Source organism: Anomaloglossus baeobatrachus, chromosome 1, assembly GCF_048569485.1.
Source record: "Anomaloglossus baeobatrachus isolate aAnoBae1 chromosome 1, aAnoBae1.hap1, whole genome shotgun sequence".
NCBI lineage: Eukaryota > Metazoa > Chordata > Amphibia > Anura > Aromobatidae > Anomaloglossus > Anomaloglossus baeobatrachus.
In genome coordinates, this window is record NC_134353.1 from 544,749,041 (window position 1) to 544,821,129 (window position 72,089).

Sequence of the window (72,089 nt, forward strand, 5' to 3'; positions counted from 1 at the left end):
AGAGCCCATCAGTTGTTATGGAAGTGGACATGACTGTGGATTTTGACCAATCTCACAGACCAAGCACACCACATGTTTTGCAGTCAACCGTATCATCTCTGCCTACATCTTTCTGGCAGTCCACCAGTTTGTCCTGTGCAACTTACTCCACCCTCTCTCAGCACATCAGCCAACCCCCATTCCCACAGTTCTTTTCACAGAAAACATTATTCCCTCCTACAAATTACAAAGTTAAGAGCTTGAACTTTACATTATCTAATCTGTTGGCCACAGAAATTCTGCTTTTCTGCTTGGTGGACACAGAGGGTTCCCAAAAGCTGATGGCCGTTGCAGTCCCTCAGTATTAGTGGATGGGCATACAGCCCAGGGTTGTAAGGAGTTCTTTACACATTACGGATTTCCTCACAGTCAGAAATATTGAATTTAAATATAGGATCCAAGTCTTAACCTGGATGGATTAATAATAGCTACTCATCGTAGCTTAATTATTTGTTTGGGAAATCATTAAGGAGAGATATGATGCTCTGTCCTATTAAGTCACAATTGACATAGATTATATCAAGAACTATCCTGCAACAGTTGTAAACAAATATTTTTTATATGTCTATATTCTGGGTCAGATTGAATTTACAATTAATCAAATGTTATTATGGAGAAATTTTAATCAAAACCCTTGATGAACCTCACATAGCCAGAGGGGAAACGCGTTGGGTTCTAGCACTCCTCATGGTTTTTTGAGTAGCACAGGTATTGGGGATTGCTATCTGTTATAATTTTTCTCTTATTATAAACTAACACACCCAAAATATCTCTAGTGAATCTCTTTAGAGATGGGATGGTTGTAAGGTTATATCTGGTTTCTCTTTCTTCCTTTTCTGATATAAGGAAATCACCATCATCATGGTAAGATTTAAAAATACAGAGAGAACGGACAGTATTGACTGGACTTGACCGACTTTTGAATAGGCATGTCAGGGAAAAAAATTTTAATTCTTTAGGTTGTTGTCCACATGATATTAGGGAATACTGTGAATATATTGGGGAATCTCACTGTCCCCTAATATAAGTTTTCTTTAGGATAATAAGAGTATTTTAAGTCATTCTCCTTCCCCATTATTTTGTTTTCCCGCAATTGAGGTGGCTCTTCCATCTACTAGTTTTTCCCATTTCCTGTTTACTTTGTACCAATGCTAGAGACAAATGTATTTGTTTATACTTTATGTAGGCCCCTTGTTAGTGCTTTTTATTCTACTTTTTCTAATAAAGTTATATTTTTCATAAGTTTTTTATTTTTTTTTTCTGTGATATTCTCTCTAGACAAATTAACTCTGCATCTATACCCTGTGATATATTGCAGTCCCTTGGTATCAGTTGACCAGTCGCCATTACTTCTCTAATAAAACTGTGCCTGCACTAAACCATCATATTGCAGACAATGTTACTTTATCCTTTAAAAATTATGTGTCTCCCAGGGTGCATTTCACCTCTGACACCTGGATGAGCAAGCATGGCCAGGGGTGTTACATCTTGCTGACTTGGGCACTGGGTTGTTCTGCTTCCCAAGTGTTGAAATCCACAAGGCTTGCAGGACAAACCTCTGGATCTACAGCTTCCTTCACTGCTTCTGCTTCCTACACCTCCTCTAGGGCCTCCACGTGTGTCCTCAACCTCTCCCTTAATGTAACATGCATTCCAACAGTGCAGAGAAAATCCCCCCACCTCCATACAGCTAAATTAGGGCTCAATGCAATTAGGCAGTGCTGAAATTATTATGCATTGCAGAACGCAGTCACACAGCTGCAGAGTTGTGGACTGCTACAAAGGTCTTTTGGTCTACCAGTTAATCGGTTGATATGCGATGTGCCGATATGGTTGAATTCCACTCTGCACATGTTGCAGCAACTGTGGAAGCAGCAGCAAGCTCTGGTGCACTATGCCATGACACATAGCTTGGGACACTGCAGTCCAGATGTGGGGCAAATGCTGATTGCAGAGTGGGCACAGATGAAGGACCTCTGCACCGTCCTTGACAGTCTTGAAATGGCTACAAAAGTGCTTAGCGCTGACAATGCCATGATCAGCATCACTATTCCATTCCTCTTCATGTTGGAGCACACTTTCAATAGTTTGCAGGAGGAGGTGGTGGTCCCAGAGAAAGAGGAGGAAGCAGAGGTGGATGAGGAAGGAATACTATTTCCTTTAAGGGCAGGACAGTCGTCATACGAGTAGGTGTCACTGGAGGAAGGGTAGTCCATTTATCAAGCTGGGCTCATGGTAACAGATGAAATTGTAATGAAGGTGCAGGAGCCGAGGAACAAATGGAGGAGGAAGAGATCATGGGCACAGAAAACTCAGAAGATGGAGAAGATATTGATCTCGTCTCTGTTGTCCATGGTTGGTGGGAGGGGATAGAGGAGACAAGCTTGATTAGTATCCTGCCATCAACACAACATTGATTGGACCTCATGGAAGAGTCCGACATATGAGTGTTTTCTTACTGCCCTATCTGCAACATGATGTCCATATTGTTCGGATTAGAAATAGTTATGACAACTGGGTTGCAACTTCGTTAGATACGCGGTAGAAGAGTAAATTAAGCAAGATGCTTTTCCCCTGGAAAGAGATGTGCGGATGTTGAAGTTTCAAAACAAGCTTGTAGACCATCTTAACAGTAGTTTTCCAAAAGACAGCAGTGAGGCACAAAGTGTGCATTGCAGTTCTAGAATTCCAACCATGGGAATGTTGCGTCATCATCACAGAAATATTAGCAGCAGCAGTTTAATTGGCAGAAGCAATTTCTGTGAAATTTGGCACACATTTTTTTAGACCATCGCATACACCAGAAAAGCAGAGTAGAAATCTGACACTTAATGATAGGACCCGTTTGCATTTTGATCCTCAAAAATGGAAGAGTGATCTGAGCTCGCCAGTTACTCCTTTGGAAGTTTAGGCCTGTCTGGCAGACTGTGTTCTTTCAGAATGTATCTTCAGCGTTGTTGGCGATGTATTAACTGATGAGCGCATCTGGCTGTCCTCTGAAAGCATAGATCGCCAACTTTCATAAAGATGAACAAGTCGTGGATGTTCAATGACTTTGCCTCCCCAGTCCCAGACTATGCAGGCTAGGTGATGGTGTAGTTCCCGGGATCTGGGAGCTTCAGCCCTACATCTGTCTGTCATCTTGCTTTCTTTGGTGAAGATAGAATTGGTGATTCATGCCTTGATACAGGGCTGAATCCCAAACAAATTCACTGCACTCGATGTATATGATGCAAAAGGTGACAAATTGTATGAAAGAATTGCGACTATGCAATCAGACGTTTCGACCCGCCTGGGTCTTAGTCAGGAGTCGCTATATACAAAAATAAAACATATAACGTAAATAAACAATATAGACTATATAGAAAGAAAATCGATATATAATATATACATAATTTACAAAATTTACAAACGATCAAATGCACGAGTCAAGGTCAATAATAGGGTACAAGTTGAATAAGCTGTTGTTGCAAAAAGGCCATAGATTCTATTAATATATATTCAGGGAAATTCAGGGAAATTAAATTAAATATTCAGGGAAATTAAACTTACAAAAGACAAAATGGTAATTAAGAGGTAAAATAAACAAGTGGATCAATGTAATAGAATACAAGGGGAGAAAATAATACAATAAACAAACAACAAGGAGAGGTGTAAATGATGGTGTAGTACACTGGCAAAGCTTACCTGTATAGTGGGTGTCTGGAGGATGAAAGATGAGGTCCACTGTAGCACTCATACATAGAAGAAGGTGCCTAATAAGATAGAACATAGTACATAAATATAATATACAGAGAGTAAAGGAAGCCAAATATAGGAATGAGTGGTATAAAACAAATAGTTACCTTCAGGATAGTACACAGGGTTTGCAGGCGCAGCAGCGCTGTTGCTATTGGATATGGTATAGTGTGTCCTAAGGTGCTGACAAGGAGGGGGAGGTATATATCAGTGATTCAGTGTACAAGCAGCCAATCGGATGCTGTGTTCTAGTAGGTGTAGCTGGGGAATAGCATGTGGTGCTGAATGGCAGAATAGCTGACGTGGCACCACGTGTAGTCAGATGACTGCGCAAGCACCTGGGGGGCTCTGATAGATGAAGTATCAGGCATTTACATTTAGAGGACGCGCTGGCGTGTGAGGCTACAGGCACCTGCTTGGTAGATAATGTAAATGGCTTAGAAAACAACGAAAAGTTACGTAGTTGGAGTAGTGAAAATAGGGCATGCGCATTAAGAGAAAGAGAGGACTTAGTAAACAGGGAAGAGAAGTGAAAGTATAGGCTGCAGTAATAAGGTAGTGAATGGAATATTATGTTGGAAAGACAAAAGAGGGTGACGTGTGTAATGTCTGGATAGTTATGGAGAATAGGGGAAAATTGATAGTCATGGAAAAACTGGAAAATAAGGATAAAAATATAAATAAAAAATAGAAAATTAAAAATAATAAGATAGAATGCAGAAATGAAATTGGAAAAATATGTAAACAAATGAAAAAAATTGAAAAAATGAAAAAAATGAAAAAGATTATTTTGAAAAAATAAAGATAAGGATAAAATTAGGAATAAAATATATAAAGTGAAAAAATAACGTGAAAAATGCAAAAGTGAAAAAATAAATTGAGTAAAACTGAAAGGGGATCCAGTCTGGTATGAGTATGAGTGTAAAAGGCTTCAAGATTATATAGGTATAACATGTTGAAAGGATATGGATAACCTGGACATGGGTCATGTAAATAGATACTGGATCTATACAGGACATATGTTCAGAAAGGGATATATCGGGCATTAGGGTAAAAGAAAAAGGAGAGGGAAGAGTGTGAGGAAAAAAAGGAGAGAAAAAAAGAGAGAGAGAAAAAAAGAGTTAGCCTGTGTACTTACCCAAAGGATACTCAATCATTGGTTCTAGGAAACAGAAAATACAGTCACAATAAGGGTATTAGAAAACCAACTATAATGTAATAAGTATTACAAAGGTTTAATCATAACTTAATAACAGACATTACTCAAAAGGTTAGATCAAACGCACGGTTTAAACCCTTAGGGTTTAAAGTTTGTAAAGTGAAGATCCAGAAGGCCTCACGGTCTTTCAGGATCCCAATGTGGTTATCGCCTCTACGTGGTCTGGGGACTTGTTCAATTACTTGAAAGCGTAGTTGAGAAACTGTATGGGGGGCTGAGCAGAAGTGGTGTGGGATAGGGAGCCAAGTCTCTGCATCTGATGGTGGATTTATGAGAGGCAATCCTGTCCCTCACGTGTTGGGAGGTCTCACCCACGTATAGCAAGCCACAGTGGCATTTAATTAGGTATATCACGAAATTTGATTCACACGTAAAGAATCCTTTTATGGGGATACTCCTCCCCGTATGTGGGTGTATGAACACTGGTGACTTAATGACATTAGAGCAGGCTGCGCAGCTCAGACAGGGAAAAATACCTGATCTCTGTGTATTAAGAAATTGTTGAATTGGCTGTCTAGATAGACTGACAATGTCCTCTCTAACGAGACTGTCCCTAATGTTTCGTGGTCTATTAGTACAAATTAGAGCTGGTGTTTTGAAAGCCTCAATCTGGGGATAAGCTGTGGAGAGTAGTGACCAGTGTCTACGAATACAGGCATAGACTTTAGGCATAATGGAATGATATGAGTGGACAAATGGTATTCTCTTAGTCTGTGGAGTATTGCGAGTTCATGATGGGCTTGTTCTCTGTCTCTCTTGTCTGAGTAAAGAAAGAGGGTAATTGCGTCCCTGTAATTTTTTTCGTCATCTCATTAAGTCTGGTGGAAAGTGTGCTAGTTTTAGAAACGATTCTAGAAACTCTCTGAAATTGAGACCGAGGCAAGCTATCCTTGGTGGCTTTCGGGTGGCAACTCGAGTAAAGGAGTAGTAAGTTAGCATCGGTAGGTTTAGTGTATAAGTCTGTCGTGAGTGATCCTGTGTTGTCCTTCAGCACCAGGGTATCAAGGAATGAAATTTTGTGGAAATCGGATTGAACGGTAAATTGAAGCTCAGCCCTAACGGAATTGAGTTGTGAAACAAATAAATTGAGATTATCGGGGGGGGGGCATTCCAAATTAAAAATACATTATCGATGTAACGTAGATAATTAGTTGCAAATTGGTTGAAAAGTGTGTTGGAATAAACATGATCGTGTTTGAAACAGTCCATGTAACAATTGGCGTATGCTGGTGCCATGTTGCAGTCCATGGCCGTCCCCTGTATCTGAAGATAATAACTGTCGCCAAATAAAAAAAATTTTTCATAAAGAACAAGTTTCAAAAGGTCTAGACATAGTAGAGTAAAGTTAGTAGTAAGACCGGAGTCCTCAAGTAGGATTTTCACTGCCTCAATACCTTTGGAGTGTTCAATTGATGTGTAAAGGCTTTGTACGTCGAGGCTTGCCAACAGACTATGTGAAGGTATGAAATTAAGTGTATGGATATTCTCAAGGAAATGACTTGTATCCAATACAAAAGAACTTAGTTTTCTGGTTAGGGGTGTTAGAATTTTTTCTAAAAAAATTAATAAAGCAGATAGAATTGAATTGGTGGAGGCTACTATCGGACGACCCAGGGGAGAGGATAGGGACTTATGTATTTTAGGTAATACATAGATAACGGAAGTAATAGGATGTGAATTGGTCAAGAATTCAACTTTTTTTTGTCTATGGTATTCAATTGAAAATAATGATTCAGACAAAGTTGTATTTTGTGTCGTATGGAAGATGTTAGATCATGGGAAATGGGCAGGTAGGTGTTGGTGTCACTAAGTTGTCTGTGAATTTCAGCAAGGTATATGTGACGATCTAGGACTACCGTGGCCCCACCTTTGTTGGCGGGTTTGATGATTATGTTTTTATTGTTTTTTAGTGAATTAATTGCAAGTTTCTCATTGTTAGTGAGATTGTGTCTATTTGGCAATTGGCCCAAGCGTTGTGCCCGGATGATGTCCCTGATGTCCCTATCGACTAGGTCGATGTAAGTTTCTGCGGCATGATAAGTAGAAGTTGGTTAATACACACTGGGTTTCCTAAGACCATAGTGTGAAACTGATAAATCAGATGGTGTACTGTCCATATCAGATTGTGGAATGGTTGACACAATATTTGTTGAAGTCCCAAAATGCGTTTTAAGTCGTAAATTGATAGAAGTATTGTAGATACTTTTCTAATTGAAATACATCCCAGCGAGGGGTTGGGCAAAATGATAAGCCCTTCTGTAGCACTTCCAGTTCAGGAGGTGATAGATTATATGATGAGATATTAACTACCAGGTTTGATTTCTTACCTGGGTCTGGGAGTGTGTGTTTATCTGTGGACCTGGACCGGTAGGCGGACCTCCTTGTGGATGTCCTCTGCCTTTCTTTTGTGATAAAAAACGAGGTGGTAAACGGGGACCAGAGGAGTTGTCGCTGTCTGAGCCCGAGGTTCCATAAGATCTTGGTCCGGATGGTCTGCGCCATGTGGTAGATGTAGAAGACTCACTCAATCTATAAACTCTGTTGGTTAGATAATCCTCAGTGTCTCTTTGGAATTTTTGTTTTTTACGATCCGGGAGTACTTGCCGGAGTTCTTCAAGGATGGATTCAGTCTTGGATTGGATTTAAGATTGTCCCAATCTGATGGAGAGAGTGTGGATGTCAGTTGTGTTTCTATGGCCGTGATCTTCTCCTGTGACTCAGTAATGGCTCCTTGAAGGTATTCGATATTCAGCAGGATGAGGTCTAGTGAGCACTTATTGAGGATCCTCTGGAATTGATCACATAACTCCTGTTTGTCCGCAAAAAGAGTGGGTCTTAGATGGCTTCTAAGACCACAGGGAATTTTATTTTGTCTATAGTATTCGGCCAATGTTGCACAATGGAAATCATAGGATAAAAGGCGTTTTCTTTCCTTTATGTAATCGTAGCTCACTTGTAGGTGTTGTAAGGAAATCGCCTGATGACATTACTCGTGAGATAATCTGCGTGGCTTCCGTGGCACTTTAGGCAAAGGTAGATGTCGTCATTGAGGAGTCGGTGCAGGTGGACCAAAATCAACGTCAGGTAAGAGAAGGATGGTCTGCACTCGGACTTGTAGTGATGATAGTGCAAGTGAAAATTGGGTCAAAGACCCTAGTATCAAATCCCAAACAAAGTCACTGCACTCGATGTATATGATGCAAAAGGTGACAAATTTTATTAATTAAAGAATTGCGACTTTGCAATCAGATGTTTTGACCTGCCTGGGTCTTAGTCAGGAGTCGTATATAAAAACATACAAAATATAACGTAAATAAACAATATAGACTATATACAAAGAAAATCCATATATAATCTAATATATAAAGCTGAGTGTATGTGTGTATGTGTGTATGTGTGAATGTCCGCTAAAGGAATCCGCACCGTCGCATTTACAATCATGAAATTTTGCACAGACACTCCATGTGACTCAGGGAATGTCATAGACTATGTTTGGGCGGGAAAATCTAACCCCATGCTTTACAGTTACTCTCCAAAAATCCTGCTTCCATTAAACTGAATGCAGCTGGGAGCTGCAGGCTATTAATGGCAACTGTCAGTGGTTGCTATAGGAATAAAATAAACTGTTAGTATAAGAAGCTTATGTGTGAGGTAATAAGACGTCGGTGGGGAGATGGATAAAGAGAGACAGAAAGAGGCAAACAGACACAGACAGTGACAGATGGGGAAAGAGACAGACAGGGAAAGAGACAGACGGAGAAAGAGACAGATGGGGAAAGAGACAGATGGGGAAATTGACAGACCTGGAAAGAGACAGCCCTGGAAAGAGAAAGCCCTGGAAAGAGACAGCCCTGGAAAGAGACAGACGGGCAAAAAGACAGCTGGGCAAAAAGACAGATGGGTAAAGAGACAACCCTGGAAAGAGACAGCCCTGGAAAGAGACAGATGGAAAAAGAGACAGACGGAAAAAGAGACAGACAGAAAAAGAGACAGACAGGAAATGAGACAGCCCTGGAAAGAGACAGACGGGGACAGAGACAGACGGGGAAAGAGACAGACAGGGAAAGAGATAGACAGAGAAAGAGAGACAGAAAGACATACACATAGAGACAGACACGGAGATAGAGAGAGACAGATACAGAGATTGAGACAGATAGACTGATACAAATGCAGACAGAGAGATAGAAACAGACAAACAAAGACATAGACACAGACAGACAAGGAAAGAGACAGACAGAAAGACAGCGACACACAGACAGAGACTGAGAGAGAGACAGAGAGACAGTTACTATCCCGGGCAATGCCCGGGTACTACAGCTAGTATATCTATATAAATAAAAATCTTACATTTTGTAAAGATCTGCTTATCTCAGAAAGTTCCTGACCGATTGTTGTGAAATTTTGACACAATGTGCCCCTGAGCTCCGCAAGTATTTCGGTCCACTCATCGCAATCCACGCATGCACGCAACCGCGGAAAATTTCAACTGTTCACGCTATTCACGGTAGACTAATAATGAAATATTAGGCAAAAGAGACAGACAGAGAGACAGACAAAGACAAATGGGGGAACAGACAAGGAAAGAAACAGATGGGGAAAGACACAGCCCGGGAAAGAGGCAGACAGGAAAAGAGACAGACAGACAGATAGAGACAGACAGATAGAGACAGACAGAGACAGGCAGACAGCGAAAGAGACAGACAAAGACTGACAGGAAAAGAGACAGTATCACACAGGTAGAAGAGAAGACCGGGTTTATGCCGCACTAAAAACCACTGATGCGTGTAAATGAAAAGATTTCCTTTTTGTTGGACAGTTCCTACGCGTTTCAGAGACATCCGTCTCCTTCCTCAGGAAAATAAATCATTCTTTTCCTGATTTCTTTTCCTGAGGAAGGAGACGGATGTCTCTGAAACGCGTAGGAACTGTCCAATAAAAAGGAAATCTTTTAATTTACACGCATCAGTGGTTTTTAGCGCGGCATAAACCCGGTCTTCTCTTCTACCTGTGTGATACAAAATTCCTCTCCCGGGGCTGCAGCTAAACCACCGGGCACTCACAGGCTATCATAAGGGGTTGTGACTGGCACAACCTCACCAGATGAGTGCTTCTTCGTCTTGTCTGTCCACCCTCATACCGGGTAAGACCCTATTGCGCTTTTTTCCCCTTTACAGTTTTACAAGGAAAAGAGACGGGAAAGAGACAGATGGGGAAAGAGACAAACGGGGAAAAAGACAGACCGGGAAAGAGACAGACAGCAAAAGAGACAGACAGAGACAGACAAATACAGGGTACTACAGCTAGTATATACAATGCAGACCAAAGGTTTGGACACACCTTCTCATTTAAAGAGTTTTCTTTATTTTCATGACTTGTAGATTCACATTGAAGGCATCAAAACTATGAATTAACACATATGGAATGAAATATTTAACAAAAAAGTGTGAAACAACTGAAAATATGTCTTATATTCTAGGTTCTTCAAAGTAGCATCCTTTTGCTTTTATTACTTCTTTGCACACTCTTGGCATTCTCTTGATGAGCTTCAAGATGTAGTCACCGGAAATGGTTTTCACTTCACAGGTGTGACGTGTCAGAATTAATAAGTGGGACATCTTGCCTTATAAATGGGGTTGGGACCATCAGTTGTGTTGTGCAGATGTCTGGTAGATACACAGCTGATAGTCCTACTGAATAGACTGTTAGAATTTGTATTATGGCAAGAAAAAAGCAGCTAAGTAAAGAAAAACGAGTGGCCATCATTACTTTAAGAAATGAAGGTCGGTAAGTCCGAAAAATTGGGAAAACTTTGAAAGTGTCCCCAAGTGCAGTGGCAAAAACCATCAAATGCTACAAAGAAACTGGCTCACATCAGTACCTCCCCAGGAAAGGAAGACCAAGAGTCACCTCTGCTGCGGAAGATAAGTTTATCCGAGTCACCAGCGTCAGAATTCGCAGGCTAACAGCAGCTCAGATTAGAGACCAGGTCAATGCCACACAGAGTTCTAGCAGCAGACACATCTCTAGAACAACTGCTAAGAGGAGACTTTGTGCAGCAGGCCTACATGGTAAAATAGCTGCTAGGAAATCACTGCTAAGGACAGGAAACAAGCAGAAGAGACTTGTTTTGGGCTAAAGAACACAAGGAATGGACATTAGACCAGTGGAAATCTGTGCTTTGGTCTGATGAGTCCAAATCTGGGATCTTTGGATCCAACCACCGTTTCTTTGTGCGACACAGAAAAGGTGAACGGATGGACTCTACATGCCTGGATCCCACCGTGAAGCAAAGAGGAGGAAGTGTGATGGTGTAGGGGTGCTTTTATGGTGACACTGTTGGTGATTTATTCAAAATTGAAGGCATACTGAACCAGCATGGCTACCACTTGAAGTGACATGCTATACCATACGGTTTGCGTTTAGTTGGACCATCATTTATTTTTCAACAGGACAATTACCCCAAACACACCTCCAGGCTGTGTAAGGGCTATCTGACTAAGAAGGAGAGTGATGGGGTGCTACGCCAGATGACCTGGCCTCCACAGTCATCAGACGTGAACCCAATCAAGATGGTTTGGGGTGAACTAGACCACAGAGTGAAGGCAAAAGGGCCAACAAGTGCTAAACATCTCTGGGAACTCCTTCAAGACTGTTGGAAGACCATTTCCGGTGACTAAAGGCCGCTTTACATGCTACAATGAATCTTACGATGTGTCGGCGGGGTCACGTCATAAGTGACGCACATCCGGCATTGTAAGTATGATTGTAGCGTGTAAAACCTCCATGCAATTGCGATTGAACGAAAATCTGTTCATCGCATGCACGTCGTTCATTCCTCAAAGATTGCACGTCGGGTTGTTCAATGTTCAGTGTGTGACACCCCGGGAACATTGAACGACAGCTTACCTCCATCTGCGGCTCCCGCCGACAATGCGGAAGGAAGGAGGTGGGCGGGATGTTTACGTCCCGCTCATCTCCGCCCCTCCGCTTCTATTGGCCGGCTGCCGCGTGACGTCGATGTGACGCCGAACGTCCCTCCCACTCCAGGAAGTGGACGTTTGCCGCCCACATCGAGGTCGTATGGACGGGTAAGTACGTGTGACGGGGGTTAATCGTTTGTGCGGCACATTCAACAAATTGAACATGCCACACATACGATGGGGGCGTTGCAAATTGCATACGATATCGTATGCGAAATTGCAACGTGTAAAGCAGGCTTAACTCTTGAAGCTCATCAAGAGAATGCCAAGAGTGTGCAAAGCAGTAATTAACGTAAAAGGTGGCTACTTTGAATAACCTAGAATATAAGACATACTTTCAGTTGTTTCACACTTTTTTGTTAAGCATTTCTTTCCACATGTGTTAATTCATAGTTTTGATGCCTTCAATGTGAATCTACAATTTTCAGAGAAATGAAAATAAAGAAAACTCTTTGAATGAGAAGGTGTGTCCAAGCGTTTGGTCTGTTCTGTGTGTGTGTGTATATATACATATACATATACATATATATATATATATATATACAATACAGACCAAAAGTTTGGACACACCTTCTCATTCAAAGAGTTTTCTTTATTTTCATGACTCTGAAAATTGTAGATTCACATTGAAGGCATGAAAACTATGAATTAACACATCTGGAATGAAATACTTAACAAAAAAGTGTGAAACAACTGAAAATATGTCTTATATTCTAGGTTCTTCAAAGTAGCCACCTTTTGCTTTCCTTACTGCTTTGCACACTCTTGACATTCTCTTGATGAGCTTCAAGAGGTTGTCAACGGAAATGGTCTTCCAACAGTCTTGAATGAGAATGAGTAGCCAGAGATGCTTATCACTTGTTGGCCCTTTTGCCTTCACTCTGCGGTCCAGCTCACCCCAGACCATCTCGATTGGGTTCAGGTCTGATGACTGTGGAGGCCAGGTCATCTGGCGTAGCACCCCATCTCTCTTCTTCTTGATCAAATAGCCCATACACAGCCTGGAGGTGTGTTTGGGGTAATTTTCCTCTTGAAAAATAAATGATGGTCCAACTAAACGCAAACCAGATGGAATAGCATGCCACTGCAAGATGCTGTGGTAGCCATGCTGGTTCAGTATGCCTTCAATTTTGAATAAATCACCAACAGTGTCACCAGCAAAGCACCCCCACATCATCACACCTCCTCCTCCATGCTTCACGGTGGGAACCAGGCATGCAGAGTCCATCCGTTTACCTTTTCTACAAAGACACGGTGGTTAGAGCCAAAGATCTCAAATTTGGACTCATCAGACCAAAGCACAGATTTCCACTGGTATAATGTCCATTCCTTGTGTTCTTTAGCCCAAACAAGTCTCTTCTGCTTGTTGCTTGTCCTTAGCAGTGGTTTCCTAGCAGCTATTTTACCATGAAGGCCTGCTGCACAAAGTCTATTCTTAACAGTTGTTCTAGAGATGAGAAGGTGTGTCCAAACTTTTGATCTGTACTGTATATAAAAAGCATCATTCAAATACCCCCACTCAACAACAACTTATTTTATTAGTCCCTTAGTGGTTGTGAATTCCTCAAATTTGGCTCTTGGCAGTGGCTTTGTCATAACATCAGCTATCATCTGGTCAGTCATGCAATTAACTGATGCTGGATATGTACGGTACCTCTTTCCTTCATAAATTATGATTGGTTGAGTTGATGGCTTACTAAGATTGTCTAACATTCGGTTTAACAAAATCCTCTTGACTTGAGTGGGCTGCAGACTCATACTCTGCTGACAATGTTACTCAAGTCCAATTTTCTGCTAGACTAAGAAATTGAACTTTTTGAGAAAATAGCCACTTGTCAATTTGCAATCACTTAAGTTAACGCAGTCTGCATCCACATAGCCTGTGAGTTTTAAATCTCCTGATGTAAATATCCTTAATTTTTTGCTTCGAGTCTCTTTTAAATACCATTTTTTTCGGACTATAAGACACACTGGACCATAAGACACACCCTGGTTTTAGAGGATGAAAATGGTAAAATAAAATTTTAAGCAAAAAATGTGTTCATGACACACTGTTATGGGGCGAGGATCTGCTGCTGACACTGTTATGGGGGTAATGTCACCTAATTTTCTACTAAGGTACCCCATCCTGGTAATGATTCTCCTGCCATGTATATGATCCCCATCCTTGTAGATATGTCCACCATCCTGGTATGTTCCAACATGCAGGTACCTTATATGTCCCAATCCAGGAATACAGTGCCTATATCCTGATATGGGCCCCCATCCTGCTAATTACCCCCATCCTGGTATATGGCCAGCATCCTGTGGCACACAAAAAAATAAACATTTATACACCACGCAGCATCGCTCGTCTTTCTGTCTGTGCCAGAAGCAGCGCCGCTGACCTGTGTCGAGCTGTGCACACAGTAATGACATGCACGGGCCTGCAGACAGGAGGACATTGCGATCCTGCAGGGATTGGTGACCAGTGAGTATTCGTATTCTTTGCCCCCCGCGCAGATGATGATGCGCGGGGGGCAGTAAATATAGCCACACATGATCACTCCAGGCTGTAGTTGCCAGGGATGATCACTCTGGCTGGCTGTTAATTGTGCGTGCATCCACCGCCCATTATCCAGCCCACCAGTCAGCGCCAGCTTTATCGCTGAGTGATGATGGGAGGGAGGATGCAGTGCATATGAAAAGAGGGTAATGAGCGGGCCCACTTGGTCATGGTATGCGCTGCTACAGATTAGTCATGCCGACGATGACCCACTCCACTGCAGCACCCTCATTCCCCGTAGCATACATTCAGACTATAAGATGCACCCCTCACTTTCCCCCAACATTTGGGGGGAAAAAAGTGCGTCTTATAGTCCGAAAAATACAGTATCAAAGAACTCAACAGCGTTCCAGTTCTTTTAGCATAGTTTTTCTACATATCTACTTAGAATTCCAGTTGCTGTGATATCCGGTCGACTCATACCATGTTTCCCCGAAAATAAGACCTCCCCTGAAAATAAGACCTAGCAGGTTTTTCTGCAAGGTCTAAATAAAAGACATCCCCCGAAAATAAGACCTAGTCGTGGTTCAATAATGAAGTGTCCATCTAGCTAAAAAAGTTAAAGAATACTGCAGGACACTTCATTATAGACAGCAGACACCCTCCAAAAGAGAGACGGCAGAAAAGAAAAGACCCTGTGAACATACTCACCAGACGCCGACCGGAGCAGTGGAACGCATCAAGGACCTATGGAGGAACACACACATCGTATCATAGACAAAAAGGGGGCACCCTTCCCCTACTGCGTCTCCAACAGCAACAAGAAATCATAAGTAGTTAGTAGAGAGAAAGAGTTGCTGTATAAGAAGGGATCAACCAATAAATTTTGTATGAATGAACAAAAAATATTTTATTAGTATAAAAAATAAGCATACATATATTACACACAGAACAGTGATGTAATTAAAAACATTTAAAAACGTCAGCAATTTGACTTGTAACAAACACCCCAAAAACCTAGTACTATAATAAGGTACTAGCACTAAGATCCTGAATTGAATTCCACCAAACACATCATATAGGTAAAAAAGGGCATGCATGCAAGAACCATGCACAATTATTTATTCCTGCATGAAATGACCTATACCATTAGAATGGAATATCTTATCTGACACCACCAACCAGATCTCAGTATAATAACAATTAAGCAAACCTAACAGGAGGAGGATGAAAAACACCCTATAATAAGGAAATCAAAAGTGCCAAACAGATATCAGATCGATTGGATCACCCAAGGTCCAAATCGATCAAGAAATAATGATCTGTTTTATTAAATTACCACCTGCTGAGAAACAAAGGAAAGTGGTGTGGGATCCAAGAATCAGCGTTCATATGGGGTGTTGACTCAATAATGATAATAGTAGTGTCCTTGCAGCTAAAAAAGTTAAAGAACACTGCAGGACACTTCATTGTAGAAAGCGGACACCTTCCAAAAGAGAGAAGACAGAAAAGAAAAGACCCCATGATCATACTCACCAGACGCCGACCAGGAGCAGTGGAACACATCAAGAACCTGCGGAGGAACACACACATCAGATTACACATACACATGAGATCGCACACACACACAATCACACATCAGATTGCACACACACACTCACCACATCCAGCGATATCGATTACTTCTTGGCGACTTAAGGACTTGTGACGCTGTGCAGTGTACAGTGGAGCTTCCAGGACCTGTGGGTGGAACACAAGGAGGACCCAGCGGTGGAATATATCATAGAAAAAAGAGAGCAGAGAGTCCCCTGCTGGCCAGAAGCAAGTGGTATCACCAGATGTGGGGAGTGTGTGTGTGCGCGCGATTGCATGTGTGATATGTGGTGTGTGTGTGTATGCAATCTCATGTGTGAGTGTGCATGTGTGTGTGATCTGATGTGTGTGTTGGCCACAGGCAGGGGAGGATGGCATGCAGCATACCTGCTGGGATCACCCGCCAAGGATCGCAGAAGGACCTGGGAGCCATGAAAACCCCCGGGGTCTGGTAACTATAATGATCCTGAGAAAGGGATCTGCATTTTTGGGGTGTAAACTTACCCCAAACCATGTTTCCACAAAAAAAAGCCCTTCCCCGAAAAAAAGACCTAGTGCTTTTTTCAGGGCAAAAAATAATATATGACAGTGTCTTATTTTCGGGGACACAAGGTAGTTAATATGTATAGAAGTGCCCTCTCTGCCTTTCTGAATTTATTATTATGAGATCATATAACATCTTCTCCTTCTAACTTTAAGTAAGGTGAATAACAAAAGGTAGGAAAAAGGACATTTCAAGCACAGAATTCTAGAGATGAGCAAACCGGTCGTGGTTCGGCTCGAGTTCGGTTCGTCGAACGGAGGTCTCGTTCGAGTTCAGTTCGTCGAACGTTCGATGAACCGAACTCGAACCGCATAGGAAACAATGGCAGGCAATCACAAACACAGAAAAACACCTAGAAAACACCCACAAAGGTGTCCAAAAGGTGACATACAACTCACAACACAACACAAACACATGGGAAAGTGACAAGGACATATACTCATGTGAAAACAAAAGAGCTGGACAAGCAAAAAGAGGAGGAGACACAGATATATGAGTATATGCAAGGAAACATCAATGCCATTACTGTGCAACTTGAGCCCTGCTCATGTTAGGCTTCCAATCTGGATAAATTGCCTGAGCTTGCCACGTACGCCTTGGGGATCTTGTCATGTCCTGCAGCCAGCGTTCTCTCAGAACCTTTCTTCAGTGCTGCTGGGGTCTGCTGGCAGATAAGCACACGCATCTGTCCACTGACAATGTGGACATGGCTCTCAGAGGACTTTTCTTCCCCTGGGTCAGCCAGGGGACGCGAAAGGCACACGTACTTTTGAGAGTGCTTCATGCAAAGCATCTTTTTCATTTTGAAAAGGGGGATCAACTGATGCCAGTCAAGTGGATTGGGGGGGCTCAATTAGTGGCAACGAGGGAGACTGTGGTTGGAGTCCCCTCGCTGTGTTTCTAAAAGAACCAAGATGAACAAGTCATGGCTCTCAGAGGACTTTTCTTCCCCTGGGTCATCCAGGGGAGGTGAAAGGCATGCGTATTTTTGAGAGTGCTTCATGCAAAGCATCTTTTTCATTTTGAAAAGGGGGGTCAACTGATGCCAGTCAAGTGGGGTGTGTGTGGCCCAATTAGTGGAAACGAGGGAGACTGTGGTTGGAGTCCCCTCGCTTTTGAAAAAAGAACTAAGATGAACAAGTCATGGCTCTCAGAGGACTTTTCTTCCCCTGGGTAATCCAGGGGAGGTGAAAGGCATGCGTATTTTTGAGAGTGCTTCATGCAAAGCATCTTTTTCATTTTGAAAAGGGGGGTCAACTGATGCCAGTCAAGTGGGGTGTGTGTGGCCCAATTAGTGGCAACGAGGGAGACTGTGGTTGGAGTCCCCTCGCTTTTGAAAAAAGAACCAAGATGAACAAGTCATGGCTCTCAGAGGACTTTTCTTCCCCTGGGTCAGCCAGGGGACGCGAAAGGCACACGTATTTTTGAGAGTGCTTTATGCAAAGCATCTTTTTCATTTTGAAAAGGGGGATCAACTGATGCCAGTCAAGTGGGGTGTGTGTGGCCCAATTAGTGGCAACGAGGGAGACTGTGGTTGTAGTCCCCTAGCTGTGTTTCTAAAAGAACCAAGATGAACAAGTCATGGCTCTCAGAGGACTTTTCTTCCCCTCGGTCATCCACGGGAGGTGAAAGGCACACGTATTTTTGAGAGTGCTTCATGCAAAGCATCTTTTTCATTTTGAAAAGGGGGATAAACTGATGCCAGTCAAGTGGATTGGGGGGGCTCAATTAGTGGCAACGAGGGAGACTGTGGTTGGAGTCCCCTCGCTGTGTTTCTAAAAGAACCAAGATGAACAAGTCATGGCTCTCAGAGGACTTTTCTTCCCCTGGGTCATCCAGGGGAGGTGAAAGGCATGCGTATTTTTTAGAGTGCTTCATGCAAAGCATCTTTTTCATTTTGAAAAGGGGGGTCAACTGATGCCAGTCAAGTGGGGTGTGTGTGGCCTAATTAGTGGCAACGAGGGAGACTGTGGTGGGAGTCCCCTCGCTTTTGAAAAAAGAACCAAGATGAACAAGTCATGGCTCTCAGAGGACTTTTCTTCCCCTGGGTCAGCCAGGGGACTCGAAAGGCACAGGTATTTTTGAGAGTGCTTCATGCAAAGCATCTTTTTCATTTTGAAAAGGGGGATCAACTGATGCCAGTCAAGTGGGGTGTGTGTGGCCCAATTAGTGGCAACGAGGGAGACTGTGGTTGGAGTCCCCTCGCTGTGTTTCTAAAAGAACCAAGATGAACAAGTCATGGCTCTCAGAGGACTTTTCTTCCCCTCAGTCATCCAGGGGAGGTGAAAGGCATGCGTATTTTTGAGAGTGCTTCATGCAAAGCATCTTTTTCATTTTGAAAAGGGGGGTCAACTGATGCTAGTCAAGTGGGGTGTGTGTGGCCCAATTAGTGGCAACGAGGGAGACTGTGGTTGGAGTCCCCTCGCTGTGTTTCTAAAAGAACCAAGATGAACAAGTCATGGCTCTGAGAGGACTTTTCTTCCCCTGGGTCAGCCAGGGGAGGTGAAAGGCATGCGTATTTTTGAGAGTGCTTCATGCAAAGCATCTTTTTCATTTTGAAAAGGGGGGTCAACTGATGCTAGTCAAGTGGGGTGTGTGTGGCCCAATTAGTGGCAACGAGGGAGACTGTGGTTGGAGTCCCCTCGCTGTGTTTCTAAAAGAACCAAGATGAACAAGTCATGGCTCTCAGAGGACTTTTCTTCCCCTGGGTCAGCCAGGGGACGCGAAAGGCACACGTATTTTTGAGAGTGCTTTATGCAAAGCATCTTTTTCATTTTGAAAAGGGGGATCAACTGATGCCAGTCAAGTGGGGTGTGTGTGGCCCAATTAGTGGCAACGAGGGAGACTGTGGTTGTAGTCCCCTAGCTGTGTTTCTAAAAGAACCAAGATGAACAAGTCATGGCTCTCAGAGGACTTTTCTTCCCCTCGGTCATCCACGGGAGGTGAAAGGCACACGTATTTTTGAGAGTGCTTCATGCAAAGCATCTTTTTCATTTTGAAAAGGGGGATAAACTGATGCCAGTCAAGTGGATTGGGGGGGCTCAATTAGTGGCAACGAGGGAGACTGTGGTTGGAGTCCCCTCGCTGTGTTTCTAAAAGAACCAAGATGAACAAGTCATGGCTCTCAGAGGACTTTTCTTCCCCTGGGTCATCCAGGGGAGGTGAAAGGCATGCGTATTTTTTAGAGTGCTTCATGCAAAGCATCTTTTTCATTTTGAAAAGGGGGGTCAACTGATGCCAGTCAAGTGGGGTGTGTGTGGCCTAATTAGTGGCAACGAGGGAGACTGTGGTGGGAGTCCCCTCGCTTTTGAAAAAAGAACCAAGATGAACAAGTCATGGCTCTCAGAGGACTTTTCTTCCCCTGGGTCAGCCAGGGGACTCGAAAGGCACAGGTATTTTTGAGAGTGCTTCATGCAAAGCATCTTTTTCATTTTGAAAAGGGGGATCAACTGATGCCAGTCAAGTGGGGTGTGTGTGGCCCAATTAGTGGCAACGAGGGAGACTGTGGTTGGAGTCCCCTCGCTGTGTTTCTAAAAGAACCAAGATGAACAAGTCATGGCTCTCAGAGGACTTTTCTTCCCCTCAGTCATCCAGGGGAGGTGAAAGGCATGCGTATTTTTGAGAGTGCTTCATGCAAAGCATCTTTTTCATTTTGAAAAGGGGGGTCAACTGATGCTAGTCAAGTGGGGTGTGTGTGGCCCAATTAGTGGCAACGAGGGAGACTGTGGTTGGAGTCCCCTCGCTGTGTTTCTAAAAGAACCAAGATGAACAAGTCATGGCTCTGAGAGGACTTTTCTTCCCCTGGGTCAGCCAGGGGACGCGAAAGGCACACGTATTTTTGAGAGTGCTTCATGCAAAGCATCTTTTTCATTTTGAAAAGGGGGATCAACTGATGCCAGTCAAGTGGATTGTGTGTGGCCCAATTAGTGGCAATGAGGGAGACTGTGGTTGGAGTCCCCTCGCTGTGTTTCTAAAAGAACCAAGATGAACAAGTCATGGCTCTCAGAGGACTTTTCTTCCCCTCGGTCATCCAGGGGAGGTGAAAGGCATGCGTATTTTTTAGAGTGCTTCATGCAAAGCATCTTTTTCATTTTGAAAAGGGGGGTCAACTGATGCGAGTCAAGTGGGGTGTGTGTGGCCCAATTAGTGGCAACGAGGGAGACTGTGGTGGGAGTCCCCTCGCTTTTGAAAAAAGAACCAAGATGAACAAGTCATGGCTCTCAGAGGACTTTTCTTCCCCTGGGTCAGCCAGGGGACTCGAAAGGCACACGTATTTTTGAGAGTGCTTCATGCAAAGCATCTTTTTCATTTTGAAAAGGGGGATCAACTGATGCCAGTCAAGTGGGGTGTGTGTGGCCCAATTAGTGGCAACGAGGGAGACTGTGGTTGGAGTCCCCTCGCTGTGTTTCTAAAAGAACCAAGATGAACAAGTCATGGCTCTCAGAGGACTTTTCTTCCCCTCGGTCATCCAGGGGAGGTGAAAGGCATGCGTATTTTTGAGAGTGCTTCATGCAAAGCATCTTTTTCATTTTGAAAAGGGGGGTCAACTGATGCTAGTCAAGTGGGGTGTGTGTGGCCCAATTAGTGGCAACGAGGGAGACTGTGGTTGGAGTCCCCTCGCTGTGTTTCTAAAAGAACCAAGATGAACAAGTCATGGCTCTCAGAGGACTTTTCTTCCCCTCGGTCATCCAGGGGAGGTGAAAGGCATGCGTATTTTTTAGAGTGCTTCATGCAAAGCATCTTTTTCATTTTGAAAAGGGGGGTCAACTGATGCCAGTCAAGTGGGGTGTGTGTGGCCTAATTAGTGGCAACGAGGGAGACTGTGGTGGGAGTCCCCTCGCTTTTGAAAAAAGAACCAAGATGAACAAGTCATGGCTCTGAGAGGACTTTTCTTCCCCTGGGTCAGCCAGGGGACTCGAAAGGCACAGGTATTTTTGAGAGTGCTTCATGCAAAGCATCTTTTTCATTTTGAAAAGGGGGATCAACTGATGCCAGTCAAGTGGGGTGTGTGTGGCCCAATTAGTGGCAACGAGGGAGACTGTGGTTGGAGTCCCCTCGCTGTGTTTCTAAAAGAACCAAGATGAGCAAGTCATGGCTCTCAGAGGACTTTTCTTCCCCTCAGTCATCCAGGGGAGGTGAAAGGCATGCGTATTTTTGAGAGTGCTTCATGCAAAGCATCTTTTTCATTTTGAAAAGGGGGGTCAACTGATGCTAGTCAAGTGGGGTGTGTGTGGCCCAATTAGTGGCAACGAGGGAGACTGTGGTTGGAGTCCCCTCGCTGTGTTTCTAAAAGAACCAAGATGAACAAGTCATGGCTCTGAGAGGACTTTTCTTCCCCTGGGTCAGCCAGGGGACGCGAAAGGCACACGTATTTTTGAGAGTGCTTCATGCAAAGCATCTTTTTCATTTTGAAAAGGGGGATCAACTGATGCCAGTCAAGTGGATTGTGTGTGGCCCAATTAGTGGCAACGAGGGAGACTGTGGTTGGAGTCCCCTCGCTGTGTTTCTAAAAGAACCAAGATGAACAAGTCATGGCTCTCAGAGGACGTTTCTTCCCCTGGGTCAGCCGGGGGACGCGAAAGGCACACGTATTTTTGAGAGTGCTTCATGCAAAGCATCTTTTTCATTTTGAAAAGGGGGGTCAACTGATGCCAGTCAAGTGGGGTGTGTGTGGCCCAATTAGTGGCAACGAGGGAGACTGTGGTTGGAGTCCCCTCGCTGTGTTTCTAAAAGAACCAAGATGAACAAGTCATGGCTCTCAGAGGACTTTTCTTCCCCTCGGTCATCCACGGGAGGTGAAAGGCACACGTATTTTTGAGAGTGCTTCATGCAAAGCATCTTTTTCATTTTGAAAAGGGGGATAAACTGATGCCAGTCAAGTGGATTGGGGGGGCTCAATTAGTGGCAACGAGGGAGACTGTGGTTGGAGTCCCCTCGCTGTGTTTCTAAAAGAACCAAGATGAACAAGTCATGGCTCTCAGAGGACTTTTCTTCCCCTGGGTCATCCAGGGGAGGTGAAAGGCATGCGTATTTTTTAGAGTGCTTCATGCAAAGCATCTTTTTCATTTTGAAAAGGGGGGTCAACTGATGCCAGTCAAGTGGGGTGTGTGTGGCCTAATTAGTGGCAACGAGGGAGACTGTGGTGGGAGTCCCCTCGCTTTTGAAAAAAGAACCAAGATGAACAAGTCATGGCTCTCAGAGGACTTTTCTTCCCCTGGGTCAGCCAGGGGACTCGAAAGGCACAGGTATTTTTGAGAGTGCTTCATGCAAAGCATCTTTTTCATTTTGAAAAGGGGGATCAACTGATGCCAGTCAAGTGGGGTGTGTGTGGCCCAATTAGTGGCAACGAGGGAGACTGTGGTTGGAGTCCCCTCGCTGTGTTTCTAAAAGAACCAAGATGAACAAGTCATGGCTCTCAGAGGACTTTTCTTCCCCTCAGTCATCCAGGGGAGGTGAAAGGCATGCGTATTTTTGAGAGTGCTTCATGCAAAGCATCTTTTTCATTTTGAAAAGGGGGGTCAACTGATGCTAGTCAAGTGGGGTGTGTGTGGCCCAATTAGTGGCAACGAGGGAGACTGTGGTTGGAGTCCCCTCGCTGTGTTTCTAAAAGAACCAAGATGAACAAGTCATGGCTCTGAGAGGACTTTTCTTCCCCTGGGTCAGCCAGGGGACGCGAAAGGCACACGTATTTTTGAGAGTGCTTCATGCAAAGCATCTTTTTCATTTTGAAAAGGGGGAACAACTGATGCCAGTCAAGTGGATTGTGTGTGGCCCAATTAGTGGCAACGAGGGAGACTGTGGTTGGAGTCCCCTCGCTGTGTTTCTAAAAGAACCAAGATGAACAAGTCATGGCTCTCAGAGGACTTTTCTTCCCCTCGGTCATCCAGGGGAGGTGAAAGGCATGCGTATTTTTTAGAGTGCTTCATGCAAAGCATCTTTTTCATTTTGAAAAGGGGGGTCAACTGATGCGAGTCAAGTGGGGTGTGTGTGGCCCAATTAGTGGCAACGAGGGAGACTGTGGTGGGAGTCCCCTCGCTTTTGAATAAAGAACCAAGATGAACAAGTCATGGCTCTCAGAGGACTTTTCTTCCCCTGGGTAAGCCAGGGGACTCGAAAGGCACACGTATTTTTGAGAGTGCTTCATGCAAAGCATCTTTTTCATTTTGAAAAGGGGGATCAACTGATGCCAGTCAAGTGGGGTGTGTGTGGCCCAATTAGTGGCAACGAGGGAGACTGTGGTTGGAGTCCCCTCGCTGTGTTTCTAAAAGAACCAAGATGAACAAGTCATGGCTCTCAGAGGACTTTTCTTCCCCTCGGTCATCCAGGGGAGGTGAAAGGCATGCGTATTTTTGAGAGTGCTTCATGCAAAGCATCTTTTTCATTTTGAAAAGGGGGGTCAACTGATGCTAGTCAAGTGGGGTGTGTGTGGCCCAATTAGTGGCAACGAGGGAGACTGTGGTTGGAGTCCCCTCGCTGTGTTTCTAAAAGAACCAAGATGAACAAGTCATGGCTCTCAGAGGACTTTTCTTCCCCTCGGTCATCCAGGGGAGGTGAAAGGCATGCGTATTTTTTAGAGTGCTTCATGCAAAGCATCTTTTTCATTTTGAAAAGGGGGGTCAACTGATGCCAGTCAAGTGGGGTGTGTGTGGCCTAATTAGTGGCAATGAGGGAGACTGTGGTGGGAGTCCCCTCGCTTTTGAAAAAAGAACCAAGATGAACAAGTCATGGCTCTCAGAGGACTTTTCTTCCCCTGGGTCAGCCAGGGGACTCGAAAGGCACAGGTATTTTTGAGAGTGCTTCATGCAAAGCATCTTTTTCATTTTGAAAAGGGGGATCAACTGATGCCAGTCAAGTGGGGTGTGTGTGGCCCAATTAGTGGCAACGAGGGAGACTGTGGTTGGAGTCCCCTCGCTGTGTTTCTAAAAGAACCAAGATGAGCAAGTCATGGCTCTCAGAGGACTTTTCTTCCCCTCAGTCATCCAGGGGAGGTGAAAGGCATGCGTATTTTTGAGAGTGCTTCATGCAAAGCATCTTTTTCATTTTGAAAAGGGGGGTCAACTGATGCTAGTCAAGTGGGGTGTGTGTGGCCCAATTAGTGGCAACGAGGGAGACTGTGGTTGGAGTCCCCTCGCTGTGTTTCTAAAAGAACCAAGATGAACAAGTCATGGCTCTGAGAGGACTTTTCTTCCCCTGGGTCAGCCAGGGGACGCGAAAGGCACACGTATTTTTGAGAGTGCTTCATGCAAAGCATCTTTTTCATTTTGAAAAGGGGGATCAACTGATGCCAGTCAAGTGGATTGTGTGTGGCCCAATTAGTGGCAACGAGGGAGACTGTGGTTGGAGTCCCCTCGCTGTGTTTCTAAAAGAACCAAGATGAACAAGTCATGGCTCTCAGAGGACGTTTCTTCCCCTGGGTCAGCCGGGGGACGCGAAAGGCACACGTATTTTTGAGAGTGCTTCATGCAAAGCATCTTTTTCATTTTGAAAAGGGGGGTCAACTGATGCCAGTCAAGTGGGGTGTGTGTGGCCCAATTAGTGGCAACGAGGGAGACTGTGGTTGGAGTCCCCTCGCTGTGTTTCTAAAAGAACCAAGATGAACAAGTCATGGCTCTCAGAGGACGTTTCTTCCCCTGGGTCAGCCGGGGGACGCGAAAGGCACACGTATTTTTGAGAGTGCTTCATGCAAAGCATCTTTTTCATTTTGAAAAGGGGGGTCAACTGATGTCAGTCAAGTGGGGTGTGTGTGGCCCAATTAGTGGCAACGAGGGAGACTGTGGTTGGAGTCCCCTCGCTGTGTTTCTAAAAGAACCAAGATGAACAAGTCATGGCTCTCAGAGGACTTTTCTTCCCCTCGGTCATCCACGGGAGGTGAAAGGCACACGTATTTTTGAGAGTGCTTCATGCAAAGCATCTTTTTCATTTTGAAAAGGGGGATAAACTGATGCCAGTCAAGTGGATTGGGGGGGCTCAATTAGTGGCAACGAGGGAGATTGTGGTTGGAGTCCCCTCGCTGTGTTTCTAAAAGAACCAAGATGAACAAGTCATGGCTCTCAGAGGACTTTTCTTCCCCTGGGTCATCCAGGGGAGGTGAAAGGCATGCGTATTTTTTAGAGTGCTTCATGCAAAGCATCTTTTTCATTTTGAAAAGGGGGGTCAACTGATGCCAGTCAAGTGGGGTGTGTGTGGCCTAATTAGTGGCAACGAGGGAGACTGTGGTGGGAGTCCCCTCGCTTTTGAAAAAAGAACCAAGATGAACAAGTCATGGCTCTCAGAGGACTTTTCTTCCCCTGGGTCAGCCAGGGGACTCGAAAGGCACAGGTATTTTTGAGAGTGCTTCATGCAAAGCATCTTTTTCATTTTGAAAAGGGGGATCAACTGATGCCAGTCAAGTGGGGTGTGTGTGGCCCAATTAGTGGCAACGAGGGAGACTGTGGTTGGAGTCCCCTCGCTGTGTTTCTAAAAGAACCAAGATGAACAAGTCATGGCTCTCAGAGGACTTTTCTTCCCCTCAGTCATCCAGGGGAGGTGAAAGGCATGCGTATTTTTGAGAGTGCTTCATGCAAAGCATCTTTTTCATTTTGAAAAGGGGGGTCAACTGATGCTAGTCAAGTGGGGTGTGTGTGGCCCAATTAGTGGCAACGAGGGAGACTGTGGTTGGAGTCCCCTCGCTGTGTTTCTAAAAGAACCAAGATGAACAAGTCATGGCTCTGAGAGGACTTTTCTTCCCCTGGGTCAGCCAGGGGACGCGAAAGGCACACGTATTTTTGAGAGTGCTTCATGCAAAGCATCTTTTTCATTTTGAAAAGGGGGATCAACTGATGCCAGTCAAGTGGATTGTGTGTGGCCCAATTAGTGGCAACGAGGGAGACTGTGGTTGGAGTCCCCTCGCTGTGTTTCTAAAAGAACCAAGATGAACAAGTCATGGCTCTCAGAGGACTTTTCTTCCCCTCGGTCATCCAGGGGAGGTGAAAGGCATGCGTATTTTTTAGAGTGCTTCATGCAAAGCATCTTTTTCATTTTGAAAAGGGGGGTCAACTGATGCGAGTCAAGTGGGGTGTGTGTGGCCCAATTAGTGGCAACGAGGGAGACTGTGGTGGGAGTCCCCTCGCTTTTGAATAAAGAACCAAGATGAACAAGTCATGGCTCTCAGAGGACTTTTCTTCCCCTGGGTAAGCCAGGGGACTCGAAAGGCACACGTATTTTTGAGAGTGCTTCATGCAAAGCATCTTTTTCATTTTGAAAAGGGGGATCAACTGATGCCAGTCAAGTGGGGTGTGTGTGGCCCAATTAGTGGCAACGAGGGAGACTGTGGTTGGAGTCCCCTCGCTGTGTTTCTAAAAGAACCAAGATGAACAAGTCATGGCTCTCAGAGGACTTTTCTTCCCCTCGGTCATCCAGGGGAGGTGAAAGGCATGCGTATTTTTGAGAGTGCTTCATGCAAAGCATCTTTTTCATTTTGAAAAGGGGGGTCAACTGATGCTAGTCAAGTGGGGTGTGTGTGGCCCAATTAGTGGCAACGAGGGAGACTGTGGTTGGAGTCCCCTCGCTGTGTTTCTAAAAGAACCAAGATGAACAAGTCATGGCTCTCAGAGGACTTTTCTTCCCCTCGGTCATCCAGGGGAGGTGAAAGGCATGCGTATTTTTTAGAGTGCATCATGCAAAGCATCTTTTTCATTTTGAAAAGGGGGGTCAACTGATGCCAGTCAAGTGGGGTGTGTGTGGCCTAATTAGTGGCAACGAGGGAGACTGTGGTGGGAGTCCCCTCGCTTTTGAAAAAAGAACCAAGATGAACAAGTCATGGCTCTCAGAGGACTTTTCTTCCCCTGGGTCAGCCAGGGGACTCGAAAGGCACAGGTATTTTTGAGAGTGCTTCATGCAAAGCATCTTTTTCATTTTGAAAAGGGGGATCAACTGATGCCAGTCAAGTGGGGTGTGTGTGGCCCAATTAGTGGCAACGAGGGAGACTGTGGTTGGAGTCCCCTCGCTGTGTTTCTAAAAGAACCAAGATGAACAAGTCATGGCTCTGAGAGGACTTTTCTTCCCCTGGGTCAGCCAGGGGACGCGAAAGGCACACGTATTTTTGAGAGTGCTTCATGCAAAGCATCTTTTTCATTTTGAAAAGGGGGATCAACTGATGCCAGTCAAGTGGATTGTGTGTGGCCCAATTAGTGGCAACGAGGGAGACTGTGGTTGGAGTCCCCTCGCTGTGTTTTTAAAAGAACCAAGATGAACAAGTCATGGCTCTCAGAGGACGTTTCTTCCCCTGGGTCAGCCGGGGGACGCGAAAGGCACACGTATTTTTGAGAGTGCTTCATGCAAAGCATCTTTTTCATTTTGAAAAGGGGGGTCAACTGATGCCAGTCAAGTGGGGTGTGTGTGGCCCAATTAGTGGCAACGAGGGAGACTGTGGTTGGAGTCCCCTCGCTGTGTTTCTAAAAGAACCAAGATGAACAAGTCATGGCTCTCAGAGGACTTTTCTTCCCCTCGGTCATCCAGGGGAGGTGAAAGGCATGCGTATTTTTTAGAGTGCTTCATGCAAAGCATCTTTTTCATTTTGAAAAGGGGGGTCAACTGATGCGAGTCAAGTGGGGTGTGTGTGGCCCAATTAGTGGCAACGAGGGAGACTGTGGTGGGAGTCCCCTCGCTTTTGAAAAAAGAACCAAGATGAACAAGTCATGGCTCTCAGAGGACTTTTCTTCCCCTGGGTCAGCCAGGGGAGGTGAAAGGCACACGTATTTTTGAGAGTGCTTCATGCAAAGCATCTTTTTCATTTTGAAAAGGGGGGTCAACTGATGCCAGTCAAGTGGGGTGTGTGTGGCCCAATTAGTGGCAACGAGGGAGACTGTGGTTGGAGTCCCCTCGCTGTGTTTCTAAAAGAACCAAGATGAACAAGTCATGGCTCTCAGAAGACTTTTCTTCCCCTGGGTCAGCCAGGGGACGCGAAAGGCACACGTATTTTTGAGAGTGCTTCATGCAAAGAATCTTTTTCATTTTGAAAAGGGGGGTCAACTGATGCCAGTCAAGTGGGGTGTGTGTGGCCCAATTAGTGGCAACGAGGGAGACTGTGGTTTGAGTCCCCTCGCTGTGTTTCTAAAAGAACCAAGATGAACAAGTCATGGCTCTCAGAGGACTTTTCTTCCCCTGGGTCATCCACGGGAGGTGAAAGGAATGCGTATTTTTTAGAGTGCTTCATGCAAAGCATCTTTTTCATTTTGAAAAGGGGGGTCAACTGATGCAAGTCAAGTGGGGTGTGTGTGGCCTAATTAGTGGCAACGAGGGAGACTGTGGTGGGAGTCCCCTCGCTTTTGAAAAAAGAACCAAGATGAACAAGTCATGGCTCTCAGAGGACTTTTCTTCCCCTGGGTAAGCCAGGGGACTCGAAAGGCACACGTATTTTTGAGAGTGCTTCATGCAAAGCATGTTTTTCATTTTGAAAAGGGGGATCAACTGATGCTAGTCAAGTGGGGTGTGTGTGGCCCAATTAGTGGCAACGAGGGAGACTGTGGTTGGAGTCCCCTCGCTGTGTTTCTAAAAGAACCAAGATGAACAAGTCATGGCTCTGAGAGGAGTTTTCTTCCCCTGGGTCAGCCAGGGGACGCGAAAGGCACACTTATTTTTGAGAGTGCTTCATGCAAAGCATCTTTTTCATTTTGAAAAGGGGGATCAACTGATGCCAGTCAAGTGGATTGTGTGTGGCCCAATTAGTGGCAACGAGGGAGACTGTGGTTGGAGTCCCCTCGCTGTGTTTCTAAAAGAACCAAGATGAACAAGTCATGGCTCTCAGAGGACTTTTCTTCCCCTGGGTCAGCCAGGGGACGCGAAAGGCACACGTATTTTTGAGAGTGCTTCATGCAAAGCATCTTTTTCATTTTGAAAAGGGGGGTCAACTGATGCCAGTCAAGTGGGGTGTGTGTGGCCTAATTAGTGGCAATGAGGGAGACTGTGGTTGGAGTCCCCTCGCTGTGTTTCTAAAAGAACCAAGATGAACAAGTCATGGCTCTCAGAGGACTTTTCTTCCCCTCGGTCATCCAGGGGAGGTGAAAGGCATGCGTATTTTTGAGAGTGCTTCATGCAAAGCATCTTTTTCATTTTGAAATGGGGGGTCAACTGATGCTAGTGAAGTGGGGTGTGTGTGGCCCAATTAGTGGCAACGAGGGAGACTGTGGTTGGAGTCCCCTCGCTGTGTTTCTAAAAGAACCAAGATGAACAAGTCATGGCTCTCAGAGGACTTTTCTTCCCCTGGGTCAGCCAGGAGACGCGAAAGGCACACGTATTTTTGAGAGTGCTTCATGCAAAGCATCTTTTTCATTTTGAAAAGGGGGGTCAACTGATGCCAGTCAAGTGGGGTGTGTGTGGCCCAATTAGTGGCAACGAGGGAGACTGTGGTTGGAGTCCCCTCGCTGTGTTTCTAAAAGAACCAAGATGAACAAGTTATGGCTCTCAGAGGACTTTTCTTCCCCTGGGTCATCCACGGGAGGTGAAAGGAATGCGTATTTTTTAGAGTGCTTCATGCAAAGCATCTTTTTCATTTTGAAAAGGGGGGTCAACTGATGCCAGTCAAGTGGGGTGTGTGTGGCCTAATTAGTGGTAACGAGGGAGACTGTGGTTGGAGTCCCCTCGCTTTTGAAAAAAGAACCAAGATGAACAAGTCATGGCTCTCAGAGGACTTTTCTTCCCCTGGGTCAGCCAAGGGACTCGAAAGGCACACGTATTTTTGAGAGTGCTTCATGCAAAGCATCTTTTTCATTTTGAAAAGGGGGATCAAATGATGCCAGTCAAGTGGGGTGTGTGTGGCCCAATTAGTGGCAACGAGGGAGACTGTGGTTGGAGTCTCCTCGCTGTGTTTCTAAAAGAACCAAGATGAACAAGTCATGGCTCTGAGAGGACTTTTCTTCCCCTGGGTCAGCCAGGGGACGCGAAAGGCACACTTATTTTTGAGAGTGCTTCATGCAAAGCATCTTTTTCATTTTGAAAAGGGGGATCAACTGATGCCAGTCAAGTGGATTGTGTGTGGCCCAATTAGTGGCAACGAGGGAGACTGTGGTTGGAGTCCCCTCGCTGTGTTTCTAAAAGAACCAAGATGAACAAGTCATGGCTCTCAGAGGACTTTTCTTCCCCTGGGTCAGCCAGGGGAGGCGAAAGGCACACGTATTTTTGAGAGTGCTTCATGCAAAGCATCTTTTTCATTTTGAAAAGGGGGGTCAACTGATGCCAGTCAAGTGGGGTGTGTGTGGCCTAATTAGTGGCAACGAGGGAGACTGTGGTTGGAGTCCCCTCGCTGTGTTTCTAAAAGAACCAAGATGAACAAGTCATGGCTCTCAGAGGACTTTTCTTCCGCTCGGTCATCCAGGGGAGGTGAAAGGCATGCGTATTTTTGAGAGTGCTTCATGCAAAGCATCTTTTTCATTTTGAAAAGGGGGGTCAACTGATGCTAGTGAAGTGGGGTGTGTGTGGCCCAATTAGTTGCAACGAGGGAGACTGTGGTTGGAGTCCCCTCGCTGTGTTTCTAAAAGAACCAAGATGAACAAGTCATGGCTCTCAGAGGACTTTTCTTCCCCTCGGTCATCCAGGGGAGGTGAAAGGCATGCGTATTTTTTAGAGTGCTTCATGCAAAGCATCTTTTTCATTTTGAAAAGGGGGGTCAACTGATGCGAGTCAAGTGGGGTGTGTGTGGCCCAATTAGTTGCAACGAGGGAGACTGTGGTGGGAGTCCCCTCGCTTTTGAAAAAAGAACCAAGATGAACAAGTCATGGCTCTCAGAGGACTTTTCTTCCCCTGGGTCAGCCAGGGGACGCGAAAGGCACACTTATTTTTGAGAGTGCTTCATGCAAAGCATCTTTTTCATTTTGAAAAGGGGGATCAACTGATGCCAGTCAAGTGGATTGTGTGTGGCCCAATTAGTGGCAACGAGGGAGACTGTGGTTGGAGTCCCCTCGCTGTGTTTCTAAAAGAACCAAGATGAACAAGTCATGGCTCTCAGAGGACTTTTCTTCCCCTGGGTCAGCCAGGGGACGCGAAAGGCACACGTATTTTTGAGAGTGCTTCATGCAAAGCATCTTTTTCATTTTGAAAAGGGGGGTCAACTGATGCCAGTCAAGTGGGGTGTGTGTGGCCTAATTAGTGGCAACGAGGGAGACTGTGGTTGGAGTCCCCTCACTGTGTTTCTAAAAGAACCAAGATGAACAAGTCATGGCTCTCAGAGGACTTTTCTTCCGCTCGGTCATCCAGGGGAGGTGAAAGGCATGCGTATTTTTGAGAGTGCTTCATGCAAAGCATCTTTTTCATTTTGAAAAGGGGGGTCAACTGATGCTAGTGAAGTGGGGTGTGTGTGGCCCAATTAGTTGCAACGAGGGAGACTGTGGTTGGAGTCCCCTCGCTGTGTTTCTAAAAGAACCAAGATGAACAAGTCATGGCTCTCAGAGGACTTTTCTTCCCCTGGGTCAGCCAGGGGACGCGAAAGGCACACGTATTTTTGAGAGTGCTTCATGCAAAGCATCTTTTTCATTTTGAAAAGGGGGGTCAACTGATGCCAGTCAAGTGGGGTGTGTGTGGCCCAATTAGTGGCAACGAGGGAGACTGTGGTTGGAGTCCCCTCGCTGTGTTTCTAAAAGAACCAAGATGAACAAGTTATGGCTCTCAGAGGACTTTTCTTCCCCTGGGTCATCCACGGGAGGTGAAAGGAATGCGTATTTTTTAGAGTGCTTCATGCAAAGCATCTTTTTCATTTTGAAAAAGGGGGTCAACTGATGCCAGTCAAGTGGGGTGTGTGTGGCCTAATTAGTGGCAACGAGGGAGACTGTGGTGGGAGTCCCCTCGCTTTTGAAAAAAGAACCAAGATGAACAAGTCATGGCTCTCAGAGGACTTTTCTTCCCCTGGGTCAGCCAGGGGACTCGAAAGGCACACGTATTTTTGAGAGTGCTTCATGCAAAGCATCTTTTTCATTTTGAAAAGGGGGATCAACTGATGCCAGTCAAGTGGGGTGTGTGTGGCCCAATTAGTGGCAACGAGGGAGACTGTGGTTGGAGTCCCCTCGCTGTGTTTCTAAAAGAACCAAGATGAACAAGTCATGGCTCTCAGAGGACTTTTCTTCCCCTCAGTCATCCAGGGGAGGTGAAAGGCATGCGTATTTTTGAGAGTGCTTCATGCAAAGCATCTTTTTCATTTTGAAAAGGGGGGTCAACTGATGCTAGTCAAGTGGGGTGTGTGTGGCCCAATTAGTGGCAACGAGGGAGACTGTGGTTGGAGTCCCCTGGCTGTGTTTCTAAAAGAACCAAGATGAACAAGTCATGGCTCTGAGAGGACCTTTCTTCCCCTGGGTCAGCCAGGGGACGCGAAAGGCACACGTATTTTTGAGAGTGCTTCATGCAAAGCATCTTTTTCATTTTGAAAAGGGGGATCAACTGATGCCAGTCAAGTGGATTGTGTGTGGCCCAATTAGTGGCAACGAGGGAGACTGTGGTTAGAGTCCCCTCGCTGTGTTTCTAAAAGAACCAAGATGAACAAGTCATGGCTCTCAGAGGACGTTTCTTCCCCTGGGTCAGCCGGGGGACGCGAAAGGCACACGTATTTTTGAGAGTGCTTCATGCAAAGCATCTTTTTCATTTTGAAAAGGGGGTCAACTGATGCCAGTCAAGTGGGGTGTGTGTGGCCCAATTAGTGGCAACGAGGGAGACTGTGGTTGGAGTCCCCTCGCTGTGTTTCTAAAAGAACCAAGATGAACAAGTCATGGCTCTCAGAGGACTTTTCTTCCCCTCGGTCATCCAGGGGAGGTGAAAGGCATGCGTATTTTTTAGAGTGCTTCATGCAAAGCATCTTTTTCATTTTGAAATGGGGGGTCAACTGATGCGAGTCAAGTAAGGTGTGTGTGGCCCAATTAGTGGCAACGAAGGAGACTGTGGTGGGAGTCCCCTCGCTTTTGAAAAAAGAACCAAGATGAACAAGTCATGGCTCTCAGAGGACTTTTCTTCCCCTGGGTCAGCCAGGGGAGGTGAAAGGCACACGTATTTTTGAGAGTGCTTCATGCAAAGCATCTTTTTCATTTTGAAAAGGGGGATCAACTGATGCCAGTCAAGTGGGGTGTGTGTGGCCCAATTAGTGGCAACGAGGGAGACTGTGGTTGGAGTCCCCTCGCTGTGTTTCTAAAAGAACCAAGATGAACAAGTCATGGCTCTCAGAGGACTTTTCTTCCCCTCGGTCATCCAGGGGAGGTGAAAGGCATGCGTATTTTTGAGAGTGCTTCATGCAAAGCATCTTTTTCATTTTGAAAAGGGGGGTCAACTGATGCTAGTCAAGTGGGGTGTGTGTGGCCCAATTAGTGGCAACGAGGGAGACTGTGGTTGGAGTCCCCTCGCTGTGTTTCTAAAAGAACCAAGATGAACAAGTCATGGCTCTCAGAGGACTTTTCTTCCCCTGGGTCATCCACGGGAGGTGAAAGGAATGGGTATTTTTTAGAGTGCTTCATGCAAAGCATCTTTTTAATTTTGAAAAGGGGGGTCAACTGATGCCAGTCAAGTGGGGTGTGTGTGGCCTAATTAGTGGCAACGAGGGAGACTGTGATGGGAGTCCCCTCGCTTTTGAAAAAAGAACCAAGATGAACAAGTCATGGCTCTCAGAGGACTTTTCTTCCCCTGGGTAAGCCAGGGGACTCGAAAGGCACACGTATTTTTGAGAGTGCTTCATGCAAAGCATCTTTTTCATTTTGAAAAGGGGGATCAACTGATGCCAGTCAAGTGGGGTGTGTGTGGCCCAATTAGTGGCAACGAGGGAGACTGTGGTTGGAGTCCCCTCGCTGTGTTTCTAAAAGAACCAAGATGAACAAGTCATGACTCTCAGAGGACTTTTCTTCCCCTCGGTCATCCAGGGGAGGTGAAAGGCATGCGTATTTTTGAGAGTGCTTCATGCAAAGCATCTTTTTCATTTTGAAAAGAGGGGTCAACTGATGCTAGTCAAGTGGGGTGTGTGTGGCCCAATTAGTGGCAACGAGGGAGACTGTGGTTGGAGTCCCCTCGCTGTGTTTCTAAAAGAACCAAGATGAACAAGTCATGGCTCTGAGAGGAGTTTTCTTCCCCTGAGTCAGCCAGGGGACGCGAAAGGCACACTTATTTTTGAGAGTGCTTCATGCAAAGCATCTTTTTCATTTTGAAAAGGGGGATCAACTGATGCCAGTCAAGTGGATTGTGTGTGGCCCAATTAGTGGCAACGAGGGAGACTGTGGTTGGAGTCCCCTCGCTGTGTTTCTAAAAGAACCAAGATGAACAAGTCATGGCTCTCAGAGGACTTTTCTTCCCCTGGGTCAGCCAGGGGACGCGAAAGGCACACGTATTTTTGAGAGTGCTTCATGCAAAGCATCTTTTTCATTTTGAAAAGGGGGGTCAACTGATGCCAGTCAAGTGGGGTGTGTGTGGCCTAATTAGTGGCAACGAGGGAGACTGTGGTTGGAGTCCCCTCGCTGTGTTTCTAAAAGAACCAAGATGAACAAGTCATGGCTCTCAGAGGACTTTTCTTCCCCTCGGTCATCCAGGGGAAGTGAAAGGCATGCGTATTTTTGAGAGTGCTTCATGCAAAGCATCTTTTTCATTTTGAAAAGGGGGGTCAACTGATGCTAGTCAAGTGGGGTGTGTGTGGCCCAATTAGTGGCAACGAGGGAGACTGGTTGGAGTCCCCTCGCTGTGTTTCTAAAAGAACCAAGATGAACAAGTCATGGCTCTCAGAGGACTTTTCTTCCCCTGGGTCAGCCAGGGGACGCGAAAGGCACACGTATTTTTGAGAGTGCTTCATGCAAAGCATCTTTTTCATTTTGAAAAGGGGGGTCAACTGATGCCAGTCAAGTGGGGTGTGTGTGGCCCAATTAGTGGCAACGAGGGAGACTGTGGTTGGAGTCCCCTCGCTGTGTTTCTAAAAGAACCAAGATGAACAAGTTATGGCTCTCAGAGGACTTTTCTTCCCCTGGGTCATCCACGGGAGGTGAAAGGAATGCGTATTTTTTAGAGTGCTTCATGCAAAGCATCTTTTTCATTTTGAAAAGGGGGGTCAACTGATGCCAGTCAAGTGGGGTGTGTGTGGCCTAATTAGTGGTAACGAGGGAGACTGTGGTTGAAGTCCCCTCGCTTTTGAAAAAAGAACCAAGATGAACAAGTCATGGCTCTCAGAGGACTTTTCTTCCCCTGGGTCAGCCAGGGGACTCGAAAGGCACACGTATTTTTGAGAGTGCTTCATGCAAAGCATCTTTTTCATTTTGAAAAGGGGGATCAACTGATGCCAGTCAAGTGGGGTGTGTGTGGCCCAATTAGTGGCAACGAGGGAGACTGTGGTTGGAGTCTCCTCGCTGTGTTTCTAAAAGAACCAAGATGAACAAGTCATGGCTCTGAGAGGACTTTTCTTCCCCTGGGTCAGCCAGGGGACGCGAAAGGCACACTTATTTTTGAGAGTGCTTCATGCAAAGCATCTTTTTCATTTTGAAAAGGGGGATCAACTGATGCCAGTCAAGTGGATTGTGTGTGGCCCAATTAGTGGCAACGAGGGAGACTGTGGTTGGAGTCCCCTCGCTGTGTTTCTAAAAGAACCAAGATGAACAAGTCATGGCTCTCAGAGGACTTGTCTTCCCCTGGGTCAGCCAGGGGACGCGAAAGGCACACGTATTTTTGAGAGTGCTTCATGCAAAGCATCTTTTTCATTTTGAAAAGGGGGGTCAACTGATGCCAGTCAAGTGGGGTGTGTGTGGCCTAATTAGTGGCAACGAGGGAGACTGTGGTTGGAGTCCCCTCGCTGTGTTTCTAAAAGAACCAAGATGAACAAGTCATGGCTCTCAGAGGACTTTTCTTCCGCTCGGTCATCCAGGGGAGGTGAAAGGCATGCGTATTTTTGAGAGTGCTTCATGCAAAGCATCTTTTTCATTTTGAAAAGGGGGGTCAACTGATGCTAGTCAAGTGGGGTGTGTGTGGCCCAATTAGTGGCAACGAGGGAGACTGTGGTTGGAGTCCCCTCGCTGTGTTTCTAAAAGAACCAAGATGAACAAGTCATGGCTCTCAGAGGACTTTTCTTCCCCTGGGTCAGCCAGGGGACGCGAAAGGCACACGTATTTTTGAGAGTGCTTCATGCAAAGCATCTTTTTCATTTTGAAAAGGGGGGTCAACTGATGCCAGTCAAGTGGGGTGTGTGTGGCCCAATTAGTGGCAACGAGGGAGACTGTGGTTAGAGTCCCCTCGCTGTGTTTCTAAAAGAACCAAGATGAACAAGTTATGGCTCTCAGAGGACTTTTCTTCCCCTGGGTCATCACCGGGAGGTGAAAGGAATGCGTATTTTTTAGAGTGCTTCATGCAAAGCATCTTTTTCATTTTGAAAAGGGGGGTCAACTGATGCCAGTCAAGTGGGGTGTGTGTGGCCTAATTAGTGGCAACGAGGGAGACTGTGGTTGGAGTCCCCTCGCTTTTGAAAAAAGAACAAAGATGAACAAGTCATGGCTCTCAGAGGACTTTTCTTCCCCTGGGTCAGCCAGGGGACTCGAAAGGCACAAGTATTTTTGAGAGTGCTTCATGCAAAGCATCTTTTTCATTTTGAAAAGGGGGATCAACTGATGCCAGTCAAGTGGGGTGTGTGTGGCCCAATTAGTGGCAACGAGGGAGACTGTGGTTGGAGTCCCCTCGCTGTGTTTCTAAAAGAACCAAGATGAACAAGTCACGGCTCTCAGAGGACTTTTCTTCCCCTCGGTCATCCAGGGGAGGTGAAAGGCATGCGTATTTTTGAGAGTGCTTCATGCAAAGCATCTTTTTCATTTTGAAAAGGGGGGTCAACTGATGCTAGTCAAGTGGGGTGTTTGTGGCCCAATTAGTGGCAACGAGGGAGACTGTGGTTGGAGTCCCCTCGCTGTGTTTCTAAAAGAACCAAGATGAACAAGTCATGGCTCTGAGAGGACTTTTCTTCCCCTGGGTCAGCCAGGGGACGCGAAAGGCACACGTATTTTTGAGAGTGCTTCATGCAAAGCATCTTTTTCATTTTGAAAAGGGGGATCAACTGATGCCAGTCAAGTGGATTGTGTGTGGCCCAATTAGTGGCTACGAGGGAGACTGTGGTTGGAGTCCCCTCGCTGTGTTTCTAAAAGAACCAAGATGAACAAGTCATGGCTCTCAGAGGACTTTTCTTCCCCTGGGTCAGCCAGGGGACGTGAAAGGCACACGTATTTTTGAGAGTGCTTCATGCAAAGCATCTTTTTCATTTTGAAAAGGGGGGTCAACTGATGCCAGTCAAGTGGGGTGTGTGTGGCCTAATTAGTGGCAACGAGGGAGACTGTGGTTGGAGTCCCCTCGCTGTGTTTCTAAAAGAACCAAGATGAACAAGTCATGGCTCTCAGAGGACTTTTCTTCCCCTCGGTCCTCCAGGGGAGGTGAAAGGCATGCGTATTTTTGAGAGTGCTTCATGCAAAGCATCTTTTTCATTTTGAAAAGGGGGGTCAACTGATGCTAGTGAAGTGGGGTGTGTGTGGCCCAATTAGTGGCAACGAGGGAGACTGTGGTTGGAGTCCCCTCGCTGTGTTTCTAAAAGAACCAAGATGAACAAGTCATGGCTCTCAGAGGACTTTTCTTCCCCTGGGTCAGCCAGGGGACGCGAAAGGCACACGTATTTTTGAGAGTGCTTCATGCAAAGCATCTTTTTCATTTTGAAAAGGGGGGTCAACTGATGCCAGTCAAGTGGGGTGTGTGTGGCCCAATTAGTGGCAACGAGGGAGACTGTGGTTGGAGTCCCCTCGCTGTGTTTCTAAAAGAACCAAGATGAACAAGTTATGGCTCTCAGAGGACTTTTCTTCCCCTGGGTCATCCACGGGAGGTGAAAGGAATGCGTATTTTTTAGAGTGCTTCATGCAAAGCATCTTTTTCATTTTGAAAAGGGGGGTCAACTGATGCCAGTCAAGTGGGGTGTGTGTGGCCTAATTAGTGGCAACGAGGGAGACTGTGGTGGGAGTCCCCTCGCTTTTGAAAAAAGAACCAAGATGAACAAGTCATGGCTCTCAGAGGACTTTTATTCCCCTGGGTCAGCCAGGGGACTCGAAAGGCACACGTATTTTTGAGAGTGCTTCATGCAAAGCATCTTTTTCATTTTGAAAAGGGGGATCAACTGATGCCAGTCAAGTGGGGTGTGTGTGGCCCAATTAGTGGCAACGAGGGAGACTGTGGTTGGAGTCCCCTCGCTGTGTTTCTAAAAGAACCAAGATGAACAAGTCATGGCTCTCAGAGGACTTTTCTTCCCCTCGGTCATCCAGGGGAGGTGAAAGGCATGCGTATTTTTGAGAGTGCTTCATGCAAAGCATCTTTTTCATTTTGAAAAGGGGGGTCAACTGATGCTAGTCAAGTGGGGTGTGTGTGGCCCAATTAGTGGCAACGAGGGAGACTGTGGTTGGAGTCCCCTCGCTGTGTTTCTAAGAGAACCAAGATGAACAAGTCATGGCTCTCAGAGGACTTTTCTTCCCCTGGGTCAGCCAGGGGACGCGAAAGGCACACGTATTTTTGAGAGTGCTTCATGCAAAGCATCTTTTTCATTTTGAAAAGGGGGGTCAACTGATGCCAGTCAAGTGGGGTGTGTGTGGCCCAATTAGTGGCAACGAGGGAGACTGTGGTTGGAGTCCCCTCGCTGTGTTTCTAAAAGAACCAAGATGAACAAGTCATGGCTCTCAGAGGACTTTTCTTCCCCTCGGTCATCCAGGGGAGGTGAAAGGCATGCGTATTTTTGAGAGTGCTTCATGCAAAGCATCTTTTTCATTTTGAAAAGGGGGTCAACTGATGCTAGTCAAGTGGGGTGTGTGTGGCCCAATTAGTGGCAACGAGGGAGACTGTGGTTGGAGTCCCCTCGCTGTGTTTCTAAAAGAACCAAGATGAACAAGTCATGGCTCTCAGAGGACTTTTCTTCTCCTGGGTCAGCCAGGGGACGCGAAAGACACACGTATTTTTGAGAGTGCTTCATGCAAAGCATCTTTTTCATTTTGAAAAGGGGGGTCAACTGATGCCAGTCAAGTGGGGTGTGTGTGGCCCAATTAGTGGCAACGAGGGAGACTGTGGTTGGAGTCCCCTCGCTGTGTTTCTAAAAGAACCAAGATGAACAAGTCATGGCTCTCAGAGGACTTTTCTTCCCCTGGGTCAGCCAGGGGACGCGAATGGCACACGTATTTTTGAGAGTGCTTCATGCAAAGCATCTTTTTCATTTTGAAAAGGGGGATCAACTGATGCCAGTCAAGTGGGGTGTGTGTGGCCCAATTAGTGGCAACGAGGGAGACTGTGGTTGGAGTCCCCTCGCTGTGTTTCTAAAAGAACCAAGATGAACAAGTCATGGCTCTCAGAGGACTTTTCTTCCCCTGGGTCATCCAGGGGAGGTTAAAGGCATGCGTATTTTTGAGAGTGCTTCATGCAAAGCATCTTTTTCATTTTGAAAAGGGGGGTCAACTGATGCCAGTAAAGTAGGGTGTGTGTGGCCCAATTAGTCGCAACGAGGGAGACTGGTTAGAGTCCCCTCGCTTTTGAAAAAAGAACCAAGATGAACAAGTCATGGCTCTCAGAGGACTTTTCTTCCCCTGGGTCAGCCAGGGGACGCGAAAGGCACACGTATTTTTGAGAGTGCTTCATGCAAAGTATCTTTTTCATTTTGAAAAGGGGGATCAACTGATGCCAGTCAAGTGGGTTGTGTGTGGCCCAATTAGTGGCAACGAGGGAGACTGTGGTTGGAGTCCCCTCGCTGTGTTTCTAAAAGAACCAAGATGAACAAGTTATGGCTCTCAGAGGACTTTTCTTCCCCTGGGTCATCCACGGGAGGTGAAAGGAATGCGTATTTTTTAGAGTGCTTCATGCAAAGCATCTTTTTCATTTTGAAAAGGGGGGTCAACTGATGCCAGTCAAGTGGGGTGTGTGTGGCCTAATTAGTGGCAACGAGGGAGACTGTGGTGGGAGTCCCCTCGCTTTTGAAAAAAGAACCAAGATGAACAAGTCATGGCTCTCAGAGGACTTTTATTCCCCTGGGTCAGCCAGGGGACTCGAAAGGCACACGTATTTTTGAGAGTGCTTCATGCAAAGCATCTTTTTCATTTTGAAAAGGGGGATCAACTGATGCCAGTCAAGTGGGGTGTGTGTGGCCCAATTAGTGGCAACGAGGGAGACTGTGGTTGGAGTCCCCTCGCTGTGTTTCTAAAAGAACCAAGATGAACAAGTCATGGCTCTCAGAGGACTTTTCTTCCCCTCGGTCATCCAGGGGAGGTGAAAGGCATGCGTATTTTTGAGAGTGCTTCATGCAAAGCATCTTTTTCATTTTGAAAAGGGGGGTCAACTGATGCTAGTCAAGTGGGGTGTGTGTGGCCCAATTAGTGGCAACGAGGGAGACTGTGGTTGGAGTCCCCTCGCTGTGTTTCTAAAAGAACCAAGATGAACAAGTCATGGCTCTCAGAGGACTTTTCTTCCCCTGGGTCAGCCAGGGGACGCGAAAGGCACACGTATTTTTGAGAGTGCTTCATGCAAAGCATCTTTTTCATTTTGAAAAGGGGGGTCAACTGATGCCAGTCAAGTGGGGTGTGTGTGGCCCAATTAGTGGCAACGAGGGAGACTGTGGTTGGAGTCCCCTCGCTGTGTTTCTAAAAGAACCAAGATGAACAAGTCATGGCTCTCAGAGGACTTTTCTTCCCCTCGGTCATCCAGGGGAGGTGAAAGGCATGCGTATTTTTGAGAGTGCTTCATGCAAAGCATCTTTTTCATTTTGAAAAGGGGGTCAACTGATGCTAGTCAAGTGGGGTGTGTGTGGCCCAATTAGTGGCAACGAGGGAGACTGTGGTTGGAGTCCCCTCGCTGTGTTTCTAAAAGAACCAAGATGAACAAGTCATGGCTCTCAGAGGACTTTTCTTCTCCTGGGTCAGCCAGGGGACGCGAAAGACACACGTATTTTTGAGAGTGCTTCATGCAAAGCATCTTTTTCATTTTGAAAAGGGGGGTCAACTGATGCCAGTCAAGTGGGGTGTGTGTGGCCCAATTAGTGGCAACGAGGGAGACTGTGGTTGGAGTCCCCTCGCTGTGTTTCTAAAAGAACCAAGATGAACAAGTCATGGCTCTCAGAGGACTTTTCTTCCCCTGGGTCAGCCAGGGGACGCGAATGGCACACGTATTTTTGAGAGTGCTTCATGCAAAGCATCTTTTTCATTTTGAAAAGGGGGATCAACTGATGCCAGTCAAGTGGGGTGTGTGTGGCCCAATTAGTGGCAACGAGGGAGACTGTGGTTGGAGTCCCCTCGCTGTGTTTCTAAAAGAACCAAGATGAACAAGTCATGGCTCTCAGAGGACTTTTCTTCCCCTGGGTCATCCAGGGGAGGTTAAAGGCATGCGTATTTTTGAGAGTGCTTCATGCAAAGCATCTTTTTCATTTTGAAAAGGGGGGTCAACTGATGCCAGTAAAGTAGGGTGTGTGTGGCCCAATTAGTCGCAACGAGGGAGACTGGTTAGAGTCCCCTCGCTTTTGAAAAAAGAACCAAGATGAACAAGTCATGGCTCTCAGAGGACTTTTCTTCCCCTGGGTCAGCCAGGGGACGCGAAAGGCACACGTATTTTTGAGAGTGCTTCATGCAAAGCATCTTTTTCATTTTGAAAAGGGGGATCAACTGATGCCAGTCAAGTGGGGTGTGTGTGGCCCAATTAGTGGCAACGAGGGAGACTGTGGTTGTAGTCCCCTCGCTGTGTTTCTAAAAGAACCAAGATGAACAAGTCATGGCTCTCAGAGGACTTTTCTTCCCCTCGGTTATCCAGGGGAGGTGAAAGGCATGCGTATTTTTGAGAGTGCTTCATGCAAAGTATCTTTTTCATTTTGAAAAGGGGGATCAACTGATGCCAGTCAAGTGGGTTGTGTGTGGCCCAATTAGTGGCAACGAGGGAGACTGTGGTTGGAGTCCCCTCGCTGTGTTTCTAAAAGAACCAAGATGAACAAGTCATGGCTCTCAGAGGACTTTTCTTCCCCTGGGTCAGCCAGGGGACGCGAAAGGCACACGTATTTTTGAGAGTGCTTCATGCAAAGCATCTTTTTCATTTTGAAAAGGGGTGTAAACTGATGCCAGTCAAGTGGGGTGTGTGTGGCCCAATTAGTGGCAATGAGGGAGACTGTGGTTGGAGTCCCCTTGCTGTGTTTCTAAAAGAACCAAGATGAACAAGTCATGGCTCTCAGAGGACTTTTCTTCCCCTGGGTCAGCCAGGGGACGCGAAAGTCACACGTATTTTTGAGAGTGCTTCATGCAAAGCATCTTTTTCATTTTGAAAAGGGGGATCAACTGATGCCAGTCAAGTGGGGTGTGTGTGGCCCAATTAGTGGCAACGAGGGAGACTGTGGTTGTAGTCCCCTCGCTGTGTTTCTAAAAGAACCAAGATGAACAAGTCATGGCTCTCAGAGGACTTTTCTTCCCCTCGGTTATCCAGGGGAGGTGAAAGGCATGCATATTTTTGAGAGTGCTTCATGCAAAGTATCTTTTTCATTTTGAAAAGGGGGATCAACTGATGCCAGTCAAGTGGGTTGTGTGTGGCCCAATTAGTGGCAACGAGGGAGACTGTCGTTGGAGTCCCCTCGCTGTGTTTCTAAAAGAACCAAGATGAACAAGTCATGGCTCTCAGAGGACTTTTCTTCCCCTGGGTCAGCCAGGGGACGCGAAAGGCACACGTATTTTTGAGAGTGCTTCATGCAAAGCATCTTTTTCATTTTGAAAAGGGGTGTAAACTGATGCCAGTCAAGTGGGGTGTGTGTGGCCCAATTAGTGGCAATGAGGGAGACTGTGGTTGGAGTCCCCTTGCTGTGTTTCTAAAAGAACCAAGATGAACAAGTCATGGCTCTCAGAGGACTTTTCTTCCCCTGGGTCAGCCAGGGGACGCGAAAGTCACACGTATTTTTGAGAGTGCTTCATGCAAAGCATCTTTTTCATTTTGAAAAGGGGGGTCAACTGATGCCAGTCAAGTGGGGTGTGTGTGGCCCAATTAGTGGCAACGAGGGAGACTGTGGTTGGAGTCCCCTCGCTGTGTTTCTAAAAGAACCAAGATGAACAAGTCATGGCTCTCAGAGGACTTTTCTTCCCCTCGGTCATCCAGGGGAGGTGAAAGGCATGCGTATTTTTGAGAGTGCTTCATGCAAAGCATCTTTTTCATTTTGAAAAGGGGGGTCAACTGATGCTAGTCAAGTGGGGTGTGTGTGGCCCAATTAGTGGCAACGAGGGAGACTGTGGTTGGAGTCCCCTCGCTGTGTTTCTAAAAGAACCAAGATGAACAAGTCATGGCTCTCAGAGGACTTTTCTTCCCCTGGGTCAGCCAGGGGACGCGAAAGGCACACGTATTTTTGAGAGTGCTTCATGCAAAGCATCTTTTTCATTTTGAAAAGGGGGGTCAACTGATGCCAGTCAAGTGGGGTGTGTGTGGCCCAATTAGTGGCAACGAGGGAGACTGTGGTTGGAGTCCCCTCGCTGTGTTTCTAAAAGAACCAAGATGAACAAGTCATGGCTCTCAGAGGACTTTTCTTCCCCTCGGTCATCCAGGGGAGGTGAAAGGCATGCGTATTTTTGAGAGTGCTTCATGCAAAGCATCTTTTTCATTTTGAAAAGGGGGTCAACTGATGCTAGTCAAGTGGGGTGTGTGTGGCCCAATTAGTGGCAACGAGGGAGACTGTGGTTGGAGTCCCCTCGCTGTGTTTCTAAAAGAACCAAGATGAACAAGTCATGGCTCTCAGAGGACTTTTCTTCTCCTGGGTCAGCCAGGGGACGCGAAAGACACACGTATTTTTGAGAGTGCTTCATGCAAAGCATCTTTTTCATTTTGAAAAGGGGGGTCAACTGATGCCAGTCAAGTGGGGTGTGTGTGGCCCAATTAGTGGCAACGAGGGAGACTGTGGTTGGAGTCCCCTCGCTGTGTTTCTAAAAGAACCAAGATGAACAAGTCATGGCTCTCAGAGGACTTTTCTTCCCCTGGGTCAGCCAGGGGACGCGAATGGCACACGTATTTTTGAGAGTGCTTCATGCAAAGCATCTTTTTCATTTTGAAAAGGGGGATCAACTGATGCCAGTCAAGTGGGGTGTGTGTGGCCCAATTAGTGGCAACGAGGGAGACTGTGGTTGGAGTCCCCTCGCTGTGTTTCTAAAAGAACCAAGATGAACAAGTCATGGCTCTCAGAGGACTTTTCTTCCCCTGGGTCATCCAGGGGAGGTTAAAGGCATGCGTATTTTTGAGAGTGCTTCATGCAAAGCATCTTTTTCATTTTGAAAAGGGGGGTCAACTGATGCCAGTAAAGTAGTGTGTGTGGCCCAATTAGTCGCAACGAGGGAGACTGGTTAGAGTCCCCTCGCTTTTGAAAAAAGAACCAAGATGAACAAGTCATGGCTCTCAGAGGACTTTTCTTCCCCTGGGTCAGCCAGGGGACGCGAAAGGCACACGTATTTTTGAGAGTGCTTCATGCAAAGCATCTTTTTCATTTTGAAAAGGGGGATCAACTGATGCCAGTCAAGTGGGGTGTGTGTGGCCCAATTAGTGGCAACGAGGGAGACTGTGGTTGTAGTCCCCTCGCTGTGTTTCTAAAAGAACCAAGATGAACAAGTCATGGCTCTCAGAGGACTTTTCTTCCCCTCGGTTATCCAGGGGAGGTGAAAGGCATGCGTATTTTTGAGAGTGCTTCATGCAAAGTATCTTTTTCATTTTGAAAAGGGGGATCAACTGATGCCAGTCAAGTGGGTTGTGTGTGGCCCAATTAGTGGCAACGAGGGAGACTGTGGTTGGAGTCCCCTCGCTGTGTTTCTAAAAGAACCAAGATGAACAAGTCATGGCTCTCAGAGGACTTTTCTTCCCCTGGGTCAGCCAGGGGACGCGAAAGGCACACGTATTTTTGAGAGTGCTTCATGCAAAGCATCTTTTTCATTTTGAAAAGGGGTGTAAACTGATGCCAGTCAAGTGGGGTGTGTGTGGCCCAATTAGTGGCAATGAGGGAGACTGTGGTTGGAGTCCCCTTGCTGTGTTTCTAAAAGAACCAAGATGAACAAGTCATGGCTCTCAGAGGACTTTTCTTCCCCTGGGTCAGCCAGGGGACGCGAAAGTCACACGTATTTTTGAGAGTGCTTCATGCAAAGCATCTTTTTCATTTTGAAAAGGGGGATCAACTGATGCCAGTCAAGTGGGGTGTGTGTGGCCCAATTAGTGGCAACGAGGGAGACTGTGGTTGTAGTCCCCTCGCTGTGTTTCTAAAAGAACCAAGATGAACAAGTCATGGCTCTCAGAGGACTTTTCTTCCCCTCGGTTATCCAGGGGAGGTGAAAGGCATGCGTATTTTTGAGAGTGCTTCATGCAAAGTATCTTTTTCATTTTGAAAAGGGGGATCAACTGATGCCAGTCAAGTGGGTTGTGTGTGGCCCAATTAGTGGCAACGAGGGAGACTGTGGTTGGAGTCCCCTCGCTGTGTTTCTAAAAGAACCAAGATGAACAAGTCATGGCTCTCAGAGGACTTTTCTTCCCCTGGGTCAGCCAGGGGACGCGAAAGGCACACGTATTTTTGAGAGTGCTTCATGCAAAGCATCTTTTTCATTTTGAAAAGGGGTGTAAACTGATGCCAGTCAAGTGGGGTGTGTGTGGCCCAATTAGTGGCAATGAGGGAGACTGTGGTTGGAGTCCCCTTGCTGTGTTTCTAAAAGAACCAAGATGAACAAGTCATGGCTCTCAGAGGACTTTTCTTCCCCTGGGTCAGCCAGGGGACGCGAAAGTCACACGTATTTTTGAGAGTGCTTCATGCAAAGCATCTTTTTCATTTTGAAAAGGGGGGTCAACTGATGCCAGTCAAGTGGGGTGTGTGTGGCCCAATTAGTGGCAACGAGGGAGACTGTGGTTGGAGTCCCCTCGCTGTGTTTCTAAAAGAACCAAGATGAACAAGTCATGGCTCTCAGAGGACTTTTCTTCCCTTGGGTCATCCAGGGGAGGTGAAAGGCATGCATATTTTTGAGAGTGCTTCATGCAAAGCATCTTTTTCATTTTGAAAAGGGGGGTCAACTGATGCCAGTCAAGTGGGGTGTGTGTGGCCCAATTAGTGGCAACGAGGGAGACTGTGGTTGGAGTCCCCTCGCTGTGTTTTACATGATTTTCGAAGGGCATGACATGCCTAAGAGGTTGAGATTCAGCATCTGCAACTTGTTGGCTACAGAAAGGCTGCCTTTACACCCTTTTGAGACCAAGTATTTTCGAGACTTTATGCCCATTGCAGTGCCCCAAGAACCGATGGCCAGTCGCCACTCCTTCTCCAAGAAAGGCGTGCCCGTGCTACCACAGCAGGTCGCACACAACATCACCGATTCCTTGAGAAACTCTGTGTGTGACAGGGTGCATTTCACCACAGATTCTTGGACCAGTAGGCATGGACAGGGGAGTTACATGTTGCTGACTGGGCACTGGGTAACTATGGTGAGAGATGGAGAAGGGTTTGCTGTACAAGTCTTGCCGTCCCCACGAGTTGTGTGTCAATCCTTCCTCTGTATGTACAAGTTCCTCCACTGCTTCTGCCTCCTCAACCTCGTGTGGGTCCTCTACCTCGGCCCAAACCCTGTGTGGTCAGGCCACCCTTCCTTGTAACTGCGCCCAAGGAATCCCACACACCTCCTTACTATGCTGGCAGCAGAGCTCAACAGCATGATGCGGTCGACTCTTTAATTAGAAATGTCTGGGAAATGTGAGTCACACCGCTGATGAGTTGTGGACGGTAAGCTCTGGAGAGTGAGACCGAGTTTCATCAATGGTTGTCTCCACTCAACCAGCAGCCAGGGAAGGCCGGGTGCGACAATGATGCAAACCAGTCTGCGACCCTTCTTCGGGCAATGTGACACACGTGCCTTGTATGGCTCACGTGTTGAACCTGGTTGTCCAGCAATTTTTAAAACACTATCCCGGCCTACATGGCCTTCTGCAGAGGGCACGGTGTAATGCCTGCCTGGATCGACACACTCAGATGGGCTGTAAAAGATAGGCTAGAGGGAAGCCACTCACCAAGCTGGACCCCCAGAACCCTGAAACCCTTAAACCCCTATACAGTGATTTGGAATTACACAGGGCCCAAGTTGATCAATACCTGTGGAAGGCTGCAGTTCCAGAGAATAGTAGTCATGCAGGGTCAAAACATTAATTGAGGAAGAGTAACAGAATGGGATGGCCAGGACTTAATCAGAAAACAAGCAGAGGTGAAATGCGGATCGGCCAACGAGGTACATAAACAGCAAGCTGCAAATGGAGTCAGGTAACAAGCACACAAACTCATAAAACTGAACTGGGGGTAACAGTAACAAGAGGTTCATAGCTTTGTCTGGCAGTGGTCTTCAGACAGGAGGGGCCTAAAAAAGGGTGTGGTATCTTCCCATTGGTTGTAGCTGAATCATGGTACTTCATCTGTGAGATACCCACCACTTACATTCAGCCTGTGGTTCTGTATCTGTCAAGGTAATGCAACCCAGTGGGTGACCATAACCTGCATCCACCTGCGCCGCAGGCATCGACTCCTTTCCCATCATCAGCACTATGCACGAAAGGAACACGTTGTCACCTGGCAACCGGAGTACAAATTGATTGAGTGGACTGCGTTGGTGACTTAACAGCCGTGTGCAACAATGATGCAAACCTGTCTGCGGCCCTTCGTCAGGGCAATGTGACACACGTGCCTTGTATGGCTCACGTGTTGAATCTGATTCTCCAGCAATTTTTAAAATACCATCCCGGCCTACATGGCCTTTGTGCAGCGGGCACGCTGCTATGTGCTCACTTTCATCCTTCGCACCCAGCAGCTCAACAACTTTCATCGCTCCGGAAGTCTTAGGGTCTGGCGGTTAAACACCTGAAATGCGATGTTACGACACGCAGGAATTGGAATCTGCACATGCTGCAGCGTCTGTGGCAGCACCACAGAGCCCTGCTGAAATACGGTATGACGTATACCCTGGGCTAACTTGATCCAGAGGTGGTGCAGATCACGCTGCTGGAGTGGTGTCAGATCAAGGACCTATGCACCCTTCTACACAGTTTACAAATGTCGACGAAGATGTTTAGCACTGGCGATGCCATTCTCAGCGTGACAATTCTGGTCATCTACAAGATGGAGCACACTGTAAGCATTATTCGGAGTCAGGTTTTGGTCCAATAGGAAGGGGAGGAAGAACAGGAGGAGTCATATGCAGAAGGGATAATAAGATCTACAAGGTCCAGACGGTGAGCGGCACCTTGGCGGAAGTCAAGGGACGTTGGGGGAGAGGGATTAACAAGGGCGCATAGTATCACCAAAAATTGTTGAGGAAGGTGCAGGAGCCCATGAAGAAATGGAGGACGAACTGGTGATGGGCATGGAAGACTCAGCAGATGAGTGAGAGCTTGCTCACATTTCGGTTGTGCGAGGTTGGGGGGAGAGGGCAGAGGAAGGAGGCACGATTCTCACCTCTCTGCCACCAACACACCAAGGACTTGGTCCTCCTGGATGCACAAGACACATGAGCGCCTTCTTGCTGCACTACCTACAACATGACCCTCGGATTGTACGAATTCGAAGTAATGCTAACTACTGGGTTGCCACACTGTTAGATCCCCGGTACAAGACAAAATTTGGCCAAATAATTCCTGCCATAGAAAGGGACGCACGTATACAGGAGTATCTGCAGAAGGTGGTACGCAATCTTAGATCTGCTTTTCTACTAAACACCAGTGCTGCACAGAGTGAATCTCAACGCTTTGTAATGTATAGGAGGAAATGGTCTTTTACTTGTCCACATCAGAGGGACCGAGGGCTGTCTGCTGTGCTGAGATGGCATTGAGTACGGTGTCCCTGCAGAGTTGCACTTTTGAAACAACAAAGAGCCAGCACCAATGTGCACTAAGGCATCAAATATTCCAAACTGCATTATAAAAATTTTTTTGAGATTTTTGGCAAAAAATTGCAATTTCTTGAGCTGCTTCGCCACGTCACGGCAAATCTCATTTGAAGCAGTCCTACACTAAAATATTTTTATAAAATGTGCCATGCGGCCTCACATATAAATAGCAGAACTGCTCTCAGCAGCACTCACCTGGTCTATTGCAGTCCCGTACCCATGACTGAGTCATGGCTGTGGGCGGGACAGGTCCAAGCAAATGCTGCATGAAGTATATATATAGCCTGTGGACAAAGCCTGATGACCCAATGTGAACAGTCACCAAACGCCAAAATCTATACAGATGGAATACATCCCAAATTGGGGTGCATAGCAAGGTGGAGGTCAACCACCGACCAATTCAACAAAGAAACAACAAAGAGCCAGCACCAATGTGCACTAAGGCATCAAATATTCCAAACTGCATTATAAAAAATTTTTTGAGATTTTTGGCAAAAAATTGCAATTTCTTGAGCTGCTTCGCCACGTCACGGCAAATCTCATTTGAAGCAGTCCTACACTAAAATATTTTTATAAAATGTGCCATGCGGCCTCACATATAAATAGCAGAACTGCTCTCAGCAGCACTCACCTGGTCTATTGCAGTCCCGTACCCATGACTGAGTCATGGCTGTGGGCGGGACAGGTCCAAGCAAATGCTGCATGAAGTATATATATAGCCTGTGGACAAAGCCTGATGACCCAATGTGAACAGTCACCAAACGCCAAAATCTATACAGATGGAATACATCCCAAATTGGGGTGCATAGCAAGGTGGAGGTCAACCACCGACCAATTCAACAAAGAAACAACAAAGAGCCAGCACCAATGTGCACTAAGGCATCAAATATTCCAAACTGCATTATAAAAATTTTTTTGAGATTTTTGGCAAAAAATTGCAATTTCTTGAGCTGCTTCGCCACGTCACGGCAAATCTCATTTGAAGCAGTCCTACACTAAAATATTTTTATAAAATGTGCCATGCGGCCTCACATATAAATAGCAGAACTGCTCTCAGCAGCACTCACCTGGTCTATTGCAGTCCCGTACCCATGACTGAGTCATGGCTGTGGGCGGGACAGGTCCAAGCAAATGCTGCATGAAGTATATATATAGCCTGTGGACAAAGCCTGATGACCCAATGTGAACAGTCACCAAACGCCAAAATCTATACAGATGGAATACATCCCAAATTGGGGTGCATAGCAAGGTGGAGGTCAACCACCGACCAATTCAACAAAGAAACAACAAAGAGCCAGCACCAATGTGCACTAAGGCATCAAATATTCCAAACTGCATTATAAAAATTTTTTTGAGATTTTTGGCAAAAAATTGCAATTTCTTGAGCTGCTTCGCCACGTCACGGCAAATCTCATTTGAAGCAGTCCTACACTAAAATATTTTTATAAAATGTGCCATGCGGCCTCACATATAAATAGCAGAACTGCTCTCAGCAGCACTCACCTGGTCTATTGCAGTCCCGTACCCATGACTGAGTCATGGCTGTGGGCGGGACAGGTCCAAGCAAATGCTGCATGAAGTATATATATAGCCTGTGGACAAAGCCTGATGACCCAATGTGAACAGTCACCAAACGCCAAAATCTATACAGATGGAATACATCCCAAATTGGGGTGCATAGCAAGGTGGAGGTCAACCACCGACCAATTCAACAAAGAAACAACAAAGAGCCAGCACCAATGTGCACTAAGGCATCAAATATTCCAAACTGCATTATAAAAATTTTTTTGAGATTTTTGGCAAAAAATTGCAATTTCTTGAGCTGCTTCGCCACGTCACGGCAAATCTCATTTGAAGCAGTCCTACACTAAAATATTTTTATAAAATGTGCCATGCGGCCTCACATATAAATAGCAGAACTGCTCTCAGCAGCACTCACCTGGTCTATTGCAGTCCCGTACCCATGACTGAGTCATGGCTGTGGGCGGGACAGGTCCAAGCAAATGCTGCATGAAGTATATATATAGCCTGTGGACAAAGCCTGATGACCCAATGTGAACAGTCACCAAACGCCAAAATCTATACAGATGGAATACATCCCAAATTGGGGTGCATAGCAAGGTGGAGGTCAACCACCGACCAATTCAACAAAGAAACAACAAAGAGCCAGCACCAATGTGCACTAAGGCATCAAATATTCCAAACTGCATTATAAAAATTTTTTTGAGATTTTTGGCAAAAAATTGCAATTTCTTGAGCTGCTTCGCCACGTCACGGCAAATCTCATTTGAAGCAGTCCTACACTAAAATATTTTTATAAAATGTGCCATGCGGCCTCACATATAAATAGCAGAACTGCTCTCAGCAGCACTCACCTGGTCTATTGCAGTCCCGTACCCATGACTGAGTCATGGCTGTGGGCGGGACAGGTCCAAGCAAATGCTGCATGAAGTATATATATAGCCTGTGGACAAAGCCTGATGACCCAATGTGAACAGTCACCAAACGCCAAAATCTATACAGATGGAATACATCCCAAATTGGGGTGCATAGCAAGGTGGAGGTCAACCACCGACCAATTCAACAAAGAAACAACAAAGAGCCAGCACCAATGTGCACTAAGGCATCAAATATTCCAAACTGCATTATAAAAATTTTTTTGAGATTTTTGGCAAAAAATTGCAATTTCTTGAGCTGCTTCGCCACGTCACGGCAAATCTCATTTGAAGCAGTCCTACACTAAAATATTTTTATAAAATGTGCCATGCGGCCTCACATATAAATAGCAGAACTGCTCTCAGCAGCACTCACCTGGTCTATTGCAGTCCCGTACCCATGACTGAGTCATGGCTGTGGGCGGGACAGGTCCAAGCAAATGCTGCATGAAGTATATATATAGCCTGTGGACAAAGCCTGATGACCCAATGTGAACAGTCACCAAACGCCAAAATCTATACAGATGGAATACATCCCAAATTGGGGTGCATAGCAAGGTGGAGGTCAACCACCGACCAATTCAACAAAGAAACAACAAAGAGCCAGCACCAATGTGCACTAAGGCATCAAATATTCCAAACTGCATTATAAAATTTTTTTTGAGATTTTTGGCAAAAAATTGCAATTTCTTGAGCTGCTTCGCCACGTCACGGCAAATCTCATTTGAAGCAGTCCTACACTAAAATATTTTTATAAAATGTGCCATGCGGCCTCACATATAAATAGCAGAACTGCTCTCAGCAGCACTCACCTGGTCTATTGCAGTCCCGTACCCATGACTGAGTCATGGCTGTGGGCGGGACAGGTCCAAGCAAATGCTGCATGAAGTATATATATAGCCTGTGGACAAAGCCTGATGACCCAATGTGAACAGTCACCAAACGCCAAAATCTATACAGATGGAATACATCCCAAATTGGGGTGCATAGCAAGGTGGAGGTCAACCACCGACCAATTCAACAAAGAAACAACAAAGAGCCAGCACCAATGTGCACTAAGGCATCAAATATTCCAAACTGCATTATAAAAATTTTTTTGAGATTTTTGGCAAAAAATTGCAATTTCTTGAGCTGCTTCGCCACGTCACGGCAAATCTCATTTGAAGCAGTCCTACACTAAAATATTTTTATAAAATGTGCCATGCGGCCTCACATATAAATAGCAGAACTGCACTTTTGGTCATATACCAAATGAGTTCAAAAAGGACAGATGCTGGGGGAAAGGGGAACAGGTGTGTTGGAAAGGGGAAAAAAGTTTTTGTCCGTGGGTTTGGTGTTTAAACAAAAGTAACATTTGCTGAAGAAACACCATCTGTTATGGTGGGATTGGCAGATTTGGATAAGGTGGTAGATACTATGTTACCGCTATATAACGAAAATTAATAAGAAAAGAAAGAGAAAGGTATATATCCCCATCAGCAGTCAGTGTCCACCGTGCTCCCAGATGGAAAAGGAGAGGTTGGCAACTGGAAGGTTAGGTGGAGGATACAGAGCTGTGTGGCTATGAAACTAATAGTTGCCTGAACCGAGTTAGACGCCACTCGGATCTTGAGAGTGGAAGCCCTGTTAGCGTCACAGGGTCCACACGCCCACCCAGCCCAGGAACTCCCTAATAACATCACAGGGGCCATTGAGTACGCCGACCGTGTGCATTGGGGCCACACCTGTGGACAGCAGGCGCATCAGCAGCAGCAGGCCTGTTAATGCCACCGGGCTGCACAAGCAGGACTGGTAGGACAGGAGCTGGTCTTAACCGTTCTGCGTTACCAACTGTGGTGGCGGCCTGCATCGACGCCCTATCCCTGCCTTCCTCTGGCCTAAAGCCGCAATGGGTTCAACACATGGAGGTGTGCTCTTTCGGAGCATAATAGAAGACTGCGCACCTCCTTGTTGGCTCCAGCCCGTTTTATAACCTGGGTCCGCCCCAAACCAGGGTGGACCACAATGCACCTCCTGGAGACAAAAGCAGAGTGACACGTCATGAGTGGCATAACTAGCGTCCTATTTGGAACCGCAACTTCAATAATGACCTCATGGCTGCCACGACACAAACACCTCACCCGTCATCGTCTGACCATCAATAATGAGGTGACAAGTCATAGGGGCTGGCCTCTTCAAGCCATTTGGGAGTGGCCTGGCCACATCGTCAGGACAGCTGATGCACTGTGGTGTATATGGGCCCCCCACATCAGGGGCAGGGCCAAAGAGTTCATTACCGGACCTAGTCTCTGATGCAGTAAGTGTCTGAGCATGCTCAGTAGCATGAAATACAGTCTCTGAAAAAAGACTATCAGCTTTAGCATTGTGTCTCGGCACAAACAGGACTTAGACCCGGCACGGAGTGCAAGTACCTGTGCAAAGAGGCTTTTCGCACTAAGTGTGGGAGCATGCGCTGTATCCCGAAATGAAGACTTAGCCTCAGGAATGGCACAGTCAGGCTGAGCATACTCACTAGGCGAAACACTGTAGTTAGGCTGCGGCTGGGTTAAATCGGCACACGCAAGCGCACTAGCTGCCTCTCCACACTTAGACCTGGAGGAGAAATTGCTCTTCGGGTGTGGACTTGGAGATGCTGTCTATGAACAGAAGGAAAAGCTAAAGGTGTGTGTTAAAGCAAGGAGCCACCGCAGAAACACTTCGTTCAATTGTGAGGGGAGTCATTTTGGAGTTTGGTGAGGAGTACCGTAACGCCAGTGAGCAGCATCCTGTGCCACAGACCAACATTCTTACGGTGCTGTCTATACTGCTTACCATGAGAGGAGCGTGAAGTCTGTATTTCTGGCAACTAGACATCACAGTACCCGGGTACGGTAAGCTGTGCCCAGACAATAATGCGGGCACGCAACACTTTGTTTTATTAGCAAAACACATATCTGTTCTGGGTAGGCTGACTATTTATAGACAATAAGACTTGCTGCCTCTGCACTGTCAAATTGTCACGTACACTTTAAATCATAGAGGGACAGTGACACATGTTTGCATTGACTGTTGATTTTCAAGACTTCCATGACTGTGTTGCACAGCTGTGTGGTTTGCATACACACTGTTATCATCTGCGTTATCTGTGAGGCTTTAGATAACAAGGGTATTCAGGGGGGGGTAATGTGTTTTGTCTATGTTTACGTAGATAACTGGGAAGCTCTTGTGATGCGCCACTGGTAAGTCGTGTTCGCACACACACACACACACGCACACACGCATAAACACATAATTACTGCTACGCAGAGGGATTAGCAGGTAGTAGGCAACAGAATAGATTGTTCAATTATTTAAATTGTATGCATGGTTCTTATTGTTTGTTTTGGTAAAGTTAAACAATCATTTATCAACCCAACTGCCTAGAGTCCTTTTCCTGTTGCCTGGTTTTGCTGCATACTGGGGAGCCCACCCTGTACACGACTTAAAATGAAGCATAAGTCGCAATGTGAATTTCACTGTTCTACAATGCGGCCTAGCGTGCCTGTGCAACCACCGCCTGCCCCATCATATCTGCGTATATGATCTATCTGCGTGCTTTTCATCCTCTGTGACTGGGGACAGCAGTCTCACATGGTTTTTCACACTGAACTTCCACCCCTTTACACGCAACAGGGAGTGTGATTGGCAGGTCATCACTTGTTTTGGAAGTGGAAACAGATGGTATTGTTGAGCTGTCAGACATCGAGAAAACCAACATTGGATGCAGGCTACATTATATCCACACCTGCACCTTCGTCACAGATTGGCTGGACTACCTGCATTTAATAATTGCATTCCAGAAATGGAAAGGAGTGTAGAATGCACATGTGTTGCACCTTGCTTGGCAGCAAAGGAACACTAACTTAGTATTACAGACAATTTTAGGAAGGCAGAAAAAGAGTCAGCTCTTTGGGCAAATTAAATAGCGTGGCAAAAGTGGACAGGTGGGTACAGTGGCTGTGTTCTGTTGGTACCAGGACAGTAAAGGAAGCCTCACTTTCTATCCCTCCTAATGATCAAATGCAGCAAGGAATTCCCTGAGTTTGCTATAAAATTAGCGTAGCAAAATGTGCATGAGGGTGTCATGCAGAGGTGCTGCAAATAGATTTGCACCAGTGGGACACTAATGAAATACAACAGCCAGTTCTTATATGCCACTAAATGGCAGCATTTTTTGCTATCATTATAGCTTATTAAAAACAGAGCAGGAGGGTGTCATGCAGAGGTGCTGCACATAGATTTGCACCAGTGGGGCACTAATGGAGTACAACAGCCACGTTTAGGATGCCACTAAGTTCACTCAGTGTTTGCTAGTATAATGGTTTAGTAACAATGAGCTTGAGTGTGCAATGCAGGCAGACATGCTGCAAATATCTTTGCACTAGTGGGACAATACAGAAGTCCAACAGCCACGTTTAGGATGCCACTAAGTTCACTCAGTGTTTGCTAGTATAATGGCTTAGTAACAATAAGTTTGAGTGTGCAATGCAGGCAGACGTGCTGCAAATATCTTTGCACTAGTGGGACAATACAGAAGTCCAACAGCCACGTTTAGGATGCCACTAAGTTCACTCAGTGTTTGCTAGTATAATGGCTTAGTAACAATGAGTTTGAGTGTGCAATGCAGGCAGACTTGCTGCAAGTATCTTTGCACTAGTGGGACAATACAGAAGTCCAACAGCCACTTTTAGGATGCCACAAAGTTTCCTCAGTGTTTGCTAGTATAATGGCTTAGTAACAATGAGTTTGAGTGTGCAATGCAGGCAGACGTGCTGCAAATATCTTTGCACTAGTGGGACAATACAGAAGTCCAACAGCCACGTTTAGGATGCCACTAAGTTCACTCAGTGTTTGCTAGTATAATGGCTTAGTAACAATGAGTTTGAGTGTGCAATGCAGGCAGACGTGCTGCAAATATCTTTTGCACTAGTGGGACAATACAGAAGTCCAACAGCCACGTTTAGGATGCCGCTAAGTTCACTCAGTGTTTGCTAGTATAATGGCTTAGTAACAATGAGTTTGATTGTGCAATGCATGCAGACGTGCTGCAAATATCTTTGCACTAGTGGGCCAATACAGAAGTCCAACAGCCACGTTTAGGATGCCACTAAGTTCACTCAGTGTTTGCTAGTATAATGGCTTAGTAACAATGAGTTTGAGTGTGCAATGCAGGCAGACGTGCTGCAAATATCTTTGCACTAGTGGGACAATACAGAAGTCCAACAGCCATTTTTAAGATGCCACTAAGTTCACTCAGTGTTTGCTAGTATAATGGCTTAATAACAATGAGTTTGAGTGTGCAATGCAGGCAGATGTGCTGCAAATATCTTTGCACTAGTGGGACAATACAGAAGTCCAACAGCCACGTTTAGGATGCCACTAAGTTCACTCAGTGTTTGCTAGTATAATGGCTTAGTAACAATGATTTTGAGTGTGCAATGCAGGCAGACGTGCTGCAAATATCTTTGCACTAGTGGGACAATACAGACGTCCAACAGCCACGTTTAGGATGCAACTAAGTTCACTCAGTGTTTGCTAGTATAATGGCTTAGTAACAATGAGTTTGAGTGTACAATGCAGGCAGACAAGCTGCAAATATATTTGCACTAGTGGGACAATACAGAAGTCCAACAGCCACGTTTAGGATGCCACTAAGTTCACTCAGTGTTTTCCAGTATAATGGCTTAGTAACAATGAGTTTGAGTGTGCAATGCAGGCAGACGTGCTGCAAATATCTTTGCACTAGTGGGACAATACAGAAGTCCAAAAGCCATGTTTATGATGCCACTAAGTTCACTCAGTGTTTGCTAGTATAATGGCTTAGTAACAATGAGTTTGATTGTGCAATGCAGGCAGACGTGCTGCAAATATCTTTGCACTAGTGGGCCAATACAGAAGTCCAACAGCCACGTTTAGGATGCCACTAAGTTCACTCAGTGTTTTCTAGTATAATGGCTTAGTAACAATGAGTTTGAGTGTGCAATGCAGTCAGACATGCTGCAAATATCTTTGCACTAGTGGGACTATACAGAAGTCCAACAGCCACGTTTAGGATGCCACTAAGTTCACTCAGTGTTTGCTAGTATAATGGCTTAGTAACAATGAGTTTGAGTGTGCAATGCAGGCAGACGTGCTGCAAATATCTTTGAACTAGTGGGACAATACAGAAGTCCAACAGCCACTTTTAGGATGCCACTTAGTTCACTCAGTGTTTGCTAGTATAATGGCTTAGTAACAATGAGCTTGAGTGTGCAATGCAGGCAGATGTGCTGCAAATATCTTTGCACTAGTGGGACAATACAGAAGTCCAACAGCCACTTTTAAGATGCCACTAAGTTCACTCAGTGTTTTCTAGTATAATGGCTTAGTAACAATGAGTTTGAGTGTGCAATGCAGGCAGACGTGCTGCAAATATCTTTGCACTAGTGGGACAATACAGAAGTCCAAAAGCCATGTTTATGATGCCACTAAGTTCACTCAGTGTTTGCTAGTATAATGGCTTAGTAACAATGAGTTTGATTGTGCAATGCAGGCAGACGTGCTGCAAATATCTTTGCACTAGTGGGCCAATACAGAAGTCCAACAGCCACGTTTAGGATGCCACTAAGTTCACTCAGTGTTTTCTAGTATAATGGCTTAGTAACAATGAGTTTGAGTGTGCAATGCAGTCAGACATGCTGCAAATATCTTTGCACTAGTGGGACTATACAGAAGTCCAACAGCCACGTTTAGGATGCCACTAAGTTCACTCAGTGTTTGCTAGTATAATGGCTTAGTAACAATGAGTTTGAGTGTGCAATGCAGGCAGACGTGCTGCAAATATCTTTGAACTAGTGGGACAATACAGAAGTCCAACAGCCACTTTTAGGATGCCACTTAGTTCACTCAGTGTTTGCTAGTATAATGGCTTAGTAACAATGAGCTTGAGTGTGCAATGCAGGCAGATGTGCTGCAAATATCTTTGCACTAGTGGGACAATACAGAAGTCCAACAGCCACTTTTAAGATGCCACTAAGTTCACTCAGTGTTTGCTAGTATAATGGCTTAGTAACAATGATTTTGAGTGTGCAATGCAGGCAGACAAGCTGCAAATATCTTTGCACTAGTGGGCCAATACAGAAGTCCAACAGCCACGTTTAGGATGCCACTAAGTTCACTCAGTGTTTTCTAGTATAATGGCTTAGTAACAATGAGTTTGAGTGTGCAATGCAGTCAGACGTGCTGCAAATATCTTTGCACTAGTGGGACAATACAGAAGTCCAACAGCCACGTTTAGGATGCCACTAAGTTCACTCAGTGTTTGCTAGTATAATGGCTTAGTAACAATGAGTTTGAGTGTGCAATGCAGGCAGACGTGCTGCAAATATCTTTGAACTAGTGGGACAATACAGAAGTCCAACAGCCACTTTTAGGATGCCACTTAGTTCACTCAGTGTTTGCTAGTATAATGGCTTAGTAACAATGAGCTTGAGTGTGCAATGCAGGCAGATGTGCTGCAAATATCTTTGCACTAGTGGGACAATACAGAAGTCCAACAGCCACGTTTAGGATGCCACTAAGTTCACTCAGTGTTTGCTAGTATAATGGCTTAGTAACAATGAGTTTGAGTGTGCAATGCAGGCAGACGTGCTGCAAATATCTTTGCACTAGTGGGACAATACAGAAGTCCAACAGCCACGTTTAGGATGCCACTAAGTTCACTCAGTGTTTGCTAGTATAATGGCTTAGTAACAATGAGTTTGAGTGTGCAATGCAGGCAGACGTGCTGCAAATATCTTTGAACTAGTGGGACAATACAGAAGTCCAACAGCCACTTTTAGGATGCCACTTAGTTCACTCAGTGTTTGCTAGTATAATGGCTTAGTAACAATGAGCTTGAGTGTGCAATGCAGGCAGATGTGCTGCAAATATCTTTGCACTAGTGGGACAATACAGAAGTCCAACAGCCACGTTTAGGATGCCACTAAGTTCACTCAGTGTTTGCTAGTATAATGGCTTAGTAACAATGAGTTTGAGTGTGCAATGCAGGCAGACGTGCTGCAAATATCTTTGCACTAGTGGGACAATACAGAAGTCCAACAGCCACTTTTAGGATGCCACTTAGTTCACTCAGTGTTTGCTAGTATAATGGCTTAGTAACAATGAGCTTGAGTGTGCAATGCAGGTAGACGTGCTGCAAATATCTTTGCACTAGTGGGACAATACAGAAGTCCAACAGCCACTTTTAGGATGCCACTAAGTTCACTCAGTGTTTGCTAGTATAATGGCTTAGTTATAATGAGTTTGAGTGTGCAATGCAGGCAGACGTGCTGCAAATATCTTTGCACTAGTGGGCCAATACAGAAGTCCAACAGCCACGTTTAGGATGCCACTAAGTTCACTCAGTGTTTGCTAGTATAATGGCTTAGTAACAATGAGTTTGATTGTGCATTGCAGGCAGACGTGCTGCAAATATCTTTGCACTAGTGGGCCAATACAGAAGTCCAACAGCCACGTTTAGGATGCCACTAAGTTCACTCAGTGTTTGCTAGTATAATGGCTTAGTAACAATGAGTTTGAGTGTGCAATTCAGGCAGACGTGCTGCAAATATCTTTGCACTAGTGGGACAATACAGAAGTCCAACAGCCACGTTTAGGATGCCACTAAGTTCACTCAGTGTTTGCTAGTATAATGGCTTAGTAACAATGAGTTTGAGTGTGCAATGCAGGCAGATGTGCTGCAAATATCTTTGCACTAGTGGGACAATACAGAAGTCCAACAGCCACGTTTAGGATGCCACTAAGTTCACTCAGTGTTTGCTAGTATAATGGCTTAGTAACAATGAGTTTGATTGTGCAATGCAGGCAGACGTGCTGCAAATATCTTTGCACTAGTGGGACAATACAGAAGTCCAACAGCCACGTTTAGGATGCCACTAAGTTCACTCAGTGTTTGCTAGTATAATGGCTTAGTAACAATGAGTTTGAGTGTGCAATGCAGGCAGACGTGCTGCAAATATCTTTGCACTAGTGGGACAATACAGAAGTCCAACAGCCACTTTTAGGATGCCACTTAGTTCACTCAGTGTTTGCTAGTATAATGGCTTAGTAACAATGAGCTTGAGTGTGCAATGCAGTCAGACATGCTGCAAATATCTTTGCACTAGTGGGACTATACAGAAGTCCAACAGCCACGTTTAGGATGCCACTAAGTTCACTCAGTGTTTGCTAGTATAATGGCTTAGTAACAATGAGTTTGAGTGTGCAATGCAGGCAGACGTGCTGCAAATATCTTTGAACTAGTGGGACAATACAGAAGTCCAACAGCCACTTTTAGGATGCCACTTAGTTCACTCAGTGTTTGCTAGTATAATGGCTTAGTAACAATGAGCTTGAGTGTGCAATACAGGCAGATGTGCTGCAAATATCTTTGCACTAGTGGGACAATACAGAAGTCCAACAGCCACTTTTAAGATGCCACTAAGTTCACTCAGTGTTTGCTAGTATAATGGCTTAGTAACAATGATTTTGAGTGTGCAATGCAGGCAGACAAGCTGCAAATATATTTGCACTAGTGGGACAATACAGAAGTCCAACAGCCACGTTTAGGATGCCACTAAGTTCACTCAGTGTTTTCTAGTATAATGGCTTAGTAACAATGAGCTTGAGTGTGCAATGCAGGCAGACGTGCTGCAAATATCTTTGCACTAGTGGGACAATACAGAAGTCCAAAAGCCATGTTTATGATGCCACTAAGTTCACTCAGTGTTTGCTAGTATAATGGCTTAGTAACAATGAGTTTGAGTGTGCAATGCAGGCAGAGGTGCTGCAAATATCTTTGCACTAGTGGGCCAATACAGAAGTCCAACAGCCACGTTTAGGATGCCACTAAGTTCACTCAGTGTTTTCTAGTATAATGGCTTAGTAACAATGAGTTTGAGTGTGCAATGCAGTCAGACGTGCTGCAAATATCTTTGCACTAGTGGGACAATACAGAAGTCCAACAGCCACGTTTAGGATGCCACTAAGTTCACTCAGTGTTTGCTAGTATAATGGCTTAGTAACAATGAGTTTGAGTGTGCAATGCAGGCAGACGTGCTGCAAATATCTTTGAACTAGTGGGACAATACAGAAGTCCAACAGCCACTTTTAGGATGCCACTTAGTTCACTCAGTGTTTGCTAGTATAATGGCTTAGTAACAATGAGCTTGAGTGTGCAATGCAGGCAGATGTGCTGCAAATATCTTTGCACTAGTGGGACAATACAGAAGTCCAACAGCCACGTTTAGGATGCCACTAAGGTCACTCAGTGTTTGCTAGTATAATGGCTTAGTAACAATGAGTTTGAGTGTGCAATGCAGGCAGACGTGCTGCAAATATCTTTGCACTAGTGGGACAATACAGAAGTCCAACAGCCACTTTTAGGATGCCACTTAGTTCACTCAGTGTTTGCTAGTATAATGGCTTAGTAACAATGAGCTTGAGTGTGCAATGCAGGTAGACGTGCTGCAAATATCTTTGCACTAGTGGGACAATACAGAAGTCCAACAGCCACTTTTAGGATGCCACTAAGTTCACTCAGTGTTTGCTAGTATAATGGCTTAGTTATAATGAGTTTGAGTGTGCAATGCAGGCAGACGTGCTGCAAATATCTTTGCACTAGTGGGCCAATACAGAAGTCCAACAGCCACGTTTAGGATGCCACTAAGTTCACTCAGTGTTTGCTAGTATAATGGCTTAGTAACAATGAGTTTGATTGTGCATTGCAGGCAGACGTGCTGCAAATATCTTTGCACTAGTGGGCCAATACAGAAGTCCAACAGCCACGTTTAGGATGCCACTAAGTTCACTCAGTGTTTGCTAGTATAATGGCTTAGTAACAATGAGTTTGAGTGTGCAATTCAGGCAGACGTGCTGCAAATATCTTTGCACTAGTGGGACAATACAGAAGTCCAACAGCCACGTTTAGGATGCCACTAAGTTCACTCAGTGTTTGCTAGTATAATGGCTTAGTAACAATGAGTTTGAGTGTGCAATGCAGGCAGATGTGCTGCAAATATCTTTGCACTAGTGGGACAATACAGAAGTCCAACAGCCACGTTTAGGATGCCACTAAGTTCACTCAGTGTTTGCTAGTATAATGGCTTAGTAACAATGAGTTTGATTGTGCAATGCAGGCAGACGTGCTGCAAATATCTTTGCACTAGTGGGACAATACAGAAGTCCAACAGCCACGTTTAGGATGCCACTAAGTTCACTCAGTGTTTGCTAGTATAATGGCTTAGTAACAATGAGTTTGAGTGTGCAATGCAGGCAGACGTGCTGCAAATATCTTTGCACTAGTGGGACAATACAGAAGTCCAACAGCCACTTTTAGGATGCCACTTAGTTCACTCAGTGTTTGCTAGTATAATGGCTTAGTAACAATGAGCTTGAGTGTGCAATGCAGGTAGACGTGCTGCAAATATCTTTGCACTAGTGGGACAATACAGAAGTCCAACAGCCACTTTTAGGATGCCACTAAGTTCACTCAGTGTTTGCTAGTATAATGGCTTAGTAACAATGAGTTTGAGTGTGCAATGCAGGCAGACGTGCTGCAAATATCTTTGCACTAGTGGGACAATACAGAAGTCCAACAGCCATGTTTAGGATGCCACTAAGTTCACTCAGTGTTTGCTAGTATAATGGCTTAGTAACAATGAGTTTGATTGTGCAATGCAGGCAGACGTGCTGCAAATATCTTTGCACTAGTGGGCCAATACAGAAGTCCAACAGCCACGTTTAGGATGCCACTAAGTTCACTCAGTGTTTGCTAGTATAATGGCTTAGTAACAATGAGTTTGAGTGTGCAATGCAGGCAGACGTGCTGCAAATATCTTTGCACTAGTGGGACAATACAGAAGTCCAACAGCCACTTTTAGGATGCCACTAAGTTCACTCAGTGTTTGCTAGTATAATGGCTTAGTAACAATGAGTTTGAGTGTGCAATGCAGGCAGACGTGCTGCAAATATCTTTGCACTAGTGGGACAATACAGAAGTCCAACAGCCATGTTTAGGATGCCACTAAGTTCACTCAGTGTTTGCTAGTATAATGGCTTAGTAACAATGAGTTTGATTGTGCATTGCAGGCAGACGTGCTGCAAATATCTTTGCACTAGTGGGCCAATACAGAAGTCCAACAGCCACGTTTAGGATGCCACTAAGTTCACTCAGTGTTTGCTAGTATAATGGCTTAGTAACAATGAGTTTGAGTGTGCAATGCAGGCAGACGTGCTGCAAATATCTTTGCACTAGTGGGACAATACAGAAGTCCAACAGCCACTTTTAGGATGCCACTTAGTTCACTCAGTGTTTGCTAGTATAATGGCTTAGTAACAATGAGCTTGAGTGTGCAATGCAGGTAGACGTGCTGCAAATATCTTTGCACTAGTGGGACAATACAGAAGTCCAACAGCCACTTTTAGGATGCCACTAAGTTCACTCAGTGTTTGCTAGTATAATGGCTTAGTAACAATGAGTTTGAGTGTGCAATGCAGGCAGACGTGCTGCAAATATCTTTGCACTAGTGGGACAATACAGAAGTCCAACAGCCATGTTTAGGATGCCACTAAGTTCACTCAGTGTTTGCTAGTATAATGGCTTAGTAACAATGAGTTTGATTGTGCATTGCAGGCAGACGTGCTGCAAATATCTTTGCACTAGTGGGCCAATACAGAAGTCCAACAGCCACGTTTAGGATGCCACTAAGTTCACTCAGTGTTTGCTAGTATAATGGCTTAGTAACAATGAGTTTGAGTGTGCAATGCAGGCAGACGTGCTGCAAATATCTTTGCACTAGTGGGACAATACAGAAGTCCAACAGCCACTTTTAGGATGCCACTTAGTTCACTCAGTGTTTGCTAGTATAATGGCTTAGTAACAATGAGTTTGATTGTGCATTGCAGGCAGACGTGCTGCAAATATCTTTGCACTAGTGGGCCAATACAGAAGTCCAACAGCCACGTTTATGATGCCACTAAGTTCACTCAGTGTTTGCTAGTATAATGGCTTAGTAACAATGAGTTTGAGTGTGCAATGCAGGCAGATGTGCTGCAAATATCTTTGCACTAGTGGGACAATACAGAAGTCCAACAGCCACATTTAGGATGCCACTAAGTTCACTCAGTGTTTGCTAGTATAATGGCTTAGTAACAATGAGTTTGATTGTGCAATGCAGGCAGACGTGCTGCAAATATCTTTGCACTAGTGGGACAATACAGAAGTCCAACAGCCACGTTTAGGATGCCACTAAGTTCACTCAGTGTTTGCTAGTATAATGGCTTAGTAACAATGAGCTTGAGTGTGCAAAGGGCAGGAGGGTACAGTGGCAGGGTTGTGGGTCTGGGTAGAGGAAAGGAAGCCTGCCTTTCTATCCCTCCTTATGGGGAAATGCAGCGAGGAAATCCCTGACCTTAGCTAAACAGACACTGTCATCTTGTGTAGCTGTTAAACTCTGTTTTCACGGCCCTGACTGTCACCTATGGCTCTGACCCTGCCGGTATTAGCCCTTAAAAGGACTGATAGAAACTTCTATCCCTATTCTGTACAGCGCTGTGTATAGAGCGTACACAGCAGTATCTGAGTTAGGAGCTGCACCAGCGGTGACTGACACCAAGGACGCAGAAGGCAGATAATGGCGTGCTGGAGGAAATTGTCCGTTTTTATAATGCAGGGACATGTGACATGGACATCCTATCACACATGCCGTTGCTTCTCTGGCTAAAAGTCCACTTAGCTGTGTGTGTGTCTGTGATTGGCTGACATGCTGGCCCGCCCCACTACACGCGCGCGCTTAGGGAAGGAAGACAAGGAAAAAAAAAAAATGGCGATCGCCATTATCCATACAGCAGTGATCTGAATGCGCTGTTCCCGCACACTATACACTGAAATTTCATAATAGTGTGAGTCACAGAGTGACTTACACTATTACAGCGGAAAGCCAGCTAGTAATTAGCTGGTCTTTTTGCTGCTAGAACCGTTCTCGAACGTATCTGGAACTATCGAGCTTTAGCAAAAAGCTCGAGTTCTAGTTCGATCTAGAACAGCCCCCAAAATTACTCGAGCCGCGAACTGGAGAACCTCGAACCGCGAACCGCGCTCAACTCTACAGAATTCCCCTCTGGTTTGGCCTGGCTCCCCTGCACCACCACTGTGATTAGGTAAGCGCTCCACTGTGTCCATTACTTGCCCTGTTGATATGGGCTTAAGCAATTACCTTTTGACTGATTATCATATCATATTGTGCATATGGCCCACCGCCACCTTTTGAAAGGTCTTTATGGATCTTCTGCTTGCACCTTACCTTATCCGGTAGCATTATTAATCTGCATATCTTTAAGGGCTCCCCCCTTTATCAGCTAAGCCATATTATATGAATTTTACTATACTATTGTTGTGGTCCACGGGACCCAGGCATTCACTGGAGGTTTCCCTCTGGTCTTGCTCCCCTGTACCACCACCGTAAGCAGGCAAGCGTTTTATTCGCATGGGCTAGTTTACCGATCCCTTGACTAGTTACATACATATACATATAGCCCATCTCTAACTTTAACTTTGAAGAGTTTATCTATATATTGAGAATTTTTTGCGTCTTGCCTGATTTCCCAAACCCATATAAATTGTGGGCACCCCTAGCTCAAGCCCTACCATTTTGACTTGTTACAGAGTCTTTTTATTGTGGTCTACGGGACCCAGGTATTTATTCCCTCAATTCTGTGCTTGCAATGTACTTTTTCCTACCTTTTGTTATTTATTGAGATAGAAAATAAATTTTCTATATTTGCACCAGTACTCCTTGTGCTCTTGTTTGATCGTATGCTTTTGGAGTGTGCTGTCTCTTGGTCACACTGGAGGGTTAAAATTATACCCGGTCCAGTGTGACCCATATGAGGCCTCAAGCTGTGACCATGAGGCTCTTTGTTTGGACTTTAAGTAAGGTGATTGCATTGGGGTCCATATACCTTTGGCCTCTGACATTCCAAACTGATTCAGAATTGAATTGATATTTGCACTTTGGTTTAGAAGAAAGCTTTCATCTTCTTCTCTTTGAGCCTAGATTCCTAGATAGTGTGTTACATTTCCAAGATCATGTGTTTCAAAATGCTGATTCAAAATTTTTCTTTGGAAATACTTACAAATTCTTTACTTCTGAATATTCATATGCGTTGTAGTTTAAGCTGGTAGCCTATTAAGAAGATAGCAAGCTGTCTTGATTGCTTCACAACAATATGTTGCTGCCAAATCTGCGTCAAATAGCACATGCTTCCACTTTCATAAAGTGTCTGGTTCCTTCTTTCCACTACACCATTTTGATCAGGGTTGTGTGGCGCCCCTGAGGCTTCAGTCGCCACAGGGTACTGCATCTCATTTAAGGTGCAGTATTCATCTCGGGTCAAGAGGAGGTTAATCACTGGTGTTTTCACATTTCACTTTACATACAGCTTTGGGGACTGCACTATGGTAGGCTGGGGGTGGTCATCATGAGACATGGGACTTTTTCCGGTCACTAGGACAACCACCTGGCTTGCAGGTACCCCTTGGAGTAGAAGTAGGAGCAACTTTCACATAATAGTAAGTCAAGTCAGGACTACAGTTCTGGCAACACAACACCATTTTCTTCAACTTCTTTCTTCTCAGAGCCTGAGGCTTGGAGCAGGAAGCTCATCCCGGATTCTTAACTTCATCAAGGGGTAACCCTTGTAAAAGGACACACTCTGACACCGGTGTTGACCTCCGACTAACCCGGGATTGGCTGGGGCCCATCACGGCAGAAACCTGCACTTCGAGGGAGGCTATCATACAGTGAGTAAAGACTTTGAACCGCAACCACTGTGTCAGCCCATCCTTGCCGGCGCTGTCACCTCGCGCTTCGGTGCCAATGGGCACTACCACCACCATCATCCTCCCTTGGGCCTAGCTCCACCTGTGGGGAGCTTAGCCATCCGAGCTGTGTTACCATCCGCCCCAGAGGACATCACCCGCAGTGCTGGCTAGTCCCTGGCCGCACACTATAGGTGGTGTCATGAGACAACTACTCCCAACATCCTTAACCCCTTCATCATCATATTCCCCAACTTTCATCCCTTTTATTGACACCAACGGGGTCACGAAACTGGGCAGGGCCACTCGTGACATCCCCTGACCCTCACCGGCACGGTGACGAGTATTCCCAATACCCAGTGGGGCCCATTATTTTGGCATCATGAACAGGATTCCATGCCCTCAACAATGGGTACTGTGCACCTTACAGAACTGTGCAAAACTTTTGATTGAGTAACAACGACTGCCATTAACCATTCCGCGTGGGAAGAAAAGGGTGTGTGCTGTCGTGGGCAGCACCCCAAAAAGCAGGAGAACAGAAGCCCCGCTGCTGGAGGCGAGTGTTGCTAACCCGGAGAACCAGGCAGAACTTAAAGGAAAGTTCCTGTCAATTAAGGCAGAAAACCAGGATGATCCAGACACAGGACCCGTGACACCAGAGATGCTTGACTCAAAGCCTTGCACTTCTGGAGAGGAGTGGGCACCGCAGTGCTCAGAGAAAGCATCCCTGTTGAGTGTCGGTGGTAACGGGCTATGTGATCTTTTAAAAGTATGCCCCCTGACCGAGACTCTCCCGATGTCCCCTATGGCCCACCCGGGTCCCTGAGGAGTCCATTGTTGGCCATATAAACACCTGGAGCCCCACAATGGAGGAAAGACTGAGGTAATTGTGTTCCAGCCTCTGCAGAGAGTATTACCGGAAGAGTGCTCCGGAGCTGCTCCTGAGGAGAAACCCGCTCCTTACACCATGGACATCCTAATACCTGTTTGTCGCTGTTGTAAGCAGGCTGGACATTTCACCAGAGGATGTCCCTTGAGTATCCAGAGCCAGGGGGCTGGGACCATCCCTCTGGTACCACCAGCAGCCAAGAAAGAGTAAAATGTTGTCTTATGGAAATGTTGATGTTTTTGTTGCATTTGATCACACTGCTGACCGGTAAATGTTTAATATTTGAAATGCTTGATTGATAAGGCCTCCCATAAAGGGAAGATTGTTTATTTGTTTTCTGCATAACAAAAACTGCGGTACACCATTGTTGTTTTGTTGCAGCCCTGGAGTGCTGCGATTTGCTGTGGGGGTATGTCAAGAGAAGGTTAATCACTGGTGTTTCCACATTTCACTTTACATACAGCTTAGGTGCCTTCTCACTGGGGACTGAACTATGGCAGGCTGGGGGTGGCCATCACGAGGCATGGGACTTTCCCGGTCACTAGGACAACCACTTGGAGGCAGGTACCACTTGGGGTAGAAGTAGGAGCAAGTTTCACACAATAGCCAGTCAAGTCAGGACTACAATTCTGGCAACAAGACACCATTTTCTTCAACTTCTTTCTTCTCAGAGCCTGAGGCTTGGAGCAGGAAGCTCATCCCGAGTTCTTAACTTCATCAAGGGGTAACCCTTGTAAAAGGATGCACTCTGACACCGGTTTTGACCTCTGACTTACCCTGGATCAGCTGGGGCCCATCACTGCAGAAACCGGCACTCCGAGGGTGGCTATAATACAGTGAGTAAAGACCTTGAACCGTAACCACTGTGTCAGCCCATCCTTGTAGGCCCCGTCGCCTTGCGCTTCGGCGTCAACGGCCACTACCAGCACCATTATCCTCCCTGGGGCCTATCTCCACCTGTGGGGAACTGAACAATCCGCTGCGTTACCATCCGCCCCAGAGGACATCACCCGCAGCGGCGGCTAATCCCTGGCCACACAACACAGGTGGCATCATGAGACAACTACTCCCAACATCCTCAACCCCTTCATCATCATCATCATCATCATCATCATCATCTTTCACCCCTTTTATTAACACCGATGGTGTCATGAAACCGGGCAGGGCCACCCGTGACATCCCCTCACCCTCACCGGCTTGATGACAAGTATTCCCAAGACCTCGTTGGGCCCGTCAGTTGCATGGTACAATGGTCTGAAACACAATTCCATATTTCTCTAGAATGCTTTGTGCCTCATTACTTGTATATTCAGTTCCATTATCTGCATTGAGAATTTTTGGCATTCTGCCAAATTTGTTAGTTCAGCAATATACAGTATATTTCAAGTTTCTCTGGAACATCATCTTTGCTGTAAAGCAGATGGATAACTGTATATCTTAACTGAATAACCATAGATAAATGTGAGAAAACATCTCTTCTTTCAAGGAACTGGAGTACTATCAATGCTGACTAGTCAGTGCTCAGCACTGATAGTTCCTTACAAGATGTGCAAACTGCCCAGCTGATACCATAGACAATAACGAAACTCCCGAGATAGATAGAATTCCAAACTGCACATATGAAGGCATTTGATTTAGCTTCATCGTTGCATGGTAGAGATTTCACTTACATTTGTGAATAGAGTGGCAAAATGTGTTCACAGACAATTCATTTTGGAAGTATTTAGGAGCTCATGCAAGATTTGCATGCCCAACTCATGTCTGATTTTAATGTAGTGCCACCTGAAGACCCACATTCACAAGCATCTAATATTGACCATCAGTCTTCACCCATGTGCACATGGATTTCTTCAGATTGTCTAAATCTATTGTTAATATTTGTGAGGGCCGGGGAGGACTGGTAGGCCCAGGAGGTGGATCCACTGGACCGAGCACCCCACCTGGAGGGCAGGGTACACGGTAGCTGGAGCACTAACGTGGCAGGAACGGTGCAGGTATCAGGAAGCAAAGACAGGACCAGGTCACTAAGGTCACAGCATACTTTAAGGCAGTATTAGGAAACAGGAACAAAGACCTGAGCACCTAGCTCACAAGACAAGGCATAGAAACACAAACGATGATCAGGCGCCGCCCACATGGAGAGGCCAGTCTTATATACTCAGCACAGCCTCAGGTCATTTCCTGTTGCAGCAGTGCTGGGGCTATAAGACCAGGTGAGTGGGCGCGGCCCGGTCCTATACAGAACATTAGTCAGAATCAGACTCCTGAGACCAGGAACAGGACTCTGGGGAGCAAGAGCGGGAGCGGCAGCCATGACCAGTGGACACGTGGACTGGATTAGTGGGTAAGGAGTGGTGCTGGGACACGGGGAGCGTGACAATATTATGTACTGAAGATGTTGGGATATTCAAAGTCTTCGCAATTTTACTTTGAGGAGCATTTTTTTAAATTGTTCCACAATTTTTAGACTCAGTTGTTCCCAGTTTGGTGGATCTCTGCCTATCTTTCCTTTTGAGAGACTTTGCCTCTGTAACATGCTCTTTTAATACACAGTTATTACTTTTTTACAAAAAATTGACCTGTGAGCTTTTTGTTATTAGTGTACCTTACTTCTCCAGCCTTTTGTTAATCTCATCCCAACTTTTTTCTTGAGATGTCTTGTTTCCATCAATTTCTAAATGAGTTAATTTTTTCAAATCAACTTAAAAAAATGTTTAGCTTCAACTTCGAATATGGATTGTGTTCTGTTGTGAATCAAACATTGCTAGAAGAGATTTCCAAATCATTGTATTCCTGATTTATTTAGATTTTACAAAGACTGCTATCTTACAGTAGTGACCTGTCTTGATATGTACAGCACCGTCCCTTACATACAGTATTGCATGCTCTTGTTATTTTTGTTATTTATTGCTTCCTCTCTTCATTCCATAGCGTCCGCTCTTGTTGAATATAAAATGTCATGACTGCTGATGGAACATGTTAAGCTTCTTTTCTGACGGATTGGTCTTCTGGTCAGATACCGCTCTATCATCGGCTATTTTATATCTAAAATGAGAGTATTATATAATAAAGAGAAGGTGCTATGAATAAGAAAAATAAAAGATTACGCTATATAAGAAACGCTGCTATACATAACAATTGAGGACATTATACAATAAGGGACAGTGCCATACATAACTAGAAAGGATGGTAATAAAGGACAGTGTTGTACATAGTAAAAGAGGAAATTATGTAATTAAGGAAGGTGATTTACATAGCGAGTACACTAAATACTAATAGATTGGGCTATAAGGCTACATTCCTTTATTAATGTGCAGTGTTGGTGTGCTACCTGATATTTTTTTCTCGGACAGCACAGAACCATGGAGTATGTCCTATTCCTCATAATGAGATCAGAGCAGCACATGCTCTGAGTCTCGCAGATCTCATTCTCGGATCCATGATTTTCACAGA